The following is a 60,948-nucleotide window of genomic DNA, read 5'->3' as shown; positions in this document are numbered from 1 at the left end:
TCTAGGTTGCTCTGCTGGGAACTGTCTGAGGTGGGCCCTGGGTTGTATGCACTTCCCAGGTCTAAGTCACTCAGGTTCAGGTTCTCAGGTATCACACAAACTGATGGAGTCACACATCAGCTTGGTTGGAGGGGTGGGGTGGGCAGCGAGTCTGCCTGGCTGCCTGAGCACAGTGAGGGAACCTGGGTCGAAGGACACTCAGCACCACGTGGAAGGTATGCTGGTCAGATTACCTTGCTATTCAAAGTGTGGTTTCAGGACCAGCAGCATCTCCTGGAAGACTGTTAGAAATACAGAACTCCAGGCCCTCCCAGACCACCTGAATCAGAATCCCACACTGAACAATATTCACAGGTGTTTCTTATGTACATTCGAGTTTGAGAGCCACTGCCTCAGAAGGTGGCTAGACCCTAATAGCTAAACTAGGGAAAACACAGAGCAGTTATTTTCAAGCTAGGCTGGATACTGAATCACCTGGAGAACTTTAAAAAATCTCAATGCCCAAGGCCAACCCCAGATCACTTATATCAGAATTGGGTACCACTGTTTTAAAACTCCCCAATGGGTAGTTAGTGATTGATAAGAGGAAAACTTCTGGAATGAGGTTCAAATTCCTTATGATTATACAGTGGAAGTGAGAAATAATTTAAGGGACTAGATCTGATAGAGTGCCTGATGAACTATGGATGGAGGAATGAACATGAAAACACAACAACCCCAAAACTATGGAACACTGTAAAAGCAGTAAGGGGAAGGTTCATAGCAATACAGGCTTACCTCAAGAAACAAGTTCAGTTCAGTCGCTCAGTCGTGTCCATCTCTTTGCGACCCCATGAATTGCAGCACGCCAGGCCTCCCTGTCCATCACCAACTCCCGGAATTCACTCAGACTCACGTCCATTGAGTTGGTGATGCCATCCAGCCATCTCCTCCTCTGTCGTCCCCTTCTCCTCCTGCCCTCAATCCCTCCCAGCATCAGAGTCTTTTCCAATGAGTCAACTCTTCGCATGAAGAGCCAAAGTACTGGAGTTTCAGCTTTAGCATCATTCCTTCCAAAGAAATCCCAGGGCTGATCTCCTTCAGAATGGACTGGTTGGATCTTGCAGTCCAAGGGACTCTCAAGAGTATTCTCCAACACCACAGTTCAAAAGCATCAATTCTTCAGCACTCAGCCTTCTTCACAGTCCAACTCTCACATCCATACATGACCACTGGAAAAACCATAGCCTTGACTAGACGGACATTTGTTGGCAAAGTAATGTCTCTGCTTTTCAATATGCTATCTAGGTTGGTCATAACTTTCCTTCCAAGGAGTAAGCGTCTTTTAATTTCATGGGTGCAATCACCATCTGCAATGATTTTGGAGCCCCCAAAAATAAACTGTTTCCACTGTTTCCCCATCTATTTCCCATGAAGTGATGGGACCAGATGCCATGATCTTCGTTTTCTAAATGTTGAGCTTTAAGCCAAATTTTTCACTCTCCTCTTTCACTTTCACCAAGAGGTTTTTTAGTTCCTCTTCACTTTCTGCCACAAGGGTGGTGTCATCTGCATATCTGAGGTTATTGATATTTCTCCCAGCAATCTTGATTCCAGCTTGTGCTTCTCCCAGCCCAGTGTTTCTCATGATGTATTTTGCATATAAGTTAAATAAGCAGGGTGACAATATACAGCCTTGACGTACTCCTTTCCCAATTTGGAACCAGTCCGTTGTTCCATGTCCAGTTCTAACTGTTGCTTCCTGACCTGCATATAGGTTTCTCAAGAGCCAGTCAGGTGGTCTGGTATTTCCATCTCTTTCAGAATTTTCCACAGTTGATTGTGATCCACACAGTCAAAGGCTTTGGCATAGTCAATAAAGCAGAAATAGATGTTTTTCTGGAACTCTCTTGCTTTTTTGATGATGCAGTGGATGTTGACAATTTGATCTCTGGTTCCTCTGCCTTTTCTAAAACCAGCTTGAACATCTGGAAGTTCACAGTTCATGTATTGCTGAAGCCTGGCTTGGAGAATTTTGAGCATTACTTTACTAGCATGTGAGATGAGTGCAATTGTGCGGTAGTTTGAGCCTTCTTTGGCATTGCCTTTCTTTGGGATTTGAATGAAAACTGACTTTTTCCAGTCCTGTGGCCACTGCTGGGTTTTCCAAATTTGATAGCATATTTGAGTGCAGCACTTTCACAGCATCATCTTTCAGGATTTGAAATAGCTCAACTGGAATTCCATCACCTCCACTAGCTTTGTTTGTAGTGATGCTTTCTAAGGCCCACTTGACTTCACATTCCAGATGTCTGGCTCTAGGTCAGTGATCACACCATCGTGGTTATCTGGGTCATGAAGCTTTCTTTTGTACAGTTCTTCTGTGTGTTTTTGCCACCTCTTCTTAATATCTTCTGCTTCTGTTAGGTCCATACCATTTCTGTCCTTTATCAAGCCCATCTTTGCATGAAATGTCCCCTTGGTATCTCTGATTTTCTTGAAGAGATCTCTAGTCTTCCCCATTCTGTTGTTTTCCTCTATTTCTTTGCATTGATCACTGAGGAAGGCTTTCTTATCTCTCCGTGCTATTCTTTGGAACTCTGCATTCAGATGCTTACATCTTTCCTTTTCTCCTTTGCTTATAGCTTCTCTTCTTTTCACAGCTATATTTGTAAGGCCTCCCCAGACAACCAATTTGCTTTTTTGCATTTCTTTTCCATGGGGATGGTCTTGATCCTTGTCTCCTGTTCAATGTCATGAACCTCAGTCCATAGTTCATCAGGCACTCTATCTATCAGATCTAGGCCCTTAAATCTATTTCTCACTTCCACTGTATAATCATAAGGGATTTGATTTAGGTCATACCTGAATGGTCTAGTGGTTTTCCCTACTTTCTTCAATTTCAGTCTGAATTTGGCAATAAGGAGTTCATGATCTGAGCCACAGTCAGCTCCTGGTCTTTGTTTTTGCTGACTGTATAGAGCTTCTCCATCTTTGGCTGCAAAGAATATAATCAATCTGATTTCGGTGTTGACCATCTGGTGATGTCCATGTGTAGAGTCTTCTCCTGTGTTGTTGGAAGAGGGTGTTTGCTATGATCAGTGCGTTCTCTTGGCAAAACTCTATTAGCCTTTGCCCTGCTTTATTTCGTATTCCAAGGCCAAATTCGCGTGTTACTCCAGGTGTTTCTTGACTTCCTACTTTTGCATTCCAGTCCCCTATAATGAAAAGGACATCTTTTTTGGGTGTTAGTTCTAAAAGGTCTTGTAGGTCTTCATAGAAGCATTCAACTTCAGCTTCTTCAGCATTACTGGTTGGGGCATAGACTTGGATTACTGTGATATTGAATGGTTTGCCTTGGAAACAAACAGAGATCATTCTGTCATTATTGAGATTTCATCCAAGTACTGCATTTTGTAGTCTTTTGTTGACCATCATGGCTACTCCATTTCTTCTAAGGGATTCCTGCCCACAATAGTAGACATAATGGTCATCTGAGTTAAATTCACCCATTCCAGTCCATTTTAGTTCGCTGATTCCTAGAATGTCGATATTCACTCTTGCCATCTCCTGTTTGACCACTTCCAATTTGCCTTGATTCATGAACCTAACATTCCAGGTTCCTAAGCAATATTGCTTTTTACAGCATCAGACCTTGCTTCTATCACCAGTAACATCCACAACTGGATATTGTTTTTGCTTTGGCTCCATCCCTTCATTCTTTCTGGAGTTATTTCTCCACTGATCTCCAGTAGCCTATTGGCCATCTACCGACCTGGGGAGTTCCTCTTTCAGTATCCTATGATTTTGCCTTTTTATACTGTTCATGGGGTTCTCAAGGCAAGAATACTGAAGTGGTTTGCAATTCCCTTCTCCAGTGGACCACATTCTGTCAGCCCTCTCCATCATGACCCGCCTGTCTTGGGTGGCCCCACAGGGCATGGCTTACTTTCATTGAGTTAGACAAGGCTGTGGTCCATGTGATTAGATTTGCTAATTTTCTGTGATTATGGTTTCAGTGTGTCTGCCTTCTGATGCCTCTCGCAACACCTACTGTCTTACTTGGGTTTCTCTTACCTTAGATATGGGGTATCTCTTCATGGCTGCTCCAGCAAAGTGCAGATGCTGCTCCTTACCTTGGACGAGGGGTATCTCCTCAGTGCCGCCCCTCCTGACCTTGAACGTGGAGTAGCTCCTCTCGGCCCTCCTGCACCCATGCAGCCACCTCTCCTTGGACATGGGGTTGCTCCTCCCGGCCGCCACTCCTGGCCTCGGGTGTGGGGTAGCTCCTCCCGGCTGCCACCCTAAAAAAAGCCAAATAAATAACCTAACTCTACACCTAAAGCAACTAGAAAAGGAAGAAATGAAGAACCCCAGGGTTAGTAGAAGGAAAGAAATCTTAAAAATTAGGGCAGAAATAAATGCAAAAGTAACAAAAGAGACCATAGCAAAAATCAACAAAGCTTAAAGCTGGGTCTTTGAGAAGATAAATAAAATTGACAAACCATTAGCCAGACTCATCAAGAAACAAAGGGAGAAGAATCAAGTCAACAAAATTAGAAATGAAAATGGAGAAATCACAACAGACAACACAGAAATACAAAGGATCATAAGAGACTACTATCAGCAACTATACGCCAATAAAATGGACAACTTGGAAGACATGGACAAATTCTTAGAAAAGTACAACTTTCCAAAACTGAACCAGGAAGAAATAGAAAATCTTAACAGACCCATCACAAGCACAGAAATTGAAACTGTAATCAGAAATCTTCCAGCAAACAAAAGCCCAGGACCAGACGGCTTCACAGCTGAATTCTACCAAAAACTCAGAGAGGCGCTAACACCTATCCTACTCAAATTCTTCCAGAAAATTGCAGAGGAAGGTAAACTTCCAAACACATTCTATGAGGCCACCATCACCCTAATACCAAAACCTGACAAAGATGCCACAAAAAAGAAAACTACAGGCCAATATCACTGATCAATATAGATGCAAAAATCCTTAACAAAATTCTAGCAAACAGAATCCAACAACATATTCAAAAGATCATACATCATGACCAAGTGGGCTTTATCCCAGGCATGCAAGGATTCTTCAATATCCGTAAATCAATCAATGTAATACACCACATTAACAAATTGAAAGATAAACCATATGATTATCTCAATAAATGCAGAGAAAGGCTTTGACAAAATTCAACATCTATTTATGATTAAAAAAACCCTCCAGAAAGCAGGAATAGAAGGAACATACCTCAACATAATAAAAGCTATATATTACAAACCCACAGCAAACATCATCCTCAATGGTGAAAAACTGAAAGCATTTCCCCTGAAGTCAGGAACAAGACAAGGGTGCCCACTCTCACCACTACTATTCAACATAGTTTTGGAAGTTTTGGCCACAGCAATCAGAGCAGAAAAGAAATAAAAGGAATCCAAATTGGAAAATAAGAAGTAAAACTGTCACTGTTTGCAGATGACATGATCCTCTATATAGAAAACCCTAAAGACTCCACCAGAAAATTACTAGAGCTAATCAATGAATACAGTAAAGTTGTAGGATATAAAATTAACACACAGAAATCCCTTGCATTCCTATACACTAACAATGAGAAAACAGAAAGATAAATTAAGGAAACAATTCCATTCACCATTGCAATGAAAAGAATTAAATACTTAGGAATATATCTACCTAAAGAAACAAAAGACCTGTATATAGAAAACTATAAAACACTGGTGAAAGAAATCAAACAGGACACAAATAGATGGAGAAATATACCGTGTTCATGGATTGGAAGAATCAATATAGTGAAAATGAGTATACTACCCAAAGCAATCTATAGATTCAATGCAATCCCTATGAAGCTAGCAATGGTATTTTCCCCAGAACTAGAACAAATAATTTCACAATTTGTATAGAAATACAAAAAACCTCAAATAGCCAAAGCAATCTTGAGAAAGAAGAATGGAACTAGAGAAATCAACCTGCCTGACTTCAGGCTCTACTACAAAGCCACAGTCATCAAGACAGTATGGTACTGGCACAAAGACAGAAATATAGATCAATGGAACAAAACAGAAAGCCCAGAGATAAATCCACTCACCTATGGACACCTTATCTTTGAAAAAGAGGCAAGAATATACAATGAAGAAAAGGCAATCTCTTTAACAAGTGGTGCTGGTAAAACTGGTCAACCACTTGTAAAAGAATGAAACTAGAACACTTTCTAACACCATACACAAAAATAAACTCAAAATGGATTAAAGATCTGAATGTAAGACCAGAAACTATAAAACTCCTAGAGGAAAACATAGGCAAAACGCTCTCCGACATAAATCACAGAAGGATCCTCTATGACCCACCTCCCAGAGTATTGGAAATAAAAGCAAAAATAAACAAATGGGACCTAATTAAACTTAAAAGCTTCTGCACATCAAAGGAAACTATTAGCAAGGTGAAAAGGCAGCCTTCAGAATGGGAGAAAATAATAGCAAATGAAGCAACAAAGAAATAAACTCAAAAATATACAAGCAACTCCTGCAGCTCAATTCCAGAAAAATAAACGACCCAATCAAAAAGTGGGCCAAAGAACTAAACAGACATTTCTCCAAAGAAGACATACAGATGGCTAACAAACACATGAAAAGATGCTCAACATCACTCATTATCAGAGGAATGCAAATCAAAACCACTATGAGGTACCATTTCACACCAGTCAGAATGGCTGCAATCCAAAAGTGTACAAGCAATAAATGCTGGAGAGGGTGTGGAGAAAAGGGAACCCTCTTACACTGTTGGTGGGAATGCAAACGAGTACAGCCACTATGGAGAACAGTGTGGAGATTCCTTCAAAAACTGGAAATAGAACTGCCTTATGATCCAGCAATCCCACTGCTCGGCATACACACTGAGGAAACCAGAAGGGAAAGAGACACGTGTACCCCAATGTTCATCGCAGCACTGTTTATAATAGCCAGGACATGGAAGCAACCTAGATGTCCATCAGCAGATGAATGGATAAGAAAGCTGTGATACATATACACAATGGAATATTACTCATCCATTAAAAAGAATACATTTGAATTACTTCTAGTGAGGTGGATTGTGGTCTTCTTTATGGACCGAGGCCTGGTGGACTGTAAAGGAGAGAGAGAGAGCAGTATCTCTTGGTTTACATGGAAAACCAATAAAGCCCATGCACAGGAGTTGTACTGCTCACAAACACACAGGGCGTCCTCTCAAGGAGGTCTTGAAAGCCTGGGTGAGAAAGTGAGTTCGGCAGGCTTCCACGCTCTGAAGAGAATGAAGACAGAAAGAAGGACGTGGGGGACCTAGGTCTCTAGTGGTGCAAGGGTATTTTATTAGCAGAAATGTGGGCTTATATATCTTTGTAAAATGATTCCTCAGCTATTACAAAGAATGAAATTCCATCAGTTGCAACAAAATGGATAGTCTAATACATACAGGGTCACTGAAGGAGGTTACTGAAAGGAATCCAAGCAGATACCCTTTCCCATGACCTCAGTCCTGAGAACTGCATGCAGCTCTACTTGTTCCTGGAATAGGAACTGATAAGGAACAGAGAATCCTTGAGAAATGGCACACAAAGGAAGAAAAGTGCAACATAATTGGATTCCTTAGTGTTGAACATTCCTTGACAATTACCCCTTTTAATTTTTTCATAATTAGGGGTGACTGTAGATACTTTAGTGAAAAAGGTCTTGACCAAATGAGTTTGTTTAGTTTGAACAATTTTAGTTGAAAGGCATGGTATACTGCAAATATAACCACCAGGATAATTATCAGCGTTATAGCTCCAGATCCAATATTATGTATGCCAGCAAATTTGGAAAACTCAGCAGTGGCCACAGGACGGGTAAAGGTCAGTTTTCATTCCAATCCCAAAGAAAGGCAATGCCAAAGAATGCTCAGACTACCACACAATTGCACTCATCTCACATGCTAGTAAAGTAATGCTCAAAATTCTCCAAGCCAGGCTTCAGCAATATGTGAGCCGTGAACTTCCTGATGTTCAAGCTGGTTTTAGAAAGGGCAGAGGAACCAGAGATCAAATTGCCAACATCCGCTGGATCATGGAAAAAGCAAGAGAGTTCCAGAAAAATATCTATTTTTGCTTTATTGACTATGCCAAAGCCTTTGACTGTGTGGATCACAATCAACTGTGGAAAATTCTGAAAGAGATGGGAATACCAGACCACCTGACCTGCCTCTGAGAAATCTGTATGCAGATCAGGAAGCAACAGTTAGAACTGGACATGGAACAACGGACTGGTTCCAAATTGGGAAAGGAGTACGTCAAGGCTGTATATTGTCACCCTGCTTATTTAACTTATATGCAAAATACATCATGAGAAACGCTGGGCTGGGAGAAGCACAAGCTGGAATCAAGATTGCCGGGAGAAATATCAATAACCTCAGATATGCAGATGACACCACCCTTGTGGCAGAAAGTGAAGAGGAACTCAAAAGCCTCTTGATGAAAGTGAAAGAGGAGAGTGAAAAAGTTGGCTTAAAGCTCAACGTTCAGAAAATGAAGATCATGGAATCCGGCCCCATCACTTCATGGGAAACAGATGGGGAAACAGTGGACACAGTGTCAGACTTTATTTTTGGGGGCTTCAAAATCACTGCAGATGGTGACTGCAGCCATGAAATTAAAAGACGCTTACTCCTTGGAAGGAAAGTTATGTCCAACCTCGATAGCATATTGAAAAGCAGAGACATTACTTTGCCAACAAATGTCCGTCTAGTCAAGGCTATGGTTTTTCCAGTGGTCATGTATGGATGTGAGAGTTGGACTGTGAAGAAGGCTGAGCGCCGAAGAATTGATGCTTTTGAACTGTGGTGTTGGAGAAGACTCTTGAGAATCCCTTGGACTGCAAAGAGATCCAACCAGTCCATTCTGAAGAAGATCAGCCCTGGGATTTCTTTGGAAGGAATGATGCTAAAGCTGAAACTCCAGTACTTTGGCCACCTCATGCGAAGAGTTGACTCTTTGGAAAAGACCCTGATGCTGGGAAAGATTGGGGGCAGGAGGAGAAGGGGACGACAGAGGAGGAGATGGCTGGATGGCATCACTGACTCGATGGATGTGAGTCTGAGTGAACTCCGGGAGTTGGTGATGGACAGGGAGGCTTGGCATGCTGCGATTCATGGGGTCGCAAAGAGTTGGACACGACTGAGCGACTGAACTGAACTGAACTGAACTGATAATGTTTTAAAACCATCTTCAAGGATCTATCCCGGATAATTGATCAGCTAGCTGTTCAGCTAAGGTTTTCAGATAGTTGGAAGAAGGTAAACTCTTAGAGGAGGCTGATTGTACATTTAAGGAAGCATTATAATGTAAATCTTGTAAATGAAATTTGATTTGTTCCCAATTAAAGGCACTATAGTTGAACCGAACAGGGGTAATATAAAATTGAGTAGAATTCCAATCACATTTTAGCAAAGCCTGTTTTTAAAAATCTATTAATTGTTCTCCAACCCATTGGATGGCAATTTTTATTTCCTGTATTTCATCTAGAACTTTCTCATTTATCTGAGCCTGAGTGGTCCACATAGTATGAGCATCTTTGGTCCAATTTTGGATAAAATTGTGTATTTGAATTGAGGTTTGTACAGCAGTGCTGGCAACAGCAGCAGTGGTGTAAATGGCGATTAATCCCACAATCCTAAGAATTCGACATCCAATAAATTGTTTAGATCGCTTAAGTAATTTAGTAAGTAACCGGGAGGCAAGTCCTGCCAGGGGACCCTTTTCTCAGGATCGTTGGAGATCTATTGGCAGTCAGACTATATCGATATTGAAGAATCAAAAGGGATTCGTTTTTCAAAGAAAAGAGGAATTAAGACAGGTATACAATTTGCAATCTATATAAGTCTCAGAACATAAAGTCTTATTAAATTACAAGTTCCCTATAGCTATAACAAAAGGAAAGGGAACACAAGCTTGTATGTAATATGAATGATTATAATGAAAGCAATAATGACTAGAACCTTGACTAGTCTCTGTGAAATATCCAGTCCAAGTTACAAGTTCTTTGGTGTTCATGGCAAATTTCCAAATGTCCCATTGTTCAGGTCCAATCCATTTATTGAGGACAATTTGAGGGCAAGCAGATGACATTCCATCATCAAGCCAGCCAAGAAGTCCTTTGTCATGGTAATGTTCCATCATAGTATTGGTAGTCTTCCATGTTACTTGAGTAATATAATCACATACATTACTATTAATATCATCTGAACAGTCAGATAACCATATACCATGGGGTCCCCAATCAACAATGGTATATTTGGCCACAAACATTAATTTTCCTGATTTGGCTTGACATATGTCTCAACGAACAGGAATATATTTAAAATTCATATAAATAAACCCTTTGCATAATGTTTCTTGTCCTTTTCCTAGAGTTTCAATAGTGTTGATATGGTTCTCATAAAAAGAAAAGGAAGGGCAGTAAATAATCTAAGCAATGTCCAAAAGTCTTATTTGGAGACAGGATGAAGGCCCAAGTTTGTTGGCTAACGCTTATGCATAATTCTGCTGGGCCCATGCATAAAGGGAAGATTTCATAACCCAGAGAAATATTAATTAGTCTCCCTTCTTCCTCAGGGCATTAGGGGCCCTCCAGGCTCTAAGGAGGAGGCATATGTAGTGAGTCATTAGTGGATATGATTGGTCTTATGTCTGTCCACATTATAATCTGCAATAAAAGGGGGGTTAGGTATATAAGCCCAATAAGTATAATTAATCAAGTCATCCTGAGAGGGGGGAGCAAAAGCAAGCAGAGCAAGCATAGCGACAAAAATATTTTCTGGATTCCGAAGCATTTCCTGTTGAGAAACCAGATTTTCAGCTTGATTAATGAGTTTTAATCTGTCCCCAAGTAGGGAGATCATGAGGTTGATGACGTCGAGCGTGGCTTTATTTGGAAATCTCTAAAGCTGCCATGGCTTGTAATGGAACTTCCTCTTTCCAGGAATTTCACCTTTTCCTCTCTATCTTGAATGCTGGTGGTTCCCTGGGCGAGGGGCGCGGATCTTCCGAAGAAGGAGCCAACTGACTCCGTAGGATCCATCTGGAGAAATAAAAGTATACCCCTTTCCCTGTAAGATTAGTTTCCTAGACTTCCATTGTTTGGTTAGCCCATTTTGATACCAAATGGGCAGAGGAAGAGAGGCATCCTGTGATCCCTCGAAATGTTCTGCTCTTGTTAAGATATTTCCTTGTGGTAAATTAAAAAAAAAATTAAAACAAATAAAGCTGTATTAACAATAGTTATAGGTTTCAGTTCAGTTCAGTCGCTCAGTCGTGTCCGACTCTTTGCGACCCCACGAATCACAGCACGCCAGGCCTCCTTGTCCATCACCAACTCCCGGAGTTCACTCAAACTCACAACCATCGAGTCGGCAATGCCATCCAGACATCTCATCCTCTATCGTCCCCCTTTCCTCCTGCCCCCAATCCTTCCCAGCATCAGGGTCTTTTCCAACGAGTCAACTCTTCGCACGAGGTGGCCAAAGTACTGGAGCTTCAGCTTCAGCATCATTCCTTCCAAAGAACACCCAGGAGTGGACTCCTTTAGAATGGACTGGTTGGATCTCCTTGCAGTCCAAGGGACTCTCAAGAGTCTTCTCCAACACCACAGTTCAAAAGCATCAATTCTTCGGTGCTCAGCCTTCTTCACAGTCCAACTCTCACATCCATACATGACTACTGGAAAAACAATAGCCTTGACTAGACGGACCTTTGTTGGCAAAGTAATGTCTCTGCTTTTGACTATGCTATCTGGGTTGGTCATAGCTTTCCTTCCAAGGAGTAATTAAATGGCTCCTTCCAAGGAGCTATTTAATTTCATGGCTGAAATCACCATCTGCAGTGATTTTGGAGCCCAGAAAAATAAAGTCTGATACTGTTTCCACTGTTTCCCCATCTATTTGCCATGAAGTGATGGGACCAGATGCCATAATCTTAGTTTTCTGAATGTTGAGCTTTAAGCCAACTTTCCCACTCTCCATTTTCACTTTCATCAAGAGGCTTTTTAGTTCCTCTTCACTTTCTGCCATAAGGGTGGTGTCATCTGCATATCTGAGGTTATTGATATTTCTCCTGGCAATCTTGATTCCAACTTGTACTTCTTCCAGCCCAGCGTTTCTCATGATGTATTCTGCATATAAGTTAAATAAGCAGGGTGACAATATACAGCCTTGATGTACTCCTTTTCCTATTTGGAACCAGTTATAGGTTTAGAGAACAGCTTATGTTGGAATCTAGTAAAGTCTGTTTTAGATAAGGAAGATAGTAGTGTTCCTGCGTATTCTCCTTTTTTAAATATTTTGTAGTTTTAGTGTATGATGTGGTCGTTTGACTATATGTTGTGTTTGTGGGTTATAAGGAATACCTGTAATATGTTTACTAGAAAATGATTGTAAAAATCGTTTGAAGTGTTTAGAAATATAGACAGGGCCATTGTCTGTTTTTATGAATTAGGAGTTTTCATTATAGCAAAACAGATTAATAAATGAGTTATAACGTGTTGGTAGTTTCACCTTGAAGAGGTGTGGCCCAGGTAAAAGAAGTTTGTGTCGATATAGAAATGTAAGAAAGAAGATGGAGAGAGTTCAGGGCAATAAGTCATATCCATTTGTCATAATTCATTAGGTTGTAATCTTTGAGGATTGGTAACTTGTGTAATGGGTTGAAGGTGTAAGGGTTTACAAGTAGAGCAATTATTAATGATTTTTTTAGCTTGGTGGTATGGAATTTTTCATATATGGTGTAAGGAGCCAGCATTATTGTGTAAAAAGCATGTTGTTTTTTGGGAGTAGCAAAAGAAACAAATTTATCGGCTTGTTCATTATCATGAGTCATAGGGCTGGGGAGGCAAGAATGTCTTTGAATATGTGTAATATAAATGGGAGAAGTGTGTTTTGTAATAATAGATTGTAGTTTGAAAAAAAGTTGTTGAATAACAGGTTGACTGGGGTTTATAGTGGAGGTTTTTATATTTTTTAATACAAAAACTGAATATAAGGAATCAGAGATTATATTAATGGGGTAAGGATGTAGATGGATAACTTGAATAAGAGCATATAATTTATTTTGTTGAGCAGACTGAAATTTAGTATAAAAGACTTTACTTTCTTTAAGAGACTAGAATGAGGCTTTGGTGTTTTAGTCCCATCTATATAGAAAACATCAGCATGAGGCTGTGAGCTGACGATGTGAGAGATAATAAATTCAGTATTTTTGAAGAAATTCTAGAGCTTGTTAGAAGGATAATGAAATGAAATTTTTCTAAAATACTCCAGAAAAGCTATTTGGAAATCAGTAGAAGTTTGTAATGTGTTTTTGAACTGAGATTTATTAATAGGTACAACAATTTTATGTGGATTGGAGCCAATTAATGTCTTAGTTTTATTTCTTTCATTGATAATGATTAAAGTGATTAAATCAAGATAGGGTGTAAGTGATTTTGTTCCTCTAAAATGGGTATAGATCCATTCTATTGGGTGTTTTAGTTGGGCAAGAAGTCTTGTGGGGGAATGAAGAGAGGGGAGTATAAATAATTTTAGAGGTAAATCAAGTCTAATACGTGTAAGAAATTGCTTTTGCAATTTATTTTGTATTAAATAGAGTTCTACTTGTATCTCTCATGAAAGTGAACGAGGGCTATTTAAATTGGGATCTCCTTTTAAAGTATTAAATAGAGTTGGTCAGTTAATAATTAACAATGTCTAAGGAGGATCTCAGAGAAGGCGATGGCACCCCACTCCAGTACTCTTGCCTGGAAAATCCCATGGATGGAGGAGCCTGGTAGGCTGCAGTCCATGGGGTCGTGAAGAGTCTGACATGACTGAGCAATTTCACTTTCACTTTTCACTTTCATACATTGGAGAAGGAAATGGCAATCCACTCTAGTGTTCTTGCCTAGAGAATCCCAGGGATTGGGGAGCCTGGTGGGCTGCTGTCTATGGGGTCGCACAGAGCCAGACATGACAGAAGCGACTTAGAAGCAGCAGCAAGGAAGATCTAATCCAATTCATATAATCTAAAAGTTTTTGAAAATTATTTAAGGTTGATAATTTATCAGTATGAATCTGTGTTAGTTGAGGAGTAGTGTGTTGTCTATTAATAACAAACCCTAAGTAATGGTAAGGTACAGAGGTTTAGATTTTTTCAGGGGCAATAATTAATCCAGAGTCTTTCAAGCATTGTTGAGTTATATTAAACATATGTTGAGTTTTTAAAACAAATGAAGCTGAAAACAATACATCATCTATATAATGAATAACAAGAAAGTCAGGAAATTGTTTTCTTATAGGTTTAAGGGTTTGGCTACATAATATTGACATATGGTAGGAGAATTCGTCATTCCTTGAGGTAGTATAATTCATTGGTATCGTTTATGAGGTCCAGTGTGATTAAGGATAAGGAAGAGAGAAAGCAAATTTCTCTTGGTCTAGAGGGTGTAAAGGTATATTAAAAATGCAGTCCCATAAATTTATAATAATAATATGCCAGTTTGGAGGAGCAGTGGTAGGTGATGGAATTCCTTGTTGCAATGCATTTATAGGTTTCATAGATGCATTAACTTTTTAAAGGTCTGTTAAGAGATGTCATTTGTTAGATTTCTTTTTTATAACAAAAATGGGAGAGTTCCAAGGGGAATAAGATTCCTCAATATGTTTTAATTTCAATTGTGTTGTTATAAGTTTCTTTGTAGTTTCCAATTTCTCTTTTGTAAGTGGCCATTGCTCTGTCCAAATAGGTTCGTCATTTTTCCAAGTTATTTTAATAATTGTATTGTTTGTTAAATGAGCAGTGGCCCTTAGGAAAAATGTGGAATGTATATTTGAATTTGTCATAGCATAAGTAAATCTTTTTTTTATTCGATTAAGGGGTGCATTTATCACATAAGGCTGTAATGTTGCAGGCTGGCCTTTTGGTCCTTCACAAGAATAAATTTGAATGTTTCGATAGACTCTTGTATTTTGGTTTGAGAAATTTCTGTAATTTGGTAAGAAATTTTCTGTATAGGCTAAGATCTAAGCCATACGTGTTTATAAATAATAGTGATATTGGATCTAGTATCAAGGAGACCAGAAAATCTTTTATCATTAATTTTGATATTTATATTTGGTCAGGCATATTTAGATATCAATGATGTCCATAAGGATTGTTTTTGATCTGTATTTTTTAATTCATTTGTCTGTATGTCATTAGAGGAGTTAATAGAAACGTAAGGTAAAAGAAGTAATTGGGCAATTTTGTCTCTCTTTTTTTGAACTGTCATAGTATCTGAGATGACATCATAATTTGAATTATTTTTATAATCTGAATCAATTATTTTAGGGTGAACAGTAATTTTTTTAGAAGTCAAGCTAGATCGGCCAAGTAAAAGGCCGAAGGTTTGTGGAGGTAGGGGTCTAAAAAGTCTGGTAGGTATTTTAGAAGGGACTGTTTAAGGAAAAGGAAGAAAATCATTTAGGGCTGGTATATTGATGGCAGCACTGCTGGATGTTGAGAGTTTGAAGGAAAAGACGGAGTTTTTCTCTGTTTTTTTTTTTGTTGTTGTTGTTGTTGATGGGGACCTAGCAGAGTCCCCAGCTTGCAGTTTTTTGAAATAGGCATTTTTTAAACATTTTTAGATTGATATTTTTCGGCCCAATATATCTCTTTATGGCAATGAGGGCAGATTTTTGGAGGTTTTTTAATAGTTTAAAAAATTTTTTAAGTAGTAGCCATTGTTATAGTTAACATCTGTATTTTTCGAGGTTTTTTTTTAATCCTAAATGGTGATAAGCCTTCAAAAAATCAATAATAGTCCCAGTCTCATGAATTGAAGTGATAGCTCTTTGACATTCCTGATTTGTATTTTCATAAGTAAGTGGGTTTTTTTTGTATTTTGACCTCTTTTTTGATAACATTACAGGAAATAGCAGTTTCTAGTCTAGCTAAAAAATCAGCATAGGCTTCATTAGGCCCTTTCTCAATACACATATTTTGACATAACTTTGGTGCAAGATGAGCCAGGGAGAACAGGTTCCAGACAACAGTCTCTGGGCAAGATATACTGTTGCTGTGTAATCAGTGGTACAAGTCATGAGATACAAGTTCCCAGGCAAGATTTGCTACAATTATAATTACTAACATAGAGCCTAAATAAAGCATTTCCATGAGTAAGACATTGTGCTGTGTATTAGTTCTGGACCTAAAGAAAGGTCAGTTTTCTGGCAAGATACATTGTTGCACAAGGCTTAAGGAAAGCGTGAGTGAGAATGTTTGCTTCCTCTTCATAGGGCCCTGGACAGTCTGTTTAAGCTTTAACTCTTTCATTTCCTCCTGCTTTTAGGAGAATATGCTTGTTAGGGAAAGGGGTGGAGAAATCATTCTGTAACTTTTTCCTGTTGGAAAGGGGTGTAGACCCTAACTTGTTTAGACAATATATTTTCTTTATCCTCATATTGAGGATCTTTGATCTAGGGGCCCCAAGTAATAGTTGGAAGAGCCTGTGGCAATCATAGGAGCTTGAATAATCATTTGTAACTTAAATATCTCAAACCTCTTAGATAAAAAATTCATTATATAGTTACAGATACAAAAAGCAAACAGCAAGAATAAGAGGATTACAATTATTACAGTCAAGATAGTTTTCCACCATTTGGAGATAAGCCTCTATTTGCTGACGTGAAACTGAAAGTCTTTGAACTTTAAATAAATGATGAAGTAAAGTAGAAAAATGGTGGGGCTTTCCAGCCATTTGTCCCATAACCCTGCACTTACCTGACCTCAATAGGTCCCAGTCACTCTTTCCTGAATACCGTGAATTCCAGGTCCTTGTTTGGGCACCACTTGTGGTCTTCTTTACAGACCGGGGCCTGGTAGACCGGAGTTGATGAAAAGAAAGAGGGAAAAGGAGAGAGAGAGAGCAGTATCTCTCGGGTTATGTGGAAAACCAATAAAGCCCGTGCACAGGACTCATACCACTCGCGAAGGCACAGGGTGTCCTCTCAAGGAGGTCTTGAAAGCCCGAGCGAGAAAGTGAGCTCAGCAGGCTTCCACGCTCCAGAGAGAATGAAGACAGAAAGAAGGATGTGGGGGACCCAGGTCTCTAGTGGAGCAAGGGTGTTTTATTAGCAGAAATGTGAGCTTATATATCTTTAGTAAAATGATTCCTCAGCTATTACAAAGAATGAAATTCCATCAGTTGCAACAAAATGGATAGTCTAATACATACAAGGTTGCTGACGCTGAAAAGAGTCACTGAAGGGAGTTACTGAAAGGAATCCAAGCAGGTAACCTTTCCCATGATCTCAGTCCTGAGAAATGCATGCAGCTCTACTTGTTCCTGGAATAGGAACTGATAAGGAACAGAGAATCCTTGAGAAATGGCACACAAAGGAAGAAAAGTGTGACATATTGGGTTCCTTAAAGTTGAACCTGTCCTGACAGTGGATGAAACTGGAGCCTATTATACAGAGTAAAGTAAGCCAGAAAGGATAACACCAATACAGTATACTAACACATATATGTGGAATTTAGAAAGATGGTAATGATAACCCTACATGTGAGACAGCAAAAGAGACACAGATGTATAGAACAGTCTTTTGGACTCTGTGGGAGAGGGCAAGGGTGGATGATTTTGGAGAATGGCATTGAAACATGTATATTTTCATATGTGAAACGAATTGCCAGTCCAGGTTTGATGCATGAGATGGGGTGCTTGGGGCTGGTGCACTGGGATGACCCAGAGGGATGGGATGGGGAGGGAGGTGGGAGGGGGGTTCAGGATGGGGAACACATGTACACTCGTGGCGGATTCATGTCAATGTATGGCAAAACCAATACAATATTGTAAAGTAATTAGCCTCCAATTGAAAAATAAATTTATATTAAAAAATAAATTATATCCTGTCACTTCCTTCTGGCCTGAAGAGTTTCTTTTGAAAGATTAGCTGTTAGCCTTATGGACATCCCGTTGTATCTTATTTGTTGCTTTCCCCTTGCTGCTTTTAGTATTTGTTCTTTGTGTTTAATTTTCATTAGTTTGATTCATATGTGCCTTGGTGTGCTTCTCTTTGGGTTTATCTTATATGGGATTCTCTGGGTTTCTTGGATTTAGATGGCTATTCCTTTCCCTTGTTAGGGAAGTTTTAGACCATAATGCCTCAAATATTTTCTCATACATTTTTTTCCTTCTCCTTCTGGGACTCCTATAATTCAAATGTTGGTATTATTCCAGAGGTCTCTGAGACTGTCCTCATTTCTTTTTATTCTTTTTTCTTTATTCTCCTCTGCTTCAGTTACTTCCAGCATTCTATTTTCCAGCTCATTTATCCACTCTTCTGCCTCAGATATTCTGCTATTGGTTCCCTCTAGTGTATTTTTAATCTCAGTTATTGTGTTGTTCATTGCTGATTATTTAATCTTTAATTCATTTAGGTTCTTGTTAAACATTTCTTGTATCTTCTCAGTCCCTGCCTCCAGTCTATTTATCTGTGCCTTTGTTGTATTTCCAAGACTTTGGATCATCTTTACTATCATTACTTAGAATTATTTTTCAGGTAGAATGATTATTTCCTTTTCATTTGTTTTATCTCATGGATTTTTACTATGTTCCTTCATCTGCTGCATGTTTGTCTGTTTTTTCATTTTGTTTAATTTACTGTATTTGGTGTCTCCCTTCTGCAGGCTGGAAGGTTTTAGTTCCTCTCAATTGTGGAGTCTGCCCCCCATGAGTGGGCTTGGACAAATGCCTTGTGAAAGTTTCCTTGTTTGGGGGTCTTGTACCTGTGGTCTGATGAATGGAGTTGGATGTGTCTCTCTGAAGGGCAGTGCTGTGTCCAGTAGTATGTTTTGGGTTGTCTGGGCTTGATGTGGCGTTGGGCAGCTTTTCGGCTAATGGGCAGGGTTGGGTTACTGTTTTGCTAAAGATTTGGCATGAGACATCCGGCCCTGGAGCTTGTTGGCCTTTGGGTGGGGCTTGGTCTTAGTTTTGAAATGGAGGCCTTTGGGAGAGCTCTCTCCCAATGGGATCGGGACTTCTCTGGTGGTCCAAAGTCCTGGACTTGGACCTCAGGGTTCAGGCCTGACCCCTTACTGTAGCAACAAGACTTCACAAGCCACACAGCACAGAAGAAAAAACTCCAAGACTGATGGAGAGAGCAATACTCAACAGCCAAGAACACCTAAGAAACTCAGACACTTATAAAGAAAAAAGAGGGGAAAAAAAGAATAAAAATAGGAGTCAAAAAAAAAAGAGAGGAATCAAGTCAATAAAAAAATCCCTAAGTGAAAATGAATGCTTAAAAACTAGACTAGCAGATATACAAAATCAAAAACATTTTAAAAATGCAATATAACTAAGTGGTACTGTAAAAGTAGGAAAAAATGAATTTAAAAAGAAGATGCTTTAAAAATGGGAAAAGTAGGTTATGAAAAATAAAGGAATAATATAGAGAGAATAAAATGAGAATATGAAAAAGAAAAAAGAAGAAATAGGAATATATATATAGAGAGAGTGGTAGTGAAATAATGACCTTGTGATTCTTTCATTTCCTCTCCACACAGGTTTCTCCAGTCCCTCTGCCTACTCAAAAAGTCCTCCAATATTTCTAGGAAGGTCTCTGGTTCTGTTGTTGGCAGTGTGGAATCAGCTCAGACTCAGATCAGATCAGATCAGATCAGTCGCTCAGTCGTGTCTGACTCTTTGTGACCCCATGAATCGCAGCACGCCAGGCCTCCCTGTCCATCACCAGCTCCCGGAGTTCACTCAGACTCATGTCCATCGAATCAGTGATGCCATCCAGCCATCTCATCCTCTGTCATCCCCTTCTCCTCTTGCCCCCAATCCCTCCCAGCATCACAGTCTTTTCCAATGAGGCAACTCTTCGCATGAGGTGGCCAAGGTACTGGAGTTTCAGCTTTAGCACCATTCCTTCCAAAGAATTCCCAGGGCTGATCTCCTTCAGAATGGACTGGTTGGACCTCCTTGCAGTCCAAGGGACTCTCAAGAGTCTTTTCCAACACCAGTTCAAAAGCATCAATTCTTTGGCGCTCAGCCTTCTTCACAATCCAACTCTCACGTCCATACATGACCACAGGAAAAACCATAGCCTTGACTAGGCGAACCTTTGTTGGCAAAGTAATGTCTCTGCTTTTGAATATGCTATCTAGGTTGGTCATAACTGTCCTTCCAAGGAGTAAGTGTCTTTTAATTTCATGGCTGCAGTCACCATCTGCAGTGATTTTGGAGCCCAGAAAAATAAAGTCTGACACTGTTTCCACTGTTTCCCCATCTATTTCCCATGAAGTGATGGGACCGGATGCCATGATCTTCATTTTCTGAATGTTGAGCTTTAAGCCAACTTTTCCAGATCTTGCCTTACTCCAGCTTATGGTGGTGGTGATCTTTAGTCTCTAGGTTGTGTCTAACTCTTTGCAACCCCATGGACTGTAGCCCACCAGGCTCCTCTGTCCATGGGATTTTCCAGGCAAGAATAGTGGAGTGGGTTGCCATTTCCTCCTCTGGGGGATCTTCCCAACCTAGGGATCTTCCGAAACCCAGAGTCTCCTGCATTAGCAGGCAGATTCTTTACCACTGATCCACCAGGGAAGCCCCCACTCCAGCTTGTACTTGCTCCTAAGGTCCACAGTTGCCCCTGAAGCCCACAGTCTCAGGCTGATCATGGGGATATCATCCCCTGCACCTGTGGCTGCAGGGGTGCGTTTCCCTTCTCTCTTTGGCTCACACTGCCCCTGGTGTTCAGTTTTGGTTTGGGGTCCGCCTCTGTCTGTAGGTGGCCCTCAAGACACAGTTAGGGTTTGTGGGGAGTGTCGCGGGGCCTGGACCTGGGAGGTTGTCCCAGGCAGAGGCAGATGTGCACTTCCCCAGGGCAGTGGTGTCAGGTCGTGGGCCTCTGGGCAGCGCCAGGCTGCTCAGGAAGATGTGGGCAGTGACCCCTGTGCCAGCTCACAGCTCGGTGGTGGAGACCGTAGGGTCCTCCCGACCTCTGGCACTGGCGGCGGCTTTTCTACCTCTGGAGCTACAGGCCGCAGCCGGCTTGTCCCCTGATGGCTCTCCCGAGGGCAAGGGTCCTGCATCCTGCACCCGCGCAGAGCTAGAGCGTTCCCACAGCAGTGATGCATGTGCCTCTCTGGGAGGCCCGGGCTTTCTCCTGGACTCCCTCAGCTGTGTCGTACCAGCCCTTTGAGAAGATCTTCACAGCAGCCAACCCTGGTCCTCTCCCGGGGGTCCGACCCTTGAAGCCTGAGCCTGAGTACCCAGCCCCTACTCTCTGCTGCGAGGCCCTGTAAGCCGCTTCTCAGCTGGGACATGCTGCTCGGCAGCAATCTCTGGGCTGAATTCTCTCCGTTCTGCCGTCTGAGCATCTGTTGTTGCATTCCCCTCTGAGGTTCTTAAGCTCTCTCTCCCCTGTCCCCGCCTGTGAGGGAGTTTCCGAGTGTGCAGAAACTTTTCCTCCTTCACGTCTCCCTCCCTGAGGCACAGGTCCCCATCCCGAAATCCTTTCTCTCTCTCTCTTTTTAATCTTTATCTTTTGCCCTACTTCATTTTGAGGAGATTGGCCTGCCTTTTTGGAAGTCTGGGATCTTCGGTCCGTGTTCAGGTGGTGTTCTGTAGAAGCTGTTCCACATGCTGAGGAATTCTTGATGTATCTGTGGAGGGGAAGTTGCTCTCCCTATCTTATTCCTCCGATATCTTAAGTTTGCCTCTAAATAGGTTAATCTTGATTGAATGGTGATGCAGTGTGAGAGGGTCATTGGGAAGTCAGCTTGGAGATACAGAATGGGGACAACTGGAGGAGCCTTGAATATCAGTTTGATTTTTATTCTTTAAGGGCATTGATGAAAATAATCAATAGACAATCCATAATAGGAATACAAAAAAGTTTCATTTGAGCCAAACTGAAGACCATAGTCCAGAAGACTGCCTCTAGATAACTCCGAGGAACTGTTCCAGAGAAGCACGGTTTTCAGCACAGTTTTATGTCTTGTCAGAATAAAGAACACCAAACAAGTCAGGGGTACATTCCTTCCTGGTTTCAAAAAAACCAGATCAGCACATACACAGCGAGTCAGTATGACCTAGGCACCTGGGAAGGGATCTTATCATTGAAGGAGGATCAGCATTGGTGTCCCAGGAAGACAGGTATTTAATCTTTATTTTTAATATGGATATTCTTGTGATCACTACACCCTTTTCTTTAACAATTAAAGCAGATGTACAATATATATATATGAGAAGCCACAAACAGGCTATTTTGGTTATAAGGTGACAGTGTCATGAGTGTGATGGTGGCCGTGGAAATGGAGTGGCTGGAGAAGTTTGGAACTGATGTGTGTGCTTACTGTGGTGTCAGGCATTTTGCTAATACTTCTTACATTACCTCTGTTTCCCCTTATAACCACCCTGTGGGGTGACCATACTAGTTATCAACTGTTGCATAACACATTACTCCAAACATCGGAGCTTACCAGCACACATTTATTATCTCACATTGTTCACGTGCCAGAAACCTGGATGTGGCTTAGCTAGGACCCCTGGCTCAGAGTCACTCATAAGGCTGCAGGCATTTCAAAGCTTGACGGGGAAAGATCAGCCTCCTTGCTCCCTCATGTGTTGTTGGCAGGATTCAGTTCCTCTGGACTCAGGTCTCCATTCCTCCCTCCCTTTCTTGCCCTGTAGGCCTCTTCATAGAGCACCTTGCTTCATCAGGGTGAGCAAGTGAGAAGGCAAGGAGAGTACCATCGAGAGTGAGAAGAGGGGGTGAGGAGCGAATCAGGGATGGAGCCAAGTTGGGGGAGTGTGAGTGAGAGAGTGAGCACTAGCAGGATGGATGCCAGCGTCTTGTAACCTTATCACTTTTATGTGTTTTTGTTCCTTAGAAGCAAGTCCCCAGATCCATGTCACACTCATGGGGAGGAAGGTATTAAACATCGTCTAGTGTGTAACGTGTTACCAAGACTAGCAGGAGGTGAGGCTGGGCAGGTCGCCACAGAGTGTGTATCATGCCCTGTTTGATCCCAGGGGAGTAAAGTATATTTCACTTCACAAGAGTGAAAAAAGATCTGTGATATGTGTCCTTTTTATTTTTTAAACCGCAACCTTTTACATTCTTCCTGGAAATGGAATTGTCTTAAAGATGGGAAGCAGACTGTGCTCATTTAGCTTTTGTTACGTCTGGCATATTCCTAGTCTCCCTTGCATATAGAAAAATCCTTGTTAGTTTCACACAATTTAACTATATAACAAGATTCTGCTGCAAGACAGACATTCTGGAAAATGCCCCACATAAACACTTATCTCTCTGGAGAGAACTGCTTTCACCACAAAAGTAGCGTAAAGTGATTCTTGCGCTGGAAGATTTTTCAAAGCAGCAGTTATGCTTTCATCAGTTAGCTTTGCTTCCTTCAAAATCCACCCACTTGCTGCTCCCAATATTCTGTCATCATCTAGACAAAAGTATTAATCATTAGAAAAGAGAATTAGAATTCCTTTCCCCTTCTTTTTCCTTTCCTGGTTGTTGGCTAAAGAAATGACATCTCAGGCATGTATTCTGATTTTTTTTTGCCACTTTATTTTTTTAATTGAAGAATAATTGCTTTACAGAATTTTGTGGTTTTCTGTCAAATATCAACAAGAGTCAGTCGGGCATGTATTCTTAAAGATACTCAAGAAACAAGTCCTCAGTACTGAAGCCCAAGTTCACCCTCATATAACCATTTACTAGTCAATGAAAATTCCCAATTTTGTACGATAATAAGTATGGAGATTTCCCTGGTGGTCCAGTGGTTAGACCCCACACGTCCATTGTAGGGGGCACAGATTTGATCCCGGTTCAGGGAACTAAGGTCCTATAGCTGTGCTGCTGCTGCTGCTAAGTCGCTTCAGTCGTGTCCGACTCTGTGCAACCCCATGGATGGCAGCCCACCAGGCTCCCCCATCCCTGGGATTCTCCAGGCAAGAACACTGGAGTGGGTTGCCATTTCCTTCTCCAATGCATGAAAGTGAAAAGTGAAAGTGAAGTCGCTCAGTTGTGTCCGACCCTCAGCGACCCTATGGACTGCAGCCTACCAGGCTCCTCCATCCATGGGATTTTCCAGGCAAGAGTACTGGAGTGGGATGCCATTGCCTTCTCCATAGCGGTGCAGTGCAGGCCAAAAAAAAAAAAAAAAAAGAATTAAATTAAAAAACCCTTTTTCACTTTTCACAAATGTCTTAATGAATGTGAGCACTGTCCTGGGGACAACCTGAAGAAATAGAGCTAGTGTGGGCTTTTACTTTTTAAAGTTTTTATTTCCACAGATAGAACCACATATGGGTAGTTGGATGTCTTGTGGACATCTCAAACTTACATTTCCAAAAGTGAATTTTTAATTTCTCCTTCAGAGTCCCCTCTCTTCCTCCAAACTTGTTTATATGGCTAACTTTGTCTTCTTGGGGATTTTCCATTTCCATTTGTGGTTTAACATTTGTTTTAGTCCTCAGCTACTGATTTAAGTACAGAGAAGCTAGAATTCTGAATCAAGGGTCTTTTAGTAAATTGCTTAGCACCCTCACTCAGGGGATCACTAGGGTATTCCCTTTATGGTAGGATAGACAGTGAAGATTGGTGGGTAGTTATCGTCCTGGCTAGTGGAGAGTGGGTTTACTCTAGGCAGTGAGGTCTCAGCTGGTTTTGCAAAGAATGCCTTTTATCATTTCATCTGTTTAGCACCTAGGAACAGGGTTCCTTGTGGAGTATAGAGCTAACAGATCCATGGCAACACTGAGGCAATATGTGTTTTTTGGCAAACAGGCTCAATTTGTTGCCATAATAACTTTCAGTAATTCCCTAAAAGCAGTACTGGGGGGAACATCAAGGCTTCTCTTGTGAAGGAGAAAACTATGTTTAGAAAAGGAAAAATGCAACCTAACCAGATTGTGGGGTATAACATCATCCATTCGTTCATTTGAGGTTGTGTTGGTGTCTGTGTAGTTAACTAACAGGTTTTTTGTGTTGATTGATTTATTGTGAATTAGCATTATGTCAGCCACAATGTGTCCAGTGTCTCACTCATCAGGCCCTGTAAGGTAGGAGTCAGCCCCAATTTACCGTGAGGAATCTGAGGTTTAAATAGATCGAGTCTTGTTCAAAGTGACTTAGTAAGTACAGAGCTGGGATTTGAACCTAGATTGGTTTGGATTAAAAAAAAAAAAAAAGAAAAAACTGATTCAACAACTTTCAAAAAGAATCCCAAACTCTTTGCATGTGCTTTATCTACACATTTTATTTTAGCCAAAGACTTTTTGAGTTTGTTGGACTCAAGCATCTGAATCTAAAGTTATTTTTACATATAGGTTATATATGTATGCATCGATAAATATACAGATACTTTTGCATATGTTAAATTACTTCCCAGTTATATCAGGTATATACATTTAACTTTATCTATATATATGGATGTAACTTACATAAAAGTGGGGTGGGGGGTAGTCCTTATGTCCTGATTTCACTGCTGTGCCATATTTAAACAAACAGTCCAGCAATCAGAAGTAAAGTATTTCTGATTTTCACTTGTATCTCTTGAAGGACATTACTAGAACCACTTTGTAAGCAAGAGCGCAATGCCAGGGACATATCCCGTAGCCCCTACTTTTAGTCCATAGAGGCTCCAAAGCTTTCTGTCTCAGGCCCTACAATACTTGACCCAAACTTTGTCTTTGCTTTCTCTTTCCCCACCCTCTCCCTTTATCCAGATCTCTATTATTTAGGATAATTTAACTCCTTTAGCCATTATTTGGATTCTTTACAAGAAGAGAGAGCCTAGGAGCTGATCCAGAAAGCTAGAAGACATTCTACTTAGAAGTCTGGGGGGTGGAGGTGAAGATGAGGCTGGAGGAAGAAAGATGGTGAAAAGTCAGACATTAGCCATGTCTTTTAATAGTTACAAACTAGAAATTTTAGTCCTTGTTATGGGCACCATTTTCACATATTATATTGTTATAACACTTGGCATCAATGTACTATTTGTGATACCCTTTGTGGCATTAAATAATTATATAGTACTTGCTTTGTGCCAGATGCTATTCTGGCTGCTTTATATATATTAACTGATTTAATCTCCATAACAACCAGTAGGCAGCTACTATTTTTCTCTCTGTTTTAGAAATGAAGAAACCAAGGTACAGAAAAGTAACTTATATGAAGTCCCACAACTAATAAGTGGTAAAATGAAATTGAGCCATGCTGTCTGGCTTCAGAATTTATCCTTTAAGACAATTGCCAAAACAACCTCTCTTATGAAATAATATAATTTTACTTAATAATATTTTCAACATTTACTTTAAAAAATAATGTGGGGGTTGATAGACAGTAAGATACTATCTACATTTCCTCACTGTTGTAATCTTTTTCTTGCTTGATGGTTGATATTCTAGTTGGATTGTTAACTAGATCTGGAACTTTTCTCATGTGTGAAGGTCTCAGAGGTAATGGGCTTTGAAAGACATTAATTTTCTTTCCCGGGCTTTCCAAGGGGCTCAGTGATAAAGAATCCACTGCCAGTGCAGGAGACGCAGGAGATGCAGGTTGGATCCCTAGTCCAGAAAGATCCCCTGGAGTAGGGAATGGCAAACCACGCCAGTATTCTTGCCTGGAAAATTCCGTGGATGGAGAAGCCTGGCAGGCTGAAGTCCATAGGGCTGCAAAGAGTCAGACATGACTGAGCGCAGCACAGCACCATTTTCTTTCTACTACTTTCTCAGAATGAATAATCACTTCCCTTAAATGGGGAGGCAGTTGCTGTTTCTGACACAGGATGAGAATGCATTGAATTTACAAAAAAAGAAGTTGCAAACAAAGCACACACATGGAAGAACAAGGGTGGGCAAGGGAGGGTGGGAGCGATAAACTGTCCATCTCTTTCTGTGCATTAAGTGCAGACTGTGGGCTTCCTTGTCATTGCCTGTGTTTTTTTTTTTTTTTCTTTTTGGTGTATCACTTTCCCATTAGTGAGGATCAGGAGTAGCTATTCCTGAGACCGTGAGCGTACATACTCCTTTACTCTTCTGCTGCTCGCGTCGTGCTTGCCACTTATTGGATTCACTTAAGGAGTGACCAAGAATGGCAAATACTAGGAGCAGGTTCTGCTTCAATTCCTGCCTCCTGAGCCCCAGGAAGATATCACTAGTTGAATATGAAGAATTTTTGATCCTAGATTTTGCTTTGGAATCCTCAACAGTGTTCCCAGCAGCCCCTGCCAATCAGTCAGGTATGACATAAGGTACACCTACTTGGCATCTCTGACTAGACCCTTAGAACTAGTCTGGGTGTGACCAAGAAATCAAAATTGATGCTTGGAGGAGGACTGAGATATCACCTGGGGGCCAGCCTTGTATCTAACAGATAAAAAATCTGAGGCAGAAGAAGGTAAAGTGATTTCTTTAAGGTCACATTTCTACTTAGCGGCAGAAGTGGAAATTAATTGGTTTCTTGTCTCCTAATGCAGTGTACTGCTTGTCTGAATTCATCTACACCAGATTTCTTTGAGTCTAAACATTTTCCAGTTTCAGATAGTGTCTTTGCTGAGGCTCCAGTATTTGTCACCTTCCACATTGAATCTGAGCTGAGGCATCAGGTTGGGCGATGAATGACAAATATGAAATTCATTCCTAGCTTGTTGGGTTGGGGTTCACTCACTGCAACTTATCTTGGAGATGGTGGCAGAGAAGTGGAGGCTGGAGGAGCACCGCTGGAGCATGCAGCCTGCTTGTCGTGATGGCGAGACACACCCACACCCTCTCCCTGTCATTTGACCCAGGGAAGCTGGTTATTCTGGGGCATCCCAGGTGATGTAGGAGCCGCTCAGGGAGCCCTTAAGGTGTTCTAGGTAAAGGTGCAGGCTCTGAAGTGGTGTAGCCCACTCTTCAAAACCCAGCTTCACTACCTGTTCACTGAGTGACTTTGGGAAAGTTATTTCTCTCTCTCTCTGCCTGAGTGTGCTCCTCTGTAAAATGGCTCTATCTTATAGGGTTGTTGTGAGGGTTAAGAGAGATGATGCCACATAAACTGCATAGTACAGTGCCTGGCAAATACTCACAGTGGCTACCAAGTGATGTCACAGGAAATGGTAGAGTAAGGACCTCACAGAATTGGCCCCTCCACTGAGAGACCTTCTGTAAGCTAGCAAAATCTGTCAGGGTCAACTTGTTCTGAACTCCAGTTGTTAGGGGAATGCTTAATGAGGAAAGAGGCTGCTAGATTTTGACATATATGAAAATCTGTCAGGTCACTGGCTGGCCACTGAGATAACAGAAAAGAGACTTCAGGGACCACATTCAACAAGGAACACAGTCTTTGCAAAATCAGTGTAGAAAAGACAAATGGATAATTGCAGCCCTTAAAAACATTCCCTGATGGGAAGGCAGAATCTGGTTTCCAGAGTTACCACATTGTAATATTCAAAATGTTGTTTTTGACAAAAATTAAAGACATACAAAATGGGAAAGTATGCCCTATTCACAGGGAAAAAGAAGAGATTGACAGAAGCGGTCCCTGAGAAAGGCCAGCTGGAAGCTGGCACCCAGTCACTGAATGTTGGCATCCTGGAATTTAGCATAACTTTTAAAAGAAAATGGGGTTGCTTTTTATTGGAAATGCCATGCTTTCTTTTGGCTTTATATTACATTATGAGTATTATCAATATTTTGCCCTTTTGTTTTAGTGGAAATTACCAGGAGGGGAAAAATGACCAAATTGCACCTGAGAAAAATTAAAATTTTACTCTTATATCTGGCCTTAAAAACACACACTCTCACCATTCCATTGGGTTTTTTAAAAAAAATTTTTATTGGTGTATAGTTGATTTAAAATGTGTTAGTTTCAGGTGTATAGCAAAGTGAATCAGTTTTACATATACATATATCCAGTCTTTTTAAGATTCTTTTCCCATATAGGTCACTATGGTATATTGAGTAGAGCTACCTGTGCTATACAATTGGTCTTTATTAGTTATCTATTTTAAATCCATTGATTTCTTTTTAATGCTCACATAAGTGATTAAATTAGATGACATTTTCTGTATTTTCAGTTAATCACTCGTTAAAGACATATTTGAATTTAACACATTCATTATTCTTGCTTGAGGTACAGTCTATTTGGTATGACAGAAAATAATGCCTTTCTACTATCCTTGGCTACTCAGACACGGTACATTGTTATTTTCTTGCCCTGTAGATGCTACTGGTTTCACATCTAAATAGAAGTTTAGATTGGCTAGGGAACTGGCTGCCAGCACGTTCGGTTAGGAGCCAGAATTCCAAGTTACACCTAGATCGGGTCTAGGTGACCCTCAGGTCTCCATTTGGATCTGGAGCAGCGGCAGTAGCGTTGTACGTCTGAGAGCGCAAATCATTCACAGAGGTCATTCACACAGGTCAGAGCCCTGGGTTGGGACTGAACACAGAAGGATGCAGTGGAGCCAGGAGCAGTCATTCCCTCCGCTTCCTTCTAGAAGAGGAGTGCGCTGATGAGAAAGATGAGCAGGATCTGGATGGCCTCTCTCATGGGGCAGAGGAAGGCTCTGTTGGCTGAGCTTTTGTGGGTTGTGGTTAGTTTGGGGTGGGATGTGTGGAGGCTTGTGGTTGGCTTGGGGACGGTAGTGGTTGGTATGGAGTGGTTTGTGGTTGTTTTCTGTGGGTTTGTGGTTGGTTTCGGGGGGGCCGAGGTTGGTTTGTGGGTTGGGGTCGTTACGACCTGCTTGGTTGAGACATGCTTGATGGTCACAGTCCCTGGGGAAAAAAAAACAAAACAACACTGGCATCAGAACCTCTTTTTGGTGGTGAGTGGGCACTACAGAAGGGAGGCTAATGTGAGAGAATGCTGGGACCGGAGTTCATAGGCACAATTCAATGGCCCTTTCTCAAGGGTTGAGTGTGTGTAGAGGAGAGGGAAGCCAGGGGGTACAGAAGGTCAAGGATCAAAAAATAAACACTCTGACCTTAAGGTCTATGGAAGAAGGACTTTATACTGAACTTATATAACTACCGAATTTATACTGAACTTATATAACTACCAAATTTGCTATTGGGAAAGTAGTCTGCCCTCAAATGTCCTCATGTCCTTAATATTATATTTGATCAATCAGTACAAATGTTTAATTTTTGCTAATTTCAAAGGTTGTAAGAGCTAGACACCATCCAGACCTGAGGATGGCTAACTCTGCTTTCAAGGAAGTGTAAACAAGTCCTGTCCAAACCCATGAATCCGTTTTCGTGGTGTCTGAGGCACTGGTCATTCTCACAGTGATCTGACCACATGTTGGTTCTCTGAGGTTGCCTTGCAAAGAAGCAGAGAAAGCTAGGCCTATATCCCTGGGAGGCTGTCTGCTCCTGGAAAGCTGGAGCTTGGCAATGACACCTCCAATGGTCTGAGTGAACCATGGAAGGGACTATAAAGAAGGAGGAGGGAAATGCCCAGTAATTTGCTCAGACCTTTCTGCATTCTGCCCACCTGGAAGTGCCTTCCAGCTTTGTGGCATTGTCTATCTCATTTAGCATTTCCTCAGGGCAAATGTTTCTCTAGCACACCACTGAGCCAAAAGTCTGAACACAAATGCTTTCTTTTCCTTATTTTTTAAAAATCTTTATTTTATTAGTGTGGCTCTAAGGAGTTCTGGGGGGCTTTCCAGGTGGCTCAGTGATAATCAGCCTGCCAGTTCAGGAGACGCATGAGACATGGGTTCGATCTCTGGGTCAGGAAGATACCCTGGAGTAGGAAATGGCAACCCAGTCCAGTAGTCTTGCCTGAAAAACTCTATGCACAGACGAGCCTGGCGGGCTATAGCCCATAGGGTCACAAAGAGTCGGACACGACTGAGGAACTGAGCACCAAGGGGTCCTGACTAGAAACAAACTTTTTTTTCTTTTCCTTGTATGTATATGAGTGTTCATTTTTAAAATGTCCTGGAAAGAGAATAATATCCCAATCTTTTCACAAAGGGAAGCCACCAAAGAAACAGTTAATGTTTTTGTAAAATAGCTTGATTTGGCATGATCACTTTAACATCTGTTGTGGAAAATAGATATGTCTTTGACCACATTTGCAATGCTTGACTGACAGGAAAATGGGCGGCATACTAGATGTATTTCAGTGTTTGAGGGCTCACGAGGAAGACCTGTTATCTGGGCATTGAGAAAGACTAATGTTTCCTGTTCTTGGCTGAAGCTTGTATTTTAAAACTTAATTAAAAAAAAAAGATTGTATTTATAGTTTAATGTAAGTTCAAGAAAAGTGGAGAGAAGTATAAGATGTGGAATTTGAGCCCTGGTTTTGTCGTTAGTTTCTGTGTAGCCTTTGGCAAGCTACCTGTCTTTTCTGAACCTGTTTCTTGAATTCATTTTAGCTTCCCAGAGAGAGATAAGAGAGAAGGAAGGGGGCAGAGAAAGGAGAGAAAGAGGGCAAGGAGCCTCGTGATGGTTTGAAGTTGAGGACGACAGCCTGGTAAAGGTAAGTGGAAATCCCTGGTTGTGTTGGAGGCCAGAGGCCACCTTGAGAACTAGTGGCATTATTGGTTTTCATTGTTATCAGCCCTTCTTTGTACAAATCCCTCTTCTCTTCCCTTAAACTCTTCAGTAGGGTCTGCTATACCTATGAAGGCTTTGTGCGAGGGGCGATTATTATAGAAATTGAGGAAGGAACATATCCCTGCAGATATGGAAAGAGCTCCTGAGGAAGCTGGAGTCTGGAGCCACAAGTGACCATGAGAATAAAAGGCCCGCTGGAACTGGCTTTCGTTTCCCACAGGGCACAGGGTTGAGCTTATCTTATGAGATCTCAAGGTGCTGACAGACTCAGCTGGTATCTGGGTAATGCACAAGTAGACTCTTTTTTTTTCTAGGGCACCCACAGGATTATTTTCCAGGCTGATGGATTTCACTGCCAGATATGTAAATAGGCTGCAGAGGAACTTACCAACTTGCGGCAGTGTTATGGAATCAAGTTCAGCATTTCTCAGGGAATTGACAGTGTAGATGCTGTGGAGGGCAAATCGAGGAGAGTTAATGGTGAGGAATTCACAAGCTCAGCTCACATGGCTGCCTTCCTAGGGGACCCCAACCTCTTAGTTCCTTTTGTGCTTACATACTTTATAAGCACATCACTTTATTTACATCACTTTGCCAACAAAGGTCCGTCTAGTCAAAGCTATGGTTTTTCCAGTAGTCACATATGGATGTGAGAGTTGGGCCATAAAGAAAGCTGAGCACTGATAAATGGATGCTTTTGAACCATGGTGTTGGAGAAGACTGTTGAGAGTCCCTTGAACAGCAAGGAGATCAAGCCAGTCAATGCTAAATAGGAGATCATCCCTGAATATTCATTGGAGGGACTGGTGCTAAAGGTGAAACTCCAATACTCTGGCCACCTGATGCAAAGAACTGACTCATTGGAAAAGACCCTGATGCTAGGAAAGATTAAGGGCAAGAGGAGAACGGGGTGACAGAGGATGGGATGGTTGGATAGCATTACTGACTCAATGGACATGAGTTTGAGCAAACTCAGGGAGATAGTGAGGGACAGGGAAGCCTGGCATGCTGTAATTCATGGGGTTGCAAAGAGTCATACAGAACTTAGTGACTGAACAATAACTTTATAGCACATCTAGCAGATCGTTCAGTAGTGATCTTCTCTATATTGGCTTGACTAAGAACCTCCATGATCTTACTCCAGACGAGCTCATGTCCACTCCTCTCCCCCATCTACTCCACCACCCTGTACTCCACACAGGCTGGTGTACAGTGCAGTCTTTGTTCAGGCCAGTCTTTCTGCTTGTAATACTAGTCCCAGGCACATCTGCCCACAGACCCAACAGTAGCCTCTATGACATTGCTTTTCCCTGTTGTCATGAACCCAGATAGGTCTGCAGCAGGGAGACTGCACAGCCTAGCTGTGTGCCTCTCCTCACACTGGAGGGCCAGCTCCTAAGGGCCAGTTCTGTCATCGACAATGCCTGACACTTAGCATCATAGGTGGTGCTCCGTGTTTGTTAAATGATCTGTACAGCCTGGTGTGTTGTTCTAATATCAGTGGGTCTGTTATTATATCAGGCTCTTGTCCATGAGATGGTTGGAGAGCATCACCCACTCGATGGACATGAGTTTGAGCAAATTCGGTGAGATAGCGAAGGACAGGGAAGCCTGGTGTGCTGCAGTGCATGGGGTCACAAAGAGTGAGACACGACTTGGTGACTGAACAGCAACAATCTTGTCCAGGCATTAACAGTTAAAGAGAGTGCATTACATGCCAACCCCTATGCTTGATGCTATGGGGACAGTGGTGAACACTGCAAACCTGATTCTTACCCTGGTGGCACTTCGAGTCCCTTCAGAGAGAAAGACTTGAAACAAATAATCGACTGACGAGTAAATTGGTCACCGCTGCGACACGTGTTTGGATGAAGCAGTGGCAGTGATGAGAGTAAGTAAACTGGGAGCGGGACTTGATGTGGGGCTTCGGGGAATGCTTTCTGAGGAAGTGATGGATAAGCTCAGTCATACTGTTGCATAGGCCCTGCCTCCCCAGTCCTCGCTGTAACATTCTGGGCAGGAACCCCCTCCTGTTCCCCTTTGTGCCCTACCCAGCACAGTGGGCTTCCTCTAGCCCTGGTGCTACCTCCCTTCCCTCGTCAGCCTCACTGCACAGCAAGGCATTGTCAGACAATGCTGCATGTGCACTTCGTAAACCATCTATTGTTGCAGGAAGTGTGGAGGACTTTAGGAGGTGAGATGAAAGGAAAGTCATTGCTCTCATTGCTCCTGGCTGGCTTCTAAAAGGCTGCTGTCATTGTGAGGCTGGGTGGTAGCAGCTTCCTTTGGATTCTACCCTTGCAAGTCACTCTGTGGACATAACAGTACCCCATCCAGAGCTCCAGAGACAGCTAGGTTTGACCAGGCCCAGGGTGTGGCAGGAGAGGGTGGAGAAGCCTGATAACATGACCATCATCACTGTCTACAAAGACCTGGACATAGTGGACATGGCCTGATGATCAGACCTGCTCTTTCAGTACAAAAGGGCAGTCTGAAAGTATAAGGACCTCACAACATTTGGTCCTTGATGAGAACCTGAAAACAAATCCCTAACCGGGAGTGAGAGGAATTTTCTCTTAAACTGTAATGCAAGTCCCCGGTGGCCTCACCTCAGAATCTGTGTCCATTTTGCGGGACACTAGGAAGCCAATTTTATTGTACAGTGATCACACGTTCTGCTAGCAAGCCATTTCCAAAATGCATCTATGTTTTAAAAAATGATTCTCTGTGTAGTGGTGAAACTGAGTCCCGCTAAAAGTGAGATCCCCTGCTGAGTTTGTGACTAACCTCTCTATCCAAAACTCTATTCTCTTTCTTATGCCGACACTTCTCCCTATTCCTATTCCCCTTAGGATTGAGGAGTATCAAAGAATAGGGGAGACTAAAACCAAGCAGGACCCTGGAGGCCCACTCTGGTACAAAAACCCCTCCATACTCCCCCATTTCTTGTTTGTTGAAAAAGGCTTTAATTTCCTAGACCCTCCTTGAGTTCCAAAGAGCAGACCCATCAGTTACTAATTAGGGAAGTGAGGAAAGGCAGAAACAAGGGAAAGACAGTCAAGAAACCATACTTCAGTGATAAAACAGAGTCCTAGTTCTCTTCAAGGGATATACATAACAATATCACACATATCTTTGCGTTGTTCTTCAGAAACTAAGACCACCGCCTGCCCAGGTGGAGGACGCCGACTACATGCTGACCACAGGCACACAGACCCCAGACTGTCTGGAATCAGAAGGCTGATGATTAGGACTCCTGAAACATCACTCTGTCACCTCACCACCACTGGTGAATCAGAAGAAAGTCATGCCCCTTGCAAACTTCACCCCAGATATGGCCTTTGAAGGACCTTCCCCTGAGGGCCATCAGACCAGGTCTTTCGTGCCTGAGCCACCCATTTTCCTCCCTCGGTGCCTTCAGTAAACACTATCCTTTCTTTCATCACCACCACCTAGTGTCAGTACATTGGCTGTGTTTTGCAGCAGGCAAGTGGAGGGTTTGGTTCAATAACAGTGGGGGCTAAGAGCACCCGTCCTGCAGGCTCTTGGCTACAGGCAGCTTCTCTGCACCCTCAATTTAGCAAGTCTCCTTCGACTGCACAGGGCTTGGCAGAGAGGGCAGTGCCAAGGTAGCCAGATGATTTCAGGACGAGTGTCTTTATTTTTAACTGTTTGCTACTGCCGCCCCCAACCCTGCCTGGCTCTGGAGTTCTGTCAGCCCCAGACTAATAGGAGTGAATTGGGTGGAAGTAGCAGGGGAATATAGAGAATTTGAAGCAAATTGGGTGCCAAGGACATGGGTTCTTTCTCAATCCAAACTTTAGTCAGGTTCTAGAACCTTCTCCTACCCATCTGTGCACTTCCTTGTAAAATCCAGCTTTAACCAGACTCCTCATAAGTCAATTTAGCAAGAACCTCCCACCCTTGATATCTGATCACCCTTATTATCTGATTGAATTCCTCATCCTCTGCTATCCCCAGGTGATATCTGATCACCTTGGCCTGCCTTCAGCAGGAATCCTATTAGGTCAGTTTAGCCAGGGTCCCTCTTACAGGTTTTGATGTTTCCTCTTACTGATTTTCCATCCACTCACCCCCTACCCTGTTTCTTGGCTATAAACTCACACTTGCCCATGTTGTATTCAGAACTGAGACTGGTTCTATACTGAGTTCTCTTTTCTCTTATTGCAATAGTCCCAAATAAAATCTGTGTTTATCCATTCATTCATTCATTCATTTTGCTTTAACTACTCTCCAGCTCTGGGTTTGTCTTTAACACCAATTTTTTTCTGTTTGTTGAGCATACCTTGTGTGTTTGTGTCTGTGTGTGTGTGTATGTGTGATGTATAAACTTTTGCAGATAAAACGTAGGACAAAGAATGGTGAGGCAGAAAAGGAGTGCAGCTACTGAATTCTTCACATCATATCTGGATTGTATTTTGAATCCTCCAAGGTCAGTATAAAACTGTACAAACCCAGTATGAAATTGTAAAAGCCCCAGAGCAAATCATTTATGGATCATTTCTTACTTTATCTTGACTGCAGTTATGTCCGTGGAATTAGGAGACATCCATTTTGCCTTGAAGAGCGTGCTGAAATTACCCTTCAAGTAGTACCCAGCTCTGCCGTCACAATGGTTGCTGGGGTTTTCCCAGGAGCCAATGACTGAGTTGTTCTGGTCCCGTGCTTCCAAGACCACAGAGATAATACCATGGCTCACTTGAGTTGACACTAGAAGGAATTAAGCAAACAGTCAGCTGTCTGTGCAGTGACATGAGAGATGGGGTCATAAAATCAAAATTAAATATGAAAAAAGAAAGTTACAATTAGTATGTAAATAAAGTATGGTCCCATTTTAATCAAATATAAAATAAGTTGAAAAAAATCAGGAAGGAAGTACATCAATACTAGCTATGAGGATTTCCTGATTGTGCAATTATAGATGATTTTTATTTTCTTCCTAGTTCTTTTTTTGTGTTTTCCAAGTTTTCTACAGGAAAAGGTAGACAAAAGAAGACCTGTGCTCTGGTCCTGGCTTTGCTACATGCCAGGGATGAGATCCTGGCTGACTTTTAACCTCTTGAGTCCTGTTCCTATCTGCGAGATGAGAGTTCTGTCCTTTGTGGGTGGGTGGGTGGCATGATAGTGAAGTGGGGGGATTGAAGCTGTAGATGTATCTGAAAAGCTCAAGTGGGCCTCCTGGGAAGTGCTTCAGGAAATAAGGGTCTGTTACTGCCTAGTCAAACAAAATCTATTTGCTGGCTCCAGAAATGCTGATGTTCTTGGTCTCTGCTGTGGAGGGTGAGGGAAGGGAGGTGGGGCTCTGAGACCCAGAGGCCCTAATCCAAGCACCTAATATCAAATAACCACTTAGGGTTCCCTGTTCCCCTCTACTCAGTGAATCTTACCTATTGACTTAGCCCAGCGTGTGCCCACAGTGGCGTGGGCTACTGATACTTGTGAATTCCACATGCTATTTTCAGCATTCCAAAGTGTATTAGGGAGGGAATTTCAAGAGAATATTTCAGTTTGTCCATTTCCTCCCTTAGAAGATCCTTTCTGAACAAGTTTCTCAATCCTAAGGGTATTATTCTCTAGGGCCCTCCCAACCACCCCAAATTCCTCAACAGCCTCTCCTTTACAAAATAAAGAAAACTGACCATGTAGCATGATAAGAGCAGACAGTCCTGGATCTGAATCCTAGCCCTAGCATTTAGGACCAAGTCACTTCACCTCTGATCCTTGGTTTCTTTTCTGTCCATCATTCACTCCACAAATATTTATGCTTTGCATTAGGCTTGGTTCTAGGTATGAGGACAATGACATTATCTTTCATTGCATGGAGATCATGATACTTTATCTTGAAAGGTTCTTGGGATAGTGAAGAGAGGAATGTAAAAACTTTAGTACTTGTGGGTGTTGGATAAGTTGTCATCGTTATTCTTAGCACGAAACAGTTCTCTGTTCTGTTTGTTTTTGCCAGTTAAGGTTGCTGAGCCAGATCCCCTGGCCCTGACTTGCTCAGCTAGAATCTGATATTTGTCCTTAATACCTATGCATGGTGGTGGGGTGGATGCTAATGAGCAACAGTGTCATCCAGTCATCATCAAGCCTGTCTTGGTCCTGTTGTGGAGGGTGAGGGAAGGGAGGGGGGCTCTGAGCTTGCCTTTGCCCTTCTGCTTTCTCTTTCTCTCTGGCTTATATCCTCCTTTCATCCCTCCTAGTTATCTGTAGTATTTAGATTCCTGACCTCCATGGCCCCCTCCCTTCAGACTGCCACCTGAGGACCCACACCTGTCCAAAGTCTTCAAAGTGCTTTTCTTTCTAGACCCTCTAAACATTTTTGGTTTTGTATTTCTGCTTCTGTTCTGTTGTTCCCAACACCCAGCACACGGCTCTCGTGACTGTCGTAACCCCACTCACTCTGCGGATTGTACCCCTCCTCTAGGATAGCGAAGCTTCCTCTATTCTGCAGACGCACCTGGCTTGCCGGCCGCTCACCCTTGTTCATATCTGGTGCCTGTCTGGAATCTTCCTTCTCGTCTCACATCTCACCCCCAACTTACTCTCCAAGATCCTGCTCTCTTTTCCTCTGACTCCTGAATCATGTACGCTTTTAACTATAGAGTTGAGGACTTAATTACGTTCTGGCTTGTACTGTAACTCTAGTTTCCCCACTGGATCTGGGCAATCCAGTGCTGGGTACCTGGAAAGCACGAAGTAGCTGCTCATTGATTTTTAAAAAGTTGTGCATTACCTCTTGCACAGTACCTTAAAGCTGAAGGTTCAGGAAAAAAGGCAAGCAAGTTAAATTTCTCTTGCCTGTCAAAGTGAAAACAGAGGCAGATGCTTACCCCGCACATTATAATGTATTATAAATGCGACTGCCTTACGAACTTCTTTGACTGATATTAAGGCAGACCCAGGGATCCTATTCTATGATGTTGCATGAGTTGCAACTGTACCTTGAAACCTGCCAAACCATTTATACATGTCTCACCGATGTTAACACAAACCCTGAAATTAAAAAAAAAAATCAATATTAAAATAAGGAGAAGCAGTTGGCCTGTGTGGACATTTACTTGGTCTTCCCAAAAGTCCTGGGAATCCCAGGGAGGTCCTGTAATGACACAAGGAAATCATGGAGCCTGTTGTGTAATTCCAGGTGTGGAATCTGATACATCACATATCCAAGGGCATAGGATCTTGACTCTCAACTTAAATCATTCCTACAGTGAGTCAGTTTATCACAAAGCTTTAGCACATTTCTGTACTGAGAGGAAATCAGATGAAGTTTAGAGACATGCATGACGCATAGCAGATGTTCAATGAGTCTTAGTTTCTGCTTCTGGTACCTGATGCCTCGGTAAATGTCATGTCCATCTCATCTGGCACGTTCCCTTATGGGTCGTCTTATGGATTGTCTTATGGTTCTTCTTTCTCCTGTGTTCCTACTTTCAGAAGATTTCTCTGCTACCACCACCTCTAACTGCCCCACCCACACCCTTTGCATCTTCACAAGACAGGTTTCTTTCTCTTCCATTTCAACAGCAAAATTCCTCACCTCATGTGTTTGTTATCTTAAGTCAGACATCTGAGATCTCTGACTACCCAGATCCTTCCCTGTATGCAAGCTCTCACTCTTCCCTGTACACAAGCCCACACCTCCTGGGCCTCATCTTGAATCACAAGATCATCCTCCCTGCCTTGGTTAGAACAAGATCCTCTGCCTGAGGGAGTCAGACATAGGGAGCCTTGCCACAGCCGAGGCACTTAGTGACAGTCCCCAAGGTGAAAAAAAACAAAACAAAACAGGAAAAAGGACTAGCCAGAATGAGTGTGTGGGGGCAGGCGACAGTCATTCTCCTGCTCAAGCCTGGAATCTGTGGACTGTGGGTGTGGGGACCACTCCAGTGTTCTCTGCAAGATTTGGTGAGAGTTCTAACAGAGGCAGGGTAACATGGTAGATGAGGAGGCAGACTCTGAAGCTGGACAGCCTGACTGGACAAAGCTGGACAACTCGTGGCTATTCTTTAGGTTCATATATTAGCGGTACACTCTACTAGTGACCTTGGGTAAAACTTTAACTCCCCTGGGTCTCAGTTCTCATCTGTAAAATGCAGGTGATACTAGCGTTTCCCCTTAGATCAGTACTCAGAACACATGGCGGATTCATTTTGATATTTGGCAAAACTAATACAATTATATAAAGTTAAAAAAAAAAAAAGAACACAGGAAGATGTCTCAGCTCTCACTCCTGTAATTGAGAGCTTTACAGTGTTGTGATTAAGAGAAGGGTCTCTGAAGCTAGAAAGCTCAAGTTCAGATCCCAGGTCCATCATTTAAGTGGCTCTGTGACCTGAGCGATTCCCTGGCATCTCCGCCTGTTTTCTCATTTACAAACAGGGAATGACAACAGCATCTACCCAGCAGGTCGTCGTGAGGGCTAAATGTATTGGTACACGTAAACAACCATATTAAATTTATTGTTATTATGAACGTTGTATTAGAGAGCACTTGCCTTGACTTGTAGGTCTGACTGATCCCCAAAGGGATGTTTATATAATAGTTCTAGGCACATCAAGGAAAAGCACTGGATTAAGAATGAAAAGACTAAGATTCAAGAGGCACTTATGCCACTTACTAGCTGTGAGACCCTGAGCAAGTCATCTAACTTCTCTCAGCTTCAGACTCCTCATTTACCGGGTGGGGCGGTAACGCTTTCCCTGTCTAACTCACTGGATGTTCTGCCCATAGACTGAATGTGAACAGTGTTTTCTGGAGTTGCACAGTATACGATCATCCATGGTGGCATCGTTTTATCAAGTGGATGGGAAAAGACTACAAACTGAGGTGCAATTATTGCTTCTTAAAATAATAAAAATGCCTCCCCACTCCCAAATACAGACAGTTTAAGACCACTTTAAGTGAGAGAACTTGCCACAGTTGTGCTCTTGCTGTGACTCGCTTAACCTGAGTGTTGGGGCATCCTGACTCTCGTGGCTCAGTTTCACAGAGGGGGCGTGCAGGACGCGTCCCATCCAATCTACCCATTCCCACATTCTCATTCTCCCTTCTTCTGCAGTCGACGTCCCAACCAGGTCAAAGACACACGCTGTGTGTGTCATTGAGAGCAGGGATGGAGGGGTATGTCCTGCAATTCTGGCTTGATCTCCCTTCAGAGAACAAAGGAAAGCAGAGAGAACGGCTTCTACTTACCTGTGTAGAGTGTGTTGCTCTTATAGACATCTGGGCTGATGTGGATTAGTGAGGATTTCTTGGTGGTGACTGACAAGAACGGCTTGCAATTGGTAGTGGAATTTGTACAGCTGGCAGGAGAACACAGAAGCCAGAGGCACAGAAGCAATCCCAGGGGCAGAAACAGGGGCCTCAGGATTGCCATGGTTTCAGTCTGCTTGCAAACTGCTGAGCCTGGAACTGGGTAAAAGCGACAACTCACCTGTTTATATGCTCTGGGGCTGGATCTTCCGGGCAATGTCATACATGCAAATGTCCTGCCCGCTCCTCCCTTGGGCTTCTGGAATTTGGCCCAAGATATCACCACGAACGAATCTCTCCTAGTTTCTGTGACCCTTTACCAGTTCCAGTTTCACTCAAGAAAGGGAATGTACTGATCATGGTTTATTTTGCATCTCATTCACTTCAGCCTCTGATATGTGAAGGAAGCTATGGGAAGGAGTTAATACTGGCAAAGTGAGATTCGGAGTTGAGTAATCATAACCTACCTGGCCCGTGTAGAAACTACATTCTTCTCTGTGTAGGAAACTCAGGCATTAAAGCACTTTTTTTTTTTTAATAGAATATTACATACCCTTTCCAATACTCCTTAATCGAACACATCTTCCTGTCCCAGTTCATTTTGTAACTATCACAGAACTGGAAAGCCTGTACTTATGGATTTATATTTGTTTCTTTGGAAAGAAACAGCTTTCTCCTACCTAACACTTTCCTCTATAACACAAGGAAACTACTGAAGAAAATCGGAAAATGTGTTTTTTCATATTTCTTCTCTGATTTTAATTCACTCACTGAAGGAGAGAAGAGGAAAGATGTATTCTATTGTGTGAGTAGAAGGAAAACAAAAAACGTAGACTTCAGTCAAAAAGATATTTATACATGTTTCTTCGAGAGACGCACTTACAAAATGGTGGAGCAAGGACCTCTGAAAAACCCCCTCCTCTAGAAAAGTGATAAGCAAAAACAAAGTCAACTTTTTCAGGACTCTAGAAATCACCAAAACTTGCAGCAATTCGAGGAGCATTTGTCTAAGAAAAAATGGCTAAATCTCATTAAGCACAGTGAGCATCATGACATTTTAACTTGTTCCCATCCCTGTTCCCATCCCTCTCACCCCACCTCTTTAGGTAGCCTTAGAAACCAACAACCTTGCAACCGTGATAGTCATGAAGACCAGCAAATTAGCGGTCAAGAGGGAGGGGAAAGAATGGTTTGGAGTGCTCCAAAAAGCTTCATTTTCAGAGAGTTGTCACTATGTGACCTATTTGTAAATTGTCTGTAAAGATGAATTCTCAGAGCTTTCAGAACTTTCTCTGTGCAAACAACATTATTGTTAGGATATTTGTTGAAAATAGTCAGTGAAAAGTTTTTTTTTAAGAAATTAATAATTATTATTAATACAATTTAATTATGATGCTATGAATTTTTAAAGTATTTTATGACTTCCCAGGCATTTTCTATGTGTCACTTTATTCTCATCAAAGAGTGATGAGTAAATGATGTTCCTGTATATTTACTAAGCAATATAATCAAGTTGCAAAAACATTTTCTGAAACCCAATCTGACCATCTTTCAGCTATATTGCTGTTAACATAAATTTTGGTGTTTTGTGCATATGTTAAGAAGATCATTGCTTGTATTTGGAACTTCATTTATTTAAATCAGATATTTCTATATTCTCTTTAACATAGACTTTACCCAAGTATTACAGAGTTTCCAAAATGGTGAACATCAGTCTGAACTAAACCTGGAAATGTCCTTTGTTCTGTGCACTGTTTATTATTTTTAAAATAAGGAACAAAATCTAGATTCCTAGTTTCTTTTGAAAAGAGGGAATATTGAGCAAAAACGTTTCATTAAATACTGCTAAAGAGTTGCTGTCCCCTTGACACAAGATATTCTATTTTCAGTAACCCAGTAAACTCAGTAAAATCCTTTGTGTCTTCCTGACACAGTGTTATATGCAGAACTAAGAACAAAATATGTTGACACTATATTACCAATTTTTTTTTTTATGAGCTCAGTTTTCTCTTTTGTGTTATGAGTCCTGACTACTTTAGGCTATTGATTTGTGACCTTTATTGAGCCACTTAATTCCTACTTTTATGGGCTTTCCAGGCGGCACAGTGGTGAAGAATCTGCCTGCCAATGTGGAGACACGAGTTCAACCCCTGGGTCAGAAAGATCCCCTGGGAAAGGAAATGGCAACCCAGTCCAGTATTCCTGCCTGGAAAATTCCATGGATAGAGGAGTCTGGTGGGCTACAGTCCCTGGGGTCACAAAGAGTTGGACACAACTGGGTGACGTGCACGACAGTGCCTACTTTTGGGTTATTTACTCTGAGTTCTTATTTAAAATTCTTTATCATTGGAAAGTTTTTTTAACATTGCAGCTGCCTGAGGCAGTGGTTGCAACTAACAAGGAGCTGAGCAAAAATGTAAAAGAAAAAACTGGAGAATGAGGTTTTGACTAGGGGCCTTGGCAAGCTCTGACAAATCCCTGGGAATCTGAAAGTCCACCTGCATGAACAGAGCTATGCACAGGCCCAGAAAAGATCTGAGAAAGCCCTTATCTCATCTGTGGCTGACCTTGAGGGTCTACACGAGAGAAGAATGCAGCTAAGGCAGAGTTGTAAAATGCTCATTCGACCAGTGAACTCATGCCTTAAAATGCACACAGAGGAAGCTAAGAGGAAGCTGCCAAAGGCTGAGAGACTTATTGGTTCAAGATGTTTAGGAAATCTCTGTCTATTCATTAACTGACTTCTAAGCTAACTGAGGGCTTCCGCTGTGGCTCAGTAATAAAGAATCTGCCTGCAAAGTAGGACACCCAGTTTTGATCCCTGGGTTGGGAAAATTCCCTGGAGAAGGAAATGACAACTCACTCCAGTATTCTTGCCTGTGAAATCCCATGGATAGAGGAACCTGGTGGGATACAGTCTATGGGGTTGCAAAGAGTTGGATTTATCAACTAAACAACAACCAGCTAACTGAGCAGAGACTTCAGTGGCCACACATAATAAGGAATATTGACTTTGCAGAATGAATTTAGAAAAGTTGCTTAACAGACAGCAGCAGCAACAACAAATAATAACCAACAGGAACTACAACAAATCCTAGGAAGGAGGGGAATTGGGTGTACAGAATGGTCAATGGTCACATTATATTTTTTTAAATGTTCAATTTTCAACAAAAAATTATGAAACATACAAATGAACAAAAATATGTTCTGTTTATAGAAAAAAAAATCCAAGCCAATAGAAACCATCCTTGAAGAAGTCCAGATGTTGGATTTACTAGACAGAAATATTAATTCAATTATTGTAAATATGTTCAAAGAACTAACAGAAGCCATGTTTAAAGAATAAAAGAAAAGTGTAAGAATGATGTCTCAACAAAAAAGGAATATTAATAAAGAGATAGAAATGATAAAAAGAACCAAACAGAAAATTTGTAGTTGAAAAGTAAAACTGAAAGGAAAAATTCACTAGAAGGACTTAAGAACAGATTTTAACTGGCAGAAGAAAGTATCAATAAACTTGAAGATATTCAGTAAAGATATTCAATACATTTAAGAAAAGAAATGCAAGATTATATACTGAAAACTACAACAAGGAACTCATAAAAGCCAAAATGATCTTGAAACAATAACAACAATAATGTTGGAGAACTCACACTTAGCAATTTCAAAACTATGAAGGTATTGTAATCAAGACAGTGTGGAAAGATGGTGGAGTAGAAGGACTCCACTTCTACTCACCTCCTCTCATGGGCACACAGAACTGCAACTATTTGTACAGCAACTATTGATGAGAAAGGCTGGTTTCTACCAGAAAAGATCTACAAGTAAAGACATAGAGAAGGAACCACAAGGGGACAAGTAAGAGGTGAGGAGTTGTCGAGACCCATACCCCCTGAGAAAATAGTGACAATTCTGGAGGTTCTCCACAAGGAATAAGGGATCTGAGCCCCACATCAAGCTCACCAGCCTGGGGGTCTTGAACTGGAAAAACAAGCCCTTAGAAGGTTTGGCTTTGAAGGCCAGCAGAGCTTACTTTTGGGAGACCTACAGGGCTGGGGAAAATAGAGAATCCACTCTTAAAGCATGCATACAAAATCTCACATGCTCCAGGACCCAGGGCAGAAGCAGTAATGGGAAAGGAACCTGGATCAGACCCACCTGCTGATCTTGGAGAGTCTCCTGCAGAGGCAAGAGGAAACTGGGGCTCATCCCAGGGATATAAACACTGGCAGCAGCCATTCCTGGGAGCTCGATCTGCCACAGGACACTGGTGCTGCAAGTCTCGTGTTTTTTATCCTTCCCCTAGCTTATTAGTGCCAGGACTCAGCCCTACCCACCAGGCTTTTGACGCCAATAATGGGACACCTCAGGCCAAGCAACTACCCGGGGTGGGGCACAGCACCAGCTACCAGCAGACAGGCTGCCTTAATACCCCCAGAGCCCAGAGCCGCTACTGGACAAGGCCCTTCCACTAGAAGGCCCAGGACTTGTCCCCACACTCCGGTGTACAGGCACTAGACCTGAAACCCCCAGAGATCCCAGGGTCCAAGGGAGGACCCAAATCAATAAAATCAGATAAAAAGCAGAAGTTAAACCAACACCACAGAAATACAACGGTGCCTAAGAGACTACTAAAATAACTATAATAAAATGGACTACCTAGAAGCAATAGGCAAGTTCCTAGAAACGTGCAATCTCCCAAGCCTGAACCAAGATGAAACAGGAAATATGAACAGACCAATTACAGGTAGTGATATTGAATCAGTAATAAAATAAAACTTCCAACAAACTAAAGTCCAGGACTAGATAGGTTCACAGGTGAATTCTACCAAACATTTAGAAAAGACTTACTTATCCTTCTTAAACTATTCCAAAAAATTTCAAGACAACTGCACTGAACTCATTCAACAAAGCCAGCATCACCTTGATACTGAAACCTGATAAAGATATCACAGAAAAAGAAAATTATAGGCAAATATCATGGATGAGAGCTTCCCAGGTGGTGCTAGCGGTAAAGAACATGCCTGCCAATGCAGGAGATATAAGAGAGGTGGTTTGATCCCTGGGTTGGGAAGATCCCCTGGGGAAGGGCATGGGAACCCACTCCAGTATTCTTGCCTGGAGAATCCCATGGACAGAAGAGGCTGGCGGGCTATGGTCCACACGGTCACAAAGACAAGTGACTTAGCACACACACACACATCATGGATGATCATAGACACAAAAATCCTCAACAAAATATTAGGAAATCAAATCATTACATTAACAATATTAAAAGGATCATACACCTTGGTCAAGTGGGATTTATCCCAGGGAGGCAAGAATAATTTAATATCTGCACATCAGTCAATGTGATACACCACATTAAAAATTTAAAGAATAGGGGCTGGTGGCTCAGCAGTAAGGAATCTGCCTGCCAATGCATGAGACATGGGTTTGATCCCTGGTCTGGGAAGATCTTACATGCTGCCGAGCAGCTAAGCCTGTGTGCCACAACTATTGAACCTGTGCCGTAGAGCCCAGGAGCCACAACTGCTAAGCCCTCACACCACAGCTACTGAAGCCCACGTGCCCTAGAGCCCATGCTCCACAGCAGGAGAAGCCACCACAATGAGAAGCTTGTGTTCTGCAACTTGAGAGTAGCCCCCGCTCACTCTAACTAGAGAAAAGCCCATGCGGCAGTGAAGACCCTGCATAGCCAGTAAATAAATGAATTTCAAAAAGACTTTAAAAGGTCCATCAGCAGATGAATGGATAAGAAAGCTGTGGTACATATACACGATGGAGTATTATTCAGCCATTAAAAAGAATACATTTGAATCAGCTCCAATGAGGTGGATGAAACTGGAGCCTATTTTACAGAGTGAAGTAAGCCAGAAAGAAAAACACCAATACAGTATACTAATGCATATATATGGAATTTAGAAAGATGGTAACAATAACCCTGTATGCGAGACAGCAAAAGAGACACAGATGGATAGAACAGTCTTTTGGACTCTGTGGGAGAGGGAGAGGGTGGGATGATTTGGGAGAATGGCATTGAAATATGTATGATATCATATATGAAATGAGTCGCCAGTCCAGGTTCAATGCAGGATACAGGAAGCTTGGGGCTGGTGCACTGGGATGACCCAGAGGGATGGTACGGGGAGGGAGGGGGGAGGGGGGTTCAGGATGGGGATCATGTGTACACCTGTGGCGGATTCATGTTGATGTGTGGCAAAGCCAATACAATACTGTAAAGTAATTAGCCTCCAATTAAAATAAATAAATTTAAATTAAAAATAATAATAAAAAATAAAATTAAATTAAAAGAATAAAAGGTCAGAGAATAAAAATCATATAATCATCTCAATAGATACAGAAAAAGATTTGGACAAACTTCAACATTCAATTAATCTATGACTTTTGGTCAATTAATCTATGACTTTTGGCCAATTAATCTATGACAAAGTAGGCAATAATATACAATGGGAAAGGATAGGCTCTTCAATAAGTGGTGCTGGAAAAAATCAGCTACATGTAAAATAATGAGATTGGGATATTTTCTCATGCTGTATATGACCATAAACTCAAAATAGATTAAAGACCACAGTGTAAACCTGGAAAAGTCCTAGAAGAAAACATAGGCAAAACACTCTTTGACATAAATTATAGCAATATTTTTTGGAATCTTTCTTTTAAGGAAAAGGAAACAAACCAAAATGTACACACACACAAAACATACATGCATAACTGCCTATTACTCCAACATAAAAGGGAATACAATTCTGTCATTTGCAACAATATGTATGGACCTAGAGATTATTATATTTAGTGAAATAAGTCATACAGAGAAAGACAAAGACTGTATGTTGTCATTTATATGTGGAATCTGAACTATAAAACAAATGAACACAAATAATAAAACGAAACACACCTATAGATACAGAGAATAAACTAGTCATTATCAGTAAAGAGATCCATAGAGATAGAAAGTGGTTGTTAGGGGCCTGGCAGACAAGGAGAATGGAGAATGACTGCTAGTTGGTTTGGGGTTTCTCTTTGGGGTGATGGAAATGTTCTGGGATTAGATAATGGGGATAGTCTCAAAATCTTGTGAATATACTAAAAAACCACTGAATTGAATTCTTTGGTATCTGAATTATGTATCAGTAAACTCTTTTCTTTACATACTATTCTGTGTAGGCAAGTTGGGGCAGTAGAAAGAATGAGACTGAACTTTATTTTTTATTTATTCATCTTTTTAACAAGAGAAAAGTATACAAATTTATATGTTTGAAGTGACATGGGAGCCATCACAAAGAAATGAAGACATGAAGAAATGAGTAAACCCAAGTGATTTTTTTCAACTATATTGAGATATAATTGACATATAACATTGGGCAAGTGTAAAGTGTACAACAGGTACTTCCTTGGTGGCTCAGTGGATAGGAATCTGCCTGCCAGTGCACGGGATGCAGGTTTGTTCTCTGGTGCCGGAAGATTCCACCTGTCACAGAGCATCTAAGCCCATGGGCCACGACTACTGAACCTGTGTGCTCCAATGACTGAAGCCCACGCTCAGCAACTAGAGGGGCCTCTGCAATTAGAAGCCTGAGCACCGTAATGAAGAGCCAGCCGCCCCTCTTGCTGCAACTAGAGAAAGCCCATGTAAAAGCCACAAAGACCCAGAGCAGCCAAAAATAAATAAATATTTTAAAAATTAAGTGTACAGAATACTGATAACACTTTTATCTTGCTCTATGACTACTACCGCAGTGTTAGCTAACACCTCCGGTAATGGGGAGATTAAAAAAATAATAATTTTATTCATTTTGCAGTTCGGCTGCGGCGGGTCTTCGTTGTGCACAGGGGCTTACTCTAGCTGTGGTGTGTGGTTCAGTGTGGTGGCTTCTCATGTGGAGCACAGGCCCTAGGACACGCGGCCTTCAGTAGTTGCGGCATGTGGGCTCAGCAGTTAACGGCTCCCAGGCTCTACGGCACAAGCTCAACAGTTGTGGCCCGTGGACTTGGTTGCTCCGCGGCACGTGGGATCCTCCTGGACCAGGGCTCAAACCTCTGTCTTGTGCTCTTGCACTTGGCAGGTGGAGTCTTCGCCATGAGCCACCAGGGAAGTCTGGGAGATGTTGACTAAGGGTATAAACATGAGTGTTTTTATGGAAAGACTGAAAAGTCGTGGAAAGGTGTCATAGGAAAAAGGTGAGCAAGTGTAGTAAACGGGAAGGGGAGAGATGTGATTAGCAAGGCCAGTTCATTCAGATTCCACTCAAGACAGAACGTTAGTGTTAGGAGAATTTTAACCTATGTGAACTTTAGTCTCCACTGCTGAAAATTGCGGAGAAGGCAATGGCACCCCACTCCAGTTCTCTTGCCTGGAAAATCCCATGGACAGAGGAGCCTGGTAGGCTGCAGTCCATGGGGTCGCTAAGAGTCAGACGCGACTGAGTGACTTCACTTTCACTTTTCACTTTCATGCATTGGAGAAGGAAATGGCAACCCACTCCAGTGTTCTTGCCTGGAGAATCCCAGGGACAGGGGAGCCTCGTGGGCTGCCGTCTATGGGGTCGCACAGAGTCGGACATGACTGAAGCGACTTAGCAGCAGCAGCAGTGGTCAGTTACTCAGAAGATGTATACTACCCCTCTCATTCCCTGAAGCTGACACATTTTCAGAGAGATGACAAACTATTGTACCCGACATTAAGAATTTTCAAGCGGAACTGGCCCTAATCATTTTAATCAAGCTCCCTCATTTTAGATTAAACTTGCCTGAAGCTATAGACTTGGAGGCAAAGCTGGGCCTAGAACACCATCCCACCCACCGCTGCCAGCTCCTGCGGGGTGTTTGTGCACTGTACTCTTCTGCTGCCTAGTTAGTACCTGCTTATTCCGACTTGGCATTTAAGATTCAGATGGGACAAAGTCAAGGTATAGTATGTTTTAATTTAATGTGATTCAGATGGGACAGATGGGTATAGTATGTTTTAATTTTAATTTTAGTGTGCCAGGTGTGTGCATCCAGGACTCTTGCTCAGTCTGTTTTCATTTTATAGAATTTGGAGAGAAGTTTACTATTGCAATAGTTCATTATTCTATCTTTGCTCGAGACTTTTTATTGGTCACATCTGTGGCTTTAATCCTGAACTGTGTGTCCAGAGAACAGTTGGAATGGCACAGGAATTTGGCCACATGGCCTCATTTGCAAAGTTCTGCTGCTGGGATTAGGGTTGGGGGTATCAAATAAACTGCTCAAGGTCACACAGCTTTTGGGAAACGTGATCCCTGTCTTACACTCAGTTGTTGCCAAATTCCAGGCTGATGACAGTCTCGATCAACACACGCTTGTCAAAAGAATGAGAGAAATTGAGAGTAAAATGATGAGACTTTAAAAAGAGAACACAAAAATTTATTTACAGGCCTGCTTTTTAATTCTAATTTTATAGCATTTTGACATTTTATAATTAAAATGTCCTTTTAAAAATGAAAGTATGGTCCTTGTAGATTACAGATAGTAGATCCCTCTCCCACTCATCTGTTTACTTTTTAAAATGTTTTTATTTGGCAAAATGAGAAAAAATTGGTCCTCTCTGGAAAAATTAGCATTCTATCTAGGTCCATGGAATCCAAAAGCTGGATACCAGGGGTCTATGAAGACTTTGCATCATAACTTCCCAAAATGCTTTGTGTTACTGTGGCAAGGAGCCAAGATTGCTGGCATTTAAGTAGGAGTCGGAAAATTGTCTCAGGGTGTGTTCAAAGATCTCTTTCTCATTGAGAGGGAGGCTGAAACTTTTAAGTTCCTCCTTCCAACATTAGAGTCCATAGCTCCCCCCAATTGAAAATTGATTTCATTCATTTTTTTTTTAGGCAGAAATAAAAGCATTGAGGGCACTTCGTGGTCTGCGTTGGTGGGTGAAGGACTGAAATGAGACAAGAATAGAACTCTGCGCTCCCTACTCCCCAACCCCCAGCAGAAAAGGAACTCGAAACTGCACCCCCAACAGGAGGAGGAGGAAGCTTTGGACATCCTTTTCATGTGACCGGCTAGCAGGGCTTTGAAACCATGCCCCACAGCTTTAACAGAAACTGGTGACTATCAGAAATTCTTGAGCTTATCTTACAGAACAGCAGGTAAGGGAAAAGCTTCTTAAAACTTCCTTCTGCTTATAGCCTGCCCTACTTGAGCAAGCGCAAGCTTGCCTTTAATCACTTCGTTGCCGATTGCGTGTCCTCATAGGTTCACGTAGCCTAGGAATTTGGAATCAGCTCTTGCCCAGTTTGAACCAGCTGAGACTATTTGGGATCATTGACTCTAAAACTGGACCTGAGTAGAACACTGATTACCTGACCTTTTCCCTGCCTCCACTCATCTTTCTGAATGCCTAAGACCACTCTGCTTCTTTAACCCGTGAATATTTCAAGCCCCTTGACTTTGACAAGGCAGATCTTGGAGTTCTTCTCCCATCTTCTCATTTGGCTGCTTCATGAATAAGCCATTTCTCTGTTGCAAACCTCATCATCTCAGCATTTACCTTGCTGAGCATCATATAAAGGAACCTGGTTTGGTAACTGGTTTCTCCTTTGAGAGGCAAGAACTCTGCCTGAAAGGAGGTGCATTGCAAGGTGCTTGGGGAGAGTTTAGCAAGCCCTGGTCAATTACCTCTGGAAAAAGTTGGCTCTCTGTTATTTTCTGTTATTTTTGTTGTTTAGTTGCTAAGTCATGTCTGACTCTTTTGACCCCATGGACTGTAGCCCGCCAGGCTCCTCTGTCCGTAGGATTCCCCAGGCAAGAATACTCGAGTGGGTTGCCATTTCCTTCTCTAGGGGATCTTCCTGACCCAAAGGAATCAAACCCTTGTCTTCTGCATTTCAGGTGGATTCTTTACCACTGAGCCACCAGGGAAGCCCTTAATTTCCGTTAATTAGACTTTAACATTACTTTGGAGGATGAAGCACTTATCAAGAAATTCAAATGCTTGTTGCTACTATTTAACTGGACGGCTCAATAGTGAAAAGATATAGGATGGTGTCATCAGTGAGGCCTGCCTGGGAACTCCCAGGAGGAGCCGTGGTTCGGTGTGGGTCTAATGCGAAAGTGGTGGAGACAACTCTCCAGAGGTAAAATCAAAGAAAGAGGCCGCATATGAGAATCCCTGACAGCCTGTTCCTCAAAGTGTATTGATTTTCTAGGGACTTCCCTGGTGGTCCACGGGTTAAGAATCTGTCTTTCAATGCAGGGGATGAGGGTTCGATCCCTGGTCTGGGAACTAAGATCCCACATGCCTTGGGGCAACTAAGCCCTCGCACTACTGAGCCCACATGCCATGACTAGAGAAGCCTACGTGCTTCAACAAAGACCCAGCACAGTCCAAAAAAAAAAAAAAACAAAAACAAAAACAAAACCAGAAAATAGGTATATTGATTTTCTAAAATCCTACTTTATTCATGTGGGTTTAAGGTAGCTAACAGAAATACAAGATTTAAAAAGCAGAAAGTTAAGGATATAAAGATAATAAGAGTAGAAGGAATAAGATGATTACGAGGAAGGTGAGGCTCATTATTCAGAAATGCTGGGTGACTGTCTCTCTGAGTTTGGTACTGTTTAGGGCACTGAGGAAATAAGACAAACCCTACTCCAGTAGAGTTTATGATGTGTTCATGTAATGTACAACAACCCTATTGAAATGCAGACCTGAATCCAGCCCATACCTTTCCCTTTTCAATATAATTTCATTAGTTGAGTCCCAGGGACATCCTTTAATTCATTTAATTCTCTTAGACACTACTGACTTTTGCTATTAATTGTGAACTATGATTTTTTTCCCCCTTTTGTACTGATTTGATACAATGTGGAAACATTTTAAATATCATTACTGCATAATGTAGCTTCTTATCTTTCCTAAAAACAAAACAAATAACAGTATCTATTTTCCTGATAACATATAGGCTCTATTTCTAGCCTTGTGTACAAATACATTTTTGTCACATGCAACTTGTTGTTGATAAAATAATTTCAGATTATTTGTAGCACTGTTTCCTGAAACTTTGAGAATCATCAACTGAAGAAGTTAAAGTCTTATTCGAACATATCTTTCAATTAAGAATGACCAATTCAAAGATGCTTTGTTAAAAATAACATACAGGTAGGTTGATTCCTCCAGTTCCATTCTTCTTTCTCAAGATCGCTTTGTACGAGACAGCAAAAGAGACACTGATGTATAGAACAGTCTTATGGACTCTGTGAGAGAGGGAGAGGGTGGGAAGATTTGGGAGAATGGCATTGAAACATGTAAAATATCATGTATGAAACGAGTTGCCAGTCCAGGTTCGATGCACGATACTGGATGCTTGGGGCTGGTGCACTGGGACGACCCAGAGGGATGGAATGGGGAGGGAGGAGGGAGGACGGTTCAGGATGGGGAACACATGTGTACCTGTGGTGGATTCATTTTGATATTTGGCAAAACTAATACAATTATGTAAAGTTTAAAAATAAAATAAAATTAAATAAAAAAAAATAACATACAGGGCTTCCCTGGTTGTCCAGTGGTTAAGAATCTGTCTTGCAATGCAAGGGATACCAGTTCAGTTCCTGGCCTGGGAAAATCCTGCATGCCGCAGGCAACTGAGCTGATGAGCTGCAATGACAGCCTGTTCGCCTAGAGCCTGTGCTCTGCAATGAGAAGCCACCACAATGAGAAGCCTGCATGCCACAACTAGAGGTGAGCCCCCGCTCTCTGCAACTAGAGAAAGCCTGTGTATAGCAACGAAGACCCAACACAAACAATAAAATAAAGAAAGAAATATTAAAAAATAAAAGTAACATATATGTTTAAACTTTTAAACATATAGATTTTTAAATAAAATCTATTTAAAAGTTTTTATTGGAGTGTGGTTGACTTACAATGTTGTTTAGTTTCAAGTTATATAGCATTGTGGTTGTTGTATATATAGGCTTTCCTGGTGGCTCAGATGGTAAAGAATCTGCCTGCAATGCAGAAGACCTGGGTTCAATCCCTAGATCGGGAAGACCCCCTGGAGAAGGGAATGCCAATGTTCTTGCCTTGAGAATTCCATGGATAGAGGAGCCTGGCAGGCTGCAGTCCATGGGGTCACAGAGTCAGGCATGGCTGAGCGACTTATACACACACACACACACACATATAATTCTTTCCCCACAAAAGTTATTACAAAATATTGAGTAGGGTTTCCCATGCTATACAGCAGGTCCTTGTTGGTTATCTATTTTATATATGGTAGTGAAAGTCACTTAGTTGTGTCCAACTCTTTTGTGACCCCCAAGGAGTACAGCCTCCCAGGCTCCTCTGTTCATGGAATTTCCCAGGCAAGAATACTGGAGTGGGTAGCCGTTCCCTTCTCCAGGGATCTTCCCAAACCAGGGATTAAACCCAGGTCTCTCACACTGCAGGCAGATTCTTTACTGTCTGAGCCACCAGAGAAACCCACATATGGAAGTGAAAGTGTTAGTTGCTCAGTTGTGTCCAACTCTTTGCAATCCCATGAACTGTAGCCCACCGGCTCCTCTGTTCATGGGATTCTCCAGCCAAGAGTACTGAGTGGGTAAACATTCCCTTCTCCAGGGTATCTTCCTGACCCAGAGATTGAACCCTGGTCTCCTGCATCACAGGCAGCTTCTTTACCATCTGAGCCACCAGGGAAGCCCATATATAGTAGTATGTATATGTTAATCCCAAGCTCCTGATTTATCTATCCTCCCCCAACTATAAGGGCTATTTTTTAAAATGATCTTTGAAATTAAAACATAGAATCTAAAAATGCTGATGAAACACATGGATCCTAAAGATAAAATAGATGTGGAAAAGAGAATGGCAACCCACTATGGTATTCTTGCCTGGGAAATCCCATGGACGGAGGAGCCTGACAAATTACAGCCTATGGCGTCACAAAAGAGTTGGAGATGACTGAGCAACTAAACGACAGCAACAACAACAATGATGCTCTGCAGAGCTGGTGACAAGTGAGGACAGGGAAAGAGCGACTATTTTGAAGCCCCCTTGAGGCAGATCTGGGTAGATAGTTGCTTTCCATCTGTTTTATTTAATCGTCACAACAATCCCGTAAGCTGCTGCTGCCACTGCTGCTGCTAAGTCGCTTCAGTCGTGTCCGACTCTGTGCGACCCCATAGACGGCAGCCCACCAGGCTCCCCCGTCCCTGGGATTCTCCAGGCAAGAACACTGGAGTGGGTTGCCATTTCCTTCTCCAATGCAGGAAAGTGAAAAGTGAAAGTGAAGTCGCTCAGTCGTGTCCGACTCTTGGCGACCCCGTGGACTGCAGCCCACCAGGCTCCCCCGTCCATGGGATTCTCCAGGCAAGAGTACTGGAGCGGGGTGCCATCGCCTTCTCCGATCCCATAATCTAGGAACCATCAACTCCCTTCTTACAGGAATTGAGACCCAGTGATAGTGAATTGACCAGAAGCTAGTAAGTGAAGGAGCTGAGATTTACAAACATTTATGTCTACTCCATCTTGTTACAAAAATTGATTTGGGACTACAAGCTGAGATTTGAAACCAGGCCTTTCCTTTTTTGGTTATGGGTTCCCATAGCTTGACATCCCATTACAAAAGACTCTACTAGTGGAAAATGACTTGGTTCAGGCATAACAGAAACATTATCTTGATCTTCTGAAATTGGTGCTCTGGGGCTGTTATTTAATAAGCACTTCTCAGGAACTCTCACATTTATTAACTATGAGTAATAAGAGTGCTGTTTTATCGTAGGTGGAAATAAGCTTTCTTGCAGTTTTACACTAAGAGAATAAATGCCATCATCTTTATATGCTTATTCCAGAGCAATAATTCCCAACTGGGAGTGATTTTGCCACCTGGAGGATATTTGGCAATGTCTAGAGGCATTTTTGTTGCTACAGCTAGTGAAGGGGGTCCTACTGGTAGCAGAAGCCAGGCTGCTGCAAAATGTTCTACAATGCACAGCATGGCCCCCACGACAAACAGTTGTCCAGCCCCGCATGTCAACAGTGCTGAGGTTGTGAAACCCTGCTCTAGAGGAAAGGGATTACCTGGTATGTGAAATATTCGTGGCTTTTAATAACAACCGATAAATACCAGTTATTAAACATCTATGGTGGACTTCCGTGGCGGTCCAATGGTTAAGAATCCACCTGCCAACGCAGGGGGCACAGGTTCCATCCTTGGTCTGAGAAGATCCCATGTGACATGCGGCAACTTAGCCCGTGCACCACAGCTTACTGAAGCCCGCATGCCTAGAGCTTGAGAGCTGCAACTGCTGAAGCCTGTGCACCCTAGAGCCTGTGCTCGGCAACAAGAGAAGCCGCCGCAACGGGAGGCGCATGCGTCACAACCAAGAGGCGCCCCTGCTCTAGTGGTGACTAGAGCAAGTCTGTGTGCAGCAACAAAGGCCCAGAGGAACCACTGACAAATAACTAAACAAACAAACAAAACCAACCTGAACGCTTCAATTGATCAGTCAATACTTATGCTCCTGGTATCACTTCCAATGGTCCAAAAAAATGATTTTCATATATGGGAAACTGTAATGGGAAACCAAGAAGTTCTGAAAATTTGAGCAGCTACCAAAAGGGAAAAATCGTAGTCAGTCCATACAATGAAAAAGAGCTATACACAGGGGCAAGGAAGACAGTCCCTTCAGTGTGGGTGGTTAAGAGCAGGATTTCTCAAGTGGGGAAGAAAGATCGTTTTTTGTCTTCCTGATTTGCCATTCGCCATCCAGGTGGCCTCAGAACAATATATTGAATTGCTCTAATAATTCGTCCTCCATAAAATGGGGATAATGGTAGCACCCAGGTCCTAAGGTGGCTGGGAGCTTTTTAATGAGATAATATGTGTGGCACACAATACCTAGCACAGAGAGGCACTCAGTAAAGTCTTGCTTCCCTAGTTGTTATTATTCTTGGAGAGAATCCATCAAGGTGGGGCCTGGGAGCTGCCCACACTTCCTCCAGAGGGGAGCTTCTCCTTGAGCAGCTACAGTTGAGTCAGAGCCGTGGGTGCTTTACGCAGGTTCCAGGACACAGCCTGTCCAGCTAGTCATGAGCTGTTCATTACCGCAGCTGAAACGGGGTGGAACTGCGCTTGATTGACTGCAGGGTGCGCTGCGGGGCGGAAGAAGTAGGAAAGAGGATGGAGAGCAAGTTTCTTTTCCCTGTGAAACTTCCTAAACTGAGCACCTTCATCTAGGTCTGCAGAGCAGCAGCAGCATGCGGAGTGGAGTGTGAAAGTCTCCATCTGTGAATGATACATAAGGTTTAGAGCTGGGGCTGCCCCAGACTCCTTCCCCAGGCAGGATGCGAGCTCTCTAGAACCCTCCAGGGCAGGTGTTAGGCTAGCTTGGCCCCCAGGCGTTCGGGTGAGGACAGAGGGCGGGGTGTTCTTGCCCTGGATACCTGCCAGGTTCTCGCTCATGAGGTCATTTGGGCTCTTTGCCTTTGTCTGACGTGGATTTTACCAGGGAACGGGGCACTCTGTCTTCATCCTTTGTGATCCACACCCTTTGCCGCCTTTTCCTGTGCTTTGTAAACAGAGATATTTTTAGTTTTCTTTCTCTGGTATTGTTCCAGCCCCACGCCCTTGTGACTTCCTGGTGCAGGGCAGTCATCCTGCAGGGTCGAGAGGGCCGTGTTCTGATCGTGGAGGTGTGGGGCCTTTTGATGCAATCTCAAAAATGACAGAATGATCTCTGTTTGTTTCCAAGGCAAACCATTCAATATCACAGTAATCCAAGTCTATGCCCCAACCAGTAAGGCTGAAGAAGCTGAAGTTGAACGGTTCTATGAAGACCTACAAGACCTTTTAGAACTAACACCCAAAAAAGATGTCCTTTTCATTATAGGGGACTGGAATGCAAAAGTAGGAACTCAAGAAACACCTGGAGTAACAGGCAAATTTGGCCTTGGAATATGGAATGAAGCAGGGCAAAGACTAATAGAGTTGTGCCAAGAAAGTGCGCTGGTCATAACAAACACCCTCTTCCAACAACACAAGAGAAGACTCTATACATGGACATCACCAGATGGTCAACACCGAAATGAGATTGATTATATTCTTTGCAGCCAAAGATGGAGAAGCTCTATACAGTCAGCAAAAACAAGACCAGGAGCTGACTGTGGCTCAGATCATGAACTCCTTATTGCCAAATTCAGACTTAAATTGAAGAAAGTAGGGAAAACCACTAGACCATTCAGGTATGACCTAAATCAAATCCCTTATGATTATACAGTGGAAGTGAGAAGTATATTTAAGGGCCTAGATCTGATAGATAGAGTGCCTGATGAACTATGGACTGAGGTTCGTGACATTGTATAGGAGACAGGGATCAAGACCATCCCCATGGAAAAGAAATGCAAAAAAGCAAAATGGCTGTCTGGGGAGGCCTTATAAATAGGTGTGAAAAGCAAAGGAGAAAAGAAAAGATATAAACATCTGAATGCAGGGTTCCAAAGAATAGCAAGGAGTGATAAGAAAGCCTTCTTCAGCGATCAATGCAAAGAAATAGAGGAAAACAACAGAATGGGAAAGACTAGAGATCTCTTCAAGAAAATCAGAGATACCAAAGGAACATTTCATGCAAAGATGGGCTCGATAAAGGAAAGAAATGGTATGGACCTAACAGAAGCAGAAGATATTAAGAAGAGATGGCAAGAATACACAGAAGAACTGTACAAAAAAGAGCTTCATGACCCAGATAATCACGATGGTGTGATCACTAACCTAGAGCCAGACATCCTGGAATGTGAAGTCAAGTGGGCCTTAGAAAGCATCACTACAAACAAAGCTAGTGGAGGTGATAGAATTCCAGTTGGGCTATTCCAAATCCTGAAAGATGATGCTGTGAAAGTGCTGCACTCAATATGCCAGCAAATTTGGAAAACTCAGCAGTGGCCACAGGACTGGAAAAGGTCAGTTTTCATTCCAATCCCAAAGAAAGGCAATGCCAAAGAATGCTCAAACTACCACACAATTGCACTCATCTCACACGCTAGTAAAGTAATGCTCAAAATTCTCCAAGCCAAGCTTCAGCAATATGTGAACCGTGAACTTCCTGATGTTCAAGCTGGTTTTAGGAAAAGCAGAGGAACCAGAGATCAAATTGCCAACATCCGCTGCATCATCGAAAAAGCAAGACAGTTCCAGAAAAACATCTATTTCTGCTTTATTGACTATGCCAAAGCCTTTGACTGTGTAGATCACAATAAACTGTGGAAAATTCTGAAAGAGATGGGAATCCCAGACCACCTGACCTGCCTCTTGAGAAACCTGTATGCAGGTCAGGAAGCAACAGTTAGAACTGGACATGGAACAACAGACTGGTTCCAAATAGGAAAAGGAGTACATCAAGGCTGTATATTGTCACCCTGTTTATTTAACTTCTATGCAGTGTACATCATGAGAAACGCTGGACTGGAAGAAACACAAGCTGGAATCAAGATTGCTAGGAGAAATATCAATCACCTCAGATATGCAGATGACATCACCCTTATGGCAGAAAGTGAAGAGGAACTAAAAAGCCTCTTGATGAAAGTGAAAGTGGAGAGTGAAAAAGTTGGCTTAAAGCTCAACATTCAGAAAACAAAGATCATGGCATCTGGTCCCATCACTTCATGGGAAATAGATGGGGAAACAGTGGAAACAGTGTCAGACTTTATTTTTCTGTGCTCCAAAATCACTACGGATGGTGACTGCAGCCATGAAATTAAAAGACACTTACTCCTTGGAAGGAAAGTTATGACCAACCTAGATAGCATATTCAAAAGCAGAGACATTACTTTGCCAACAAAGGTTCGTCTAGTCAAGGCTATGGTTTTTCCTGTGGTCATGTATGGATGTGAGAGTTGGACTGTGAAGAAGGCTGAGCGCCGAAGAATTGATGCTTTTGAACTGTCGTGTTGGAGAAGACTCTTTGAGAGTTCCTTGGACTGCAAGGAGATCCAACCAGTCCATTCTGAAGGAGATCAGCCCTGGGATTTCTTTGGAAGGAATGATGCTAAAGCTGAAACTCCAGTACTTTGGCCACCTCATGCGAAGAGTTGACTTTGGAAAAGACTCTGATGCTGGGAGGGATTGAGGGCAGGAGGAGAAGGGGACGACAGAGGATGAGATGGCTGGATGGCATCACTGACTCAATGGACATGAGTCTGAGTGAACTCCAGGAGTTGGTGATGGACAGGGAGGCCTGGCGTGCTGCGATTCATGGGGTCACAAAGAGTTGGACATGACTGAGTGACTGATCTGATCTGAACAGCCCCCCTTGTTGACCGCTGTCTCGGAATATTGCCTTCATTCTGTGCGGTCATGGACTTGATCTCTTCAGCTTATATCAGCCTCTGCCACTTGAGTCCTTTGGTTGGTGGCTTTCTGCTTCAGGTCGTGGGTGCAGGCTGCTGGAAAGTGGTGGGGAGAGATGGGGAACTCCCTTGGAAAGGGCGAGGGACATGACAGCTCTTGTTTGCACAGGTCCACTTTTATTTATCTTCTCATAATTTTTGCTTATTTAAGTTTTTCTTAAAAACTGTATTTATTTATTTGGCTGTGCCAGGTCTTAGTTGAGGCAGGCCAGATCGTTAGTAGTGGCATGTGAAGTCTTAGTTGCAGACTGGGATCTAGTTCCCTGACCAGGGTTTGAACCTGGGCTGCCAGCATTGAGAGCATGCAGCCTTAAGTCACTGGACCACCAGGGAAGTCCCTGGATATTCTCTGTTGATCTACACTAGGAACTTCCTGGAGGCTTGTGTCCAAGAGACGGGGGGCAAGTGCAGGACTCAGAAGATGGCCATGAAGCACAGACTTGAGTGTTGGTGGGGACACTGGCTGCCTCAGGCCCAGCATCTGGATTTATCTACCTGGCAGCTCAGACAGTTTATCACATCAGGGTTCTCCTTAGAACCAGCAAGCCCAGGGTCTCAGGACTATATGCTTCTGCCCACAGAATTGTGCCCACCTTCCCTAGTTTGCTCACATGTAGCATCACTCCTAGCTGGTACCCTGACCCACCATTCTCATCTCCATCTCCGCACTTAGCTTACAATTT

The 60,948-nt window shown here is 42.3% G+C and overlaps 1 protein-coding gene and 1 long non-coding RNA gene across 2 annotated transcripts; one reads left to right on the top strand and one right to left on the bottom strand.

Moving 5' to 3' along the window:
• The first annotated feature begins 20,605 nt into the window (after window positions 1-20,605).
• Window positions 20,606-53,147, top strand: LOC123329822. The gene is made up of 3 exons (XR_006545413.2): window positions 20,606-23,008; window positions 31,419-31,522; window positions 50,748-53,147. It is a non-coding gene; the product is annotated as an uncharacterized LOC123329822 (long non-coding RNA).
• On the bottom strand, window positions 29,034-41,002 carry LOC102399599 (placenta-expressed transcript 1 protein). Its single transcript, XM_006065232.4, has 4 exons — window positions 40,819-41,002; window positions 36,129-36,330; window positions 31,988-32,049; window positions 29,034-29,805 (listed from the first exon to the last, which is right to left on the bottom strand). Exons 1-4 carry the CDS (start codon window positions 41,000-41,002, stop codon window positions 29,525-29,527), a joined length of 729 nt encoding a protein of 242 aa, XP_006065294.2. The 3' UTR covers window positions 29,034-29,524.
• Window positions 53,148-60,948: the final 7,801 nt, after the last annotated feature.

The sequence above is a fragment of the Bubalus bubalis genome, chromosome 16, assembly GCF_019923935.1.
Source record: "Bubalus bubalis isolate 160015118507 breed Murrah chromosome 16, NDDB_SH_1, whole genome shotgun sequence".
Taxonomy (NCBI): Eukaryota; Metazoa; Chordata; class Mammalia; order Artiodactyla; family Bovidae; genus Bubalus; species Bubalus bubalis.
Note: the sequence above shows the minus strand (reverse complement) of the source record. Positions and strands in the feature narration are given on the sequence as shown.

Bases quoted from the DNA above. Each gene is read 5' to 3' on its own strand.
- LOC102399599 (XM_006065232.4), bottom strand. From the start codon at position 41,002: ATGGCAATCCTGAGGCCCCTGTTTCTGCCCCTGGGATTGCTTCTGTGC. The intron at 36,331-40,818 runs GTAAGTAGAAGC...AATTCCTTCTAG, and splicing joins GAGCAACACACTCTACACAG to TGTCAACTCAAGTGAGCCAT. The intron at 32,050-36,128 runs GTAAGAAATGAT...TGCCCTCCACAG, and splicing joins ATAACTGCAGTCAAGATAAA to CATCTACACTGTCAATTCCC.